Raw genomic sequence first — 72,089 nt, 5'->3', positions numbered from 1 at the left:
AGGTAGTGCCGTCAAAAACTGACCACTGAGTACCTCTGAGGGTATTTCTAATTTTTCAGAGAACACCCCGGCTATATATGAATGGGTTGCCCCAGTATCAAATAGAACAGTAGCACTATACTGAAAAATGCTAATCTGACTTGTGACCACTGTCGAGGCATTGGCTACGTCCTCTCTGGTGAGTGAGTATATCCTCGCATTCGCCGTAGCTGGAGGGGCTTCTAATCTGCCCTGGCTGATAAGTGGACCTTCTAGAGCGGCCTGCATCTGATATAACTGAGCTGGCTGGCCTGCATACTGAATCTGCTGTGGCTGAGGAAGACCGGTCTTGTTCGGCCTGGCCATGTGCCCTTCTTGTCCACATTCAGCATCTCGTGTGCCCTTGCGACAAACCCACAGGTGGAATTTCTCACAAGTAGCACACTTTGGATAACCGGGTCGCTTGCTAGATGGTCCTCCTTTGGGTCACTCCCGGATCTTGGAGTTCCCTTTCCAGTTAGAGCTGTGGCCTTGATGTTTTTGAGTGTGAGGGTTTCCTTGGCCTTTGGACTCTGAGGAGACTTGCTTCTACTGCTTTATGCTGTTCTGGTAATGCTCTGTGGTCAAGGCACTACTCACTAACTTCTCTGTGGTTTGTGGCCTATGTATGCCACCAGCCACGTTCACTGCTATCTCTGGCCTCAGCATCTTGAGCATCAACCGGATTCGTTCCTTCTCTGTGCTGACTAGCTCTGGACATAGACGAGCCAACCTGTTGAATTTCTTCACGGCTTCCTCAACTGAAAGGTTGCCCTGACGAAACTCAGTGAACTCGTCGTAGTGGCGGTTTGTAACCCGTATGTGAAAGAACTCCTCGAAGAATTCTTTCTCGAAGTCAGCCCATGACATCTGGTTCACTGGGCGCTTCGTTCTGATCCTTTCCCACCACATGTGTGCGTCTCCTGTCAGGCAGAAGGAGGCACACTTCACCTTCTGGCCAATCCAGAAGCTCCATCGTGCTCTCCAGTGTTTTAAACCAGGCTTGTGCATCTCATGGTTCACTAGTGCCTGAGAAGTTCTCTGGCTTGACTCGCTGCCACTGGATCAGATAGGCTTCCTTTCTTGGCTCAGCTGCTGGGACTGCTGGTGCTGGTGCTGTAGGCTGAGCTGGTGGAACCTCTAAGACTACCGGAGTCGTCAAATTCGGTTCCGGGGTGACTGTGGGGGTACTCTGCTGATTAGCCTTTAAGGTGGCTATTTCCTGCTGCTGTTCAGCTAGCTGCTGATCGAGCCACTAATGTCAGAAGGTCCGGAGGAGGCACCGCCCGCCTCTTCTTGGGGCTCGAGCTAGTGCCCTTCTGGGCGTCCTCGTGCCATTGCTAAAGACATAGAGGACAGAACATAACTAATGTAATCACAGTTATATAACTACTGATATCATGTTTAAAACTATCACATACTAACAAGCAGTAGGCATATAAACATGAACTGTAATAACAAAAAAAGGAGCATAAATTAAGTAGAGGTATTCTTACTTGGAAGCTGTAGGTTCAATGCTGATGTGTGTGTAGGAAGTATGGACCCGCCTTCTGGGCACTGGCTGTAAGGCCGATCGTCACAATAATGCTAAACTATACTGTGCGGAAAGCTGGGCTAATTAAAAATTTTACTCTACTAAGGACGGATACAACTGGTAAGAAAGGGCTAAAGACCTTCTTTGCTGGTGTACACATGCTAAGGAGGGAAACTGGATATCCCAACTGAACTAGGGACTAGGACTAAACTTCCCAACTACCCACAGACCTGCCGATCGATCCACAGATCGATCGGAGCTGCGGTCGTTCTGCTCCCAACTCGATCCAGGATTGGACTGATCGGCGGATCGATCCAGGTTTGGTCTGATCGGCGGATCGATCCAATTCCTTTCTGATCGCGACAGAATGCGTCTGGATCGATCGGCTGATCGATCCAGTATTGAGGACCCCCGATCGATCCATGGATCGATCCAGGGTTTCTGATTTCGAGCTGGGACTCGATTTCAGCACTTTGGCGTGCCAAAACCTCACACAACAATTCTAATAAGGCTAGGAAACACTCTAATAATGGAAACTAACATCCTCACAACATAAGAGAAGGGTTCTAAGCATAATAGAGTGCATAGCGAACTAATTCATAGTGATTAACAACTAGAGTGCAAATAACAAAATACTGTAGAGTTCTGATGCTTAAGTAAAACTTGCTAAAATTCCTTAGAATCTTTTATTCCAGTTCCTGCCACACACATCTTGATCTGCATTGACCTCCAGCCTCCCCTACTGGTCCACTTTTCCTTTACCTTTATCTGCAGTATAAGAAAAGTAGTATCTATAAGCTAAAAAGCTTAGTAAGAAACCATCTACCTCACAAAAATATGCAACGATGCAAATATGATTTCAAATCATGCTGTTTAAAACATATGCTGGATATACTGAATAAACTAAGCATGGCATGACATAGAAGCATACAATCATGGCATATCTAAAGCTGAGCATAAAGTCATCATGCATATTCATAGGGAAAAACTAAGCTGATACTAAGAACTGAGCTACGCTAATACTGAGCTACTGCTAGAACTGTACTGAATTCACGAACCACTTTATGAAAGGTTGAAAACCATATACATATAATAAGTGAAAATACTAAACATGTTGCTGATGGGCCCGACAACTGTACGTGCTATGCGCGCATCTCTAACTAGACCCGGGGTTGCAAGTCCCGAATTTAGTAGAGCTACTAGGTTATCTAAACCTAGGGACCGACTATGGGAGCCCAGCCCAATGGATATCTAATCCAGTACAGTGCCAACTGAAAAGTAAAATACTGAGTATAGCTAAACTGTTCTAAATTGTTGTTTCTAGGTTATCTAAACCTAGAGCTAGGTTGTCTGAACCTAGAGGCGACTGTGGGAGCCCACCCATTGGACCGTAGTCCCATATAAGCTAGAATAAACCGATTTACTAATTTAGATGCTTCTAATGCATTCAACTGTGCTAATAACAATGCCTAAGTTGCATTCTTTCTCTAAGCTAGTTATTTAATCGAACACCTAGTGTGCTTTAACTCCCTTCTCTATTAGGGAGACTACCTTTAGGCACCCGACAGTATCTAAACCTCCAACTGAAGGAGAAAAGACGTGTCCGGCCCATCTAAAGGTACTCACTAAATCCCTAAACCTGCGAGGAGGGTTAAGTACACCCTATGTGTCGAAAACATACGCATATAACTAAACTAATGCACAGAAAATCAAACGGTAGCTATTATACTGCAGGTGAGGGGTTTCTTACCTTGTGTGGTAGATTTCTTACAAATCTAATCACTAGAAATTCCCGGTGGAGATGATTTCTCGACGATTCGCTCGCGTCCACGTGCTCTACTCACGGAGGGGAACGTCCTTGTGCTGAAATCGTCTCCGGAAAGTGTCCTTGGGGCCCTAGAGAAAGAACCCTAGATCTTCCTTGGTGTGGCGCCGAGAGAAGGAGGAAGGGAAGAGGTGTTCGGCGTGAGGGTTTGGAGAAAGAAAGTGGCGTGAGGTTTTGTGAGGAGAGGGCTGCCGAACCAAATTAAACCAAACCCATCTTAAGTTCTTAATTTATATTAATTGGATTATTGAACCCAACTCCAATATAAATATAATTGGTTCCTCTTTCTCTCAGCACAGCTCTGCTGGGTTCACCGGTTACTAATGCTAACTAAAGGTTTAGCGGACCCGAGAGGTTCCGGGTTCGATTCCCGCTTAAGCCTTTTTATTCTTCTAATTATTTTTGCTACTTCCGCTACTCGGAAAATTCCGGAAAAATATCTAAAAATTCCAGAAAATCACAGAATAATTCTAATGCAAGTTTGAGAATTTTCGGGCGTTACATCATAGGTGGTTTTACTATGTATCTTATGAATTATTGTTCAATGCTAGACATAGTAGGTTGTACTTACAGGTTCAACCCAAAGGTACTTAAGTATTGTCCTAGTGGCTTCTTATAGGGTCATATTTTTTACTTCCACTACTCCTTTTGTTGGGGTGTTTTAGGGCATAAAAATTCTTGGTGATGGCCATTTTCTAAATAGAATTTTGTAAACTTATGATTTTAAATTTCCTACCATTATCATTCCTAAGTCTTTTTATTTTTTTATTTACAAAAATTACTAAATATTTCAAAGGTTTTATCTTTGTTTCTTAAGAAGTTTACCCAAGTTAATCTTGAATAATCATCGATTATTACTAGGTAATATAGGCTACCATTAATTGACTTCACTCCATGTGAATCAAATAAGTCTAAATGTAATAACTCTAGTATAAAGTTAGTTTGAATTTGATTGGTTAGTTTGTAGGTTGACTTGGATTTTTTTTTCTTGTTAGCAAGCATTACAAATTTTTGCATCTAAATTAGGTAATTTTGATAGTCCTCTAACTAAGTCATTTAGTTTGGTGACGTTTCTAAAGTGAGTGTGGGACAACTTTCTATGCCATAACTAAGTTTCCTCTTTTTGTGTCAAGCAACACTTAAGTGAGGAGTTGGTTAAGTTGATTACATAGATATTGTCTCTTCTCAATCCTTTAAGTCTTATATTAGGGTTGTTTGTGTCCTTAATTAGGCATTTAGAGGATAAGAACTTAACCTTATAACCAGAATCATATAATTGACTAATGCTAAGTAAGTTAAATTTAAAATTATCAACAAGTAATACCTTTTTGATAACAAAATCATATTCAAGTTCAATATGACATATCTCAATTACCTTAAGTTTGTCATTGTTTCCAAAGGCAACAGTTCCTAAGCTATTAAATTTTAATTGAGTGAATTTGATATGATGTAACAACCCAAATTTCCTCATTTCGAGTCTTAATAGTGTTTAAAAATATTTGAAAATGCTATAGAAATATTCTAGAGGATTTTAGGAATTTTTAGAGTATTTTTATGTAATTTTTGGAGGTCATTTGGTATTTTTACTAAACGAAAGAAGTTTCGACAAAAATAATGTCCAAGCCGAGATTCGAACCCATGACCTCCAGCCGAACCAAGCCATAAGCGAATCTGGCTAACCAAGTGCCCAAGCGGGCTGTGCTAATTAAGGAAAGAGTGAATTGTATATAAGTAGTAGTTGGTTTATAGAAAAACCTAGGTTATAAAGAGTGAAATTAAGTTTTCTCTCCCGAAACCTTTGCCCTTCTCTTCCTCGCGTGCGGCGTCGATCCTCTTCTCGGGCGAAAACATAGCAGGGGATCTAGGGTTCTTCTCCGGCGGCCGGCGAAGGAGTATTCTCATGAGGTTTTCACTCGGATGTGATCCTTTTGTCGAAGAGAAGTTGTAGACACAAGAAGAGCCGAAGTTTGAGTTTTTCCCGAAGCCCTAGTTGCTTTCTTTTCGGTTGTAAGTTCAAGAACTGAAGGTAAGTTGCTACTCACCTGCAGTAAGAGAGCTCCGGGGTTTATTCCTTGTTCCTCTTCTTGTTTCCAAAGCTTTGCATTGTTCCCTTTTTGTTTCATTGTCGTAGCACAGGGTATGAGGAATAATTGTAGTAGTAAATTGTTTTCCTTGTGTTTCGGATCATGTTATGCAGAGTAGTTGCAATTTGGGTTCCTTTTTGTTTAGTTGCCGTGTAAGTCATTGATAAGGGTTTGCTGCCGTGAGTTCAAAGAAAGATCAGGATGGGTAAAGTTCAAGCATGTGGGTTTTATACCTCAAGCTTTATAGCTTGAATTCGGATTTTGTTATTCTAGGCAATGAGAAATCTCTTTTTGGTTCCTTGCCGCAGTACTGAACAGAAGGGTGTTAGTCTTATTGGTATATGCAGTAGGCGATGAACAGGAGATAGCTTGGGATAAATCTTGAGCTTGTAGCTTGTTTTCCTCCTCACTGTTAGCTTTCGGTTTTGTGTTATGAAAGGGAGATGAACAACTTTTGGCTTGGGATTTTGGGAGCATTCGGTTAGAACCTTTAGTAGAGTAATTAGTTAGTAGAGTAATTAGACCTGCAGTTTCATTTCTGTTGCTCTATAAAAGTACAAGTTTGAACCAGTTTTACATAGGTTTGTTTAAGATTCCAGCAAGCTTCACAAAGGCTTTAATTCCAACAAGTTTCAATTTGGTTTGTGCCACAAAAGGAACATGAACAGCCTTGGAGTTTACTGTTTTGGTTTTAGTTATGTTTAGTATTCCAGTTTTAGTTTTGTTTGGTATTGTAGTTTTCCAATTTTATTTCAGTTTTAGATTGAAGCATTCAGTTTAGTTTGTCATAGATTTATTAAGCATTTTAGTGCAGTTTTGGTATGAGACATCCTTTTATTAGAGGCATTAACAAGTATAAGAAAGATAAAGAAAAGAAAAAAAAAAGGCCAAGGCCTTAAGTAGATCCCAAAGTCAAGACTTTAGGGGTTTTGACACACAAGGTGCTTGTTAAAATGCCAAGACATTTCAAGAAGAAGTAATTAAGTAAATAAGATATTTTACTTTGAAGAGGCTAGTACCCGACTTCCGAGGTTGTCGTTAAACAAATCCAGGTGACCAATTCCGAGGTCTTGGCTCTGGTAAGACCGAGGTCTTTACCCTCGTAGAACTGGTGGCTCGCTACCCCAGTCTCTATTAGGGAGCGCACTTTGGTACTACGCCTAGGCCCAAGAGAAGTTGATTATTATTTTGAAGTATTAAAAGTATAAGCTTTTGAACAAGTAAAATAAGTTTCACATAAGTATAAAAGTATAAAAGTATAATTTTAAACAAGTGAAATAAGCTTCACATAGGTTTAAAATTCAGCAAGTTTAGTTCTTTATGCTAGCATGATTGTATAGATTTGCTTTACATGTTTAGCTTTTCAGTATGTTCTTTTACTAGTAGATGAGCATGAGTAGTTTTCTATTGCAAATAGAAGTGTAGATTTCTTTTGCTATAGATGTACATGTGCAGTTTTCATTTTTTGTTATTTGAGCATGTGCTATTTTCATTTTTGCTATTAGCAGAGCACGAGCAGATTTTTTTTCTAGATCCTTTGCTATTGAATATGCATGATCAGATTTCATTTTCTATTTCCATTTCTTTGCTATGGTTTGAGCATGAGCTGTATAGAATTTTATTTCCATTTCTTTGCTATGGATTTGAGCAAGAGCAGTATTGAACTATAATGCTATTTCTTTGCTATTAGATTAACATGAGCAGCTACATATGTTTTCTTTTAGAGCATTCAGTTTCTAGTTTCTTCTTGTATACATGCATATCTGAGTTTTTGTGAGTTAGATAGTGCTTACTAAGTAATTTTTCTTATAGTTTGCATTTCCTCTTACTGTAGATAAAGGAAAGGAAAAGATATAGCAAAGGAAGGCAACAAGGTGGTGTGGATGGTGTGTGATACCAGGACTATGGGAGAGACTTGGGATGTTATTGAGTTTCCATGTTTTAGTGGTTAATAAATATTTGAGATTGTATCTTACATTTCATTCCATTGAAGATTATTCTGGTTTTAGATTGTATGCTGAGATGAGTTCTGTTTAATAAGTAGATATGTTGGTGTTTGACACTTATTTAATTGCGTGGGTGTTTGATATATGTTCCAGCCACCTGTGGCTGATGTATACTATATATGTATCTCAGTTTATGGTCACCAGTATAGGGGAGATGTTGCCGAAATTTTTCGATAGAGACTCCTCATGGTTTCGATCATACCGGTTAAATAGAGTTAGTAGTTAAGTAACGGTCACCCTTAGAGAGTAGTATAGTAAGAAGGGAGGTGTGGTCGTTACAGTTGGTATCAGAGCAGTTCCTATTTCCCAGCATCACACATCAGCACCAACCTTGTCGTCTTCAAGTAAGAATGTATTTATACTTTCTTTTATGCTTTTCCTTTAGTGCTTGCAATATAGAGAAATGTTTAGAAATACCTTCTCATATGTGTTTAAAGTCAAGAATCATGCTTACGTAAGATATATCTAGAAAGTATAGTGATGATTTTAAGTTTTCCCTCTTCATGACGAGATGTCAAGAAGAGGGCGTCCCCGTACCGCTCGTACTGAGGATCGGGCACAGGAGAACAAAGAGCTCAGAACAACTGAACCAAATCTCTCTGAAGTTGTTGCTCAACTTCAGAGACAGGTGGCAGAGTAGCAGCAATCTGATGGCGAATCGGCAGCCAGTCCCTCCCACTCCTCCAACTATCAATGTGGAGACTCCAGTGGTGACTGAGGTTCCACCAGCCGCCCAGGAAGTCCCCACAGCACCTAGAAGACAAGAAGCATACCTGATACAGTGGCTGAAGCTGAAGCTAGAGAGTTTCTCAGGCACGACTGAGCCCTGGGATGCTCAGGCTTGGTTCAAGACACTGGAGAGTACCATGGAGCTTCTTGACTGGCCAGAAGTCAAGAAGGTCAAGTGTGCCTCTTTCTGCCTATCTGGAGATGTTCGTATGTGGTGGGAGAGAGTTAAAAGCAAGAGAGCAGTCAATCAGATGAGCTGGGCTGACTTTGAAGCAGAGTTTTATGAAGAATTCTTCCGCCAGCGGATCACCAATAAGCATTATGAGGAGTTTATAGAATTCAGACAAGGTGACCTGTCAGTGGAAGAAGCAGTAAAGAGATTCAATAGGCTAGCTCATCTTTGCCCAGAGCTAGTAAGTACAGAGAAAGAACGAGTCAAATTGATGCTCAGGATGCTGAGGCCAGTGATAGCACTTAATGTGATTAGTGGAACTCACCAGCCCCAGACCGGCGAAGAGCTGGTCAGCAGAGCATTAGTCGCTGAGCACTATCTGGACAGCATCAAGGCACAACGAGCTCAACTCAAGCCAGTCAAGATAGAGGACAAGACAGCAGGGAGTCAGAAACCTCAGGCAAATAAGCAGCACTGGAAGGGCAAAGATCACAAGAGAAAGCAGTGGAACTCAAGAGGTAACTAGAAAGGAGGATCAGCAAACAAGCAGACCAAGTTCCCTCCCTGTCCTAAATGTGGGAGAACACATCCAGGAGCCTGTCTTTTGGGTAAGACGGGATGTTATTCGTGTGGGCACGAAGGGCACATGGCGAAAGAATGCCCTAACAAGCTCAAAGCACCTCAGCCACAGCCGATACAATATGGAGGCAAGCCTCAGTTACATTATATGCCTGTAACTCTGGAAGGACCTCAGCTCAGTCAAGGAAGGTTGGAAGCCCCACCAGTTCCAGCCAGTACCAGAGTATTCTCCCTCACTAAAAAGGAAGCTGCTAGTGCCTCCACAGTCGTAACATGTCAAGTAGTTATTTTTCAGCATTTAGCTACTGCACTATTTGATACTGGGGTGACCCATACTTTTATATCAGTACTCTTTTCCAAAGAATTTCAGATGCCTACAGAGTGTATGAACTCCAAGTTCCTGACGAACCTACCTTCTGGGGAAGTCATGGAATCCAACCAGTGGCTTCGGGCTGTACCAATCAGAATTGCAGACCGAGAGCTATATGTTAATCTGGTAGTCCTCGCCATGCAGGATTTTGATATCATTTTGGGTATGGATTTCCTCAGCAAGTACAGTGCTTTAGTGGACTGCCGCAGAAGGAAAGTGATCTTTAGTCCAGAGGGTGAACCAACCTTTGCATACATAGGAGTGCCAAGGAGGAGGACCCAGAAGCTTCTCTCTTCTTTGACAGCTCACCAGATGTTAGCTAAAGGGTGTGCTGGTTTTCTTGCATTCATTGTGAATACAGAAGAACAAGAAAGACCCAAGCAGGAAGATGTTCGGGTAGTCTGTGAGTATCCAGAGGTATTCCCAGAAGAGCTAACTAGACTACCTCCCAACCGAGAAGTGGAGTTTGAGATTGAATTGGTTCCTGGTACCGGTCCAATTTCAAAAGCTCCATACTGCATGTCTCCAGCAGAGCTGAAAGAGTTACAAGAACAACTTCAGGAGCTACTTGACAAAGGCTTCATCCGCCCTAGTCATTCACCATGGGGAGCTCCTGTGTTGTTTGTCAAGAAGAAGGATGGATCTATGCGGATGTGCATAGATTATAGGGCTCTGAATCAAGTGACAATCAAGAACAAGTACCCACTGCCCAGAATCGACGACTTATTTGATCAATTGAAAGGGGCAACAGTGTTCTCCAAGATAGACCTGCGCTCTGGGTACCATCAGTTGAAAGTGAAGGAAAGTGATATACCCAAAACAGCTTTCAGGACCAGATACGGACACTATGAGTTTGTAGTCATGCCTTTTGGTGTGACTAATGCACCTGCAGTTTTCATGGACATGATGAACAGAGTGTTCAGAGAATACCTTGACAAATTTGTCATCGTGTTCATCGACGACATTCTAGTCTATTCCAGAACCCCAGAGGAGCATGACACGCACTTGAGGATAGTACTGCAGACCCTTCAGCAAAAGCAGCTTTATGCTAAATTCTCGAAGTGCGAGTTCTGGTTAAATCAGGTGGCATTTCTAGGTCACATCATTTCTAAAGAAGGTATTCAAGTGGATCCAGCCAAAATAGAAGTGGTCAACAACCGGAGTAGACCCAAGAATGCCAGGGAGATCAGAAGCTTCCTTGGTTTAGCTGGGTACTACAGGAAATTCGTGGAGGACTTTTCCAGGATAGCTTCTCCACTAACGGCCTTAACCAGGAAGAACAAGAAGTTTGAATGGTCAGAGAAATATGAGCAGAGTTTCCAAGAGCTAAAGAAGAGACTGACCAGTGCTCCCATCCTGATAGTTCCAGGAAGTGACAAGAGTTTTGACATCTACAGTGATGCTTCCAAGATGGGCCTAGGAGTTGTACTCATGCAAGAAGGAAAAGTTATAGCTTATGCTTCCAGACAACTCAAAGACTATGAGAAGAACTACCCCACTCATGATCTTGAGCTAGCAGCTGTGGTCTTTGCACTGAAACTCTGGCGACACTACTTGTATGGAGTCCAGTGCAGAATCTTCACAGACCATCAGAGTTTAAAGTATTTCTTCATCCAGAAAGACTTAAACATGAGACAGCGCAGGTGGCTGGAGTTGGTCAAAGACTATGACTGTGAAATCCTCTACCACCCAGGCAAAGCTAACAAAGTGGCAGATGCACTAAGCAGAAAATCCAGTACATTCCTGATGTCTTTGTCATCATTAGCCTTACCACTGTAGAAGGAGTTGTCAGATTTCGGACTTGAAGTTATTTATGGGCAACTCTCTGCATTAACCTTAGAGTCTACCTTGCTTGAGGATATACAGAAAAAGCAAAGTGAAGATCCAGACATCCAGAAGATCAAGCAGGGGATACAAGAAGAAGATACAGAGTTTCGGGTATCAGACAGTGGAGTTCTTTATCAGGGGAACCGCCTTTGTGTCCCCAATGATGAGGAATTAAGAAAGAAAATTCTAGAAGAAGCTCATAGTACACCGTACTCCATGCATCCTGGTTCCACCAACATGTACCAAGACGTGAAACAGAGGTTCTGGTGGTCTGGACTCAAAAGAGATGTTGCAAAATATGTCAGTACCTGCCTGACATGTCAGAGAGTCAAAGCAGAGCACCAGAGACCAGGAGGAGTTCTACAGCCTCTCCCAATACCAGAGTGGAAGTGGGAAGACATATCCATGGACTTTTTAACAGGTCTTCCAAGAACCACGAATGGATATGATGTGATATGGGTAATAGTGAACCGATTGACCAAGTCTGCTCATTTTCTAGCCATTAAGGTGTCCCACTCTATAGAGCAGTTGGCACAGCTATATATTAAGGAAGTGATCAGACTTCATGGAGTTCCAAAATCTATTGTGTCTGATAGAAATGGGCGCTTCACCTCTCACTTTTGGGAGTGTGTTCAGAATGCACTAGGCACCAAACTTAAGTTCAGCACAGCTTTCCATCCCCAAACTGATGGACATACAGAGCGAGTAAATCAGATTTTAGAAGATATGCTCAGAGCTTGTGCTCTAGATTTCAAGGGATGTTGGTGCAAGTATCTGTACTTAGCTGAGTTTGCCTACAACAATAGCTATCAGGTCACTATCCAGATGGCACCTTATGAGGCGTTGTATGGCAGGAAGTGCAGATCACCCATTTGCTGGCAAGAAGCAAGTGAAAGAAAAGAAATGGAAGTAGAGCTGGACATTCAGACTGAGATGATAGATGAGACCACTCAGGCTATCCAGAAGATCAGACAGAGGATTGAGACTGCCCAGAGTAGATAGAAAAGTTATGCTGACACACGCCGTAGGCCACTTGAGTTCCAAGTAGGGGATTCAGTTTTTCTCAAAGTTGCTCCTATGAAGGGAGTGATGAGATTTGGAAAGAAGGGCAAATTAAGTCCTCGCTACGTAGGACCTTACCTGATCACAGAAAGGATTGGAAAAGTAGCTTACAAGCTGGACTTACCATAAGACATGTCAGCAATACACAATGTATTTCATGTCTCTATGCTAAAGAAGTGTCTCCACGACCCTAGCTAGTGATTCAGCCTCAGATAGTGCAGATCCAGGAGGATCTTAGTTAGGAGAGCATACCTACACAGATAGTGGACAGAGAAGTTAAGAGACTAAGGAACAAAGAAGTGCCACTAGTGAAGGTCATCTGGCAGAACCAGAAGCACGAGGAAGTCACTTGGGAGCGTGAGGACAGTATGAGACAGAAATATCCAGAGTTATTCTAAGTTCAAGGACGAACTTTTTATAAGGTATGGGGAATTGTTACAACCCAAATTTCCTCATTTCAAGTCTTAATAGTGTTTAAAAATATTTGAAAATGCTATAGAAATATTCTAGAGAATTTTAGGAATTTTTAGTGTATTTTTATGCAATATTTGGAGGTCATTTGGTATTTTTACTAAACGAAAGAAGTTTCGACAAAAATAATGTCCAAGCCGAGATTCGAACCCATGACCTCTGGCCGAACCAAGCATTAAGCGAATCCGGCTAACCAAGTGCCCAAGCGGGCTGTGCTAATTAAGGAAAGAGCGAATTGTATATAAGTAGTAGTTGGTTTATAGAAAAACCTAGGTTATAAAGAGTGAAATTAAGTTTTCTCTCCCGAAACCTTTTCCCTTCTCTTCCTCGCGTGCGGCGTCGTTCCTCTTCTCGGGCGAAAACATAGCAGGGGATCTAGGGTTCTTCTCCGGCGGTCGGCGAAGGAGTACTCTCATGAGGTTTTCACTCGGATGTGATCCTTTTGTCGAAGAGAAGTTGTAGACACAAGAAGAGCAGAAGTTTGAGTTTTTCCCGAAGCCCTAGTTGCTTTCTTTTCGGTTGTAAGTTCAAGAACCGAAGGTAAGTTGCTACTCACCTGCAGTAGGAGAGCTCCGGGTTTATTCCTTGTTCCTCTTCTTGTTTCCGATGCTTTGCATTGTTCCCTTTTTGTTTCATTGCCGTAGCACAGGGTATGAGGAATAATTGTAGTAGTAAATTGTTTTCCTTGTGTTTCGGATCATGTTATGCAGAGTAGTTGCAATTTGGGTTCCTTTTTGTTTAGTTGCCGTGTAAGTCATTGATAATGGTTTGCTGCCGTGAGTTCAAAGAAAGATCAGGATGGGTAAAGTTCAAGCATGTGGGTTTTATACCTCAAGCTTTATAGCTTGAATTCGGATTTTGTTATTCTAGGCAATGAGAAATCTCTTTTTGGTTCCTTGGCGTAGTACTGAACAGAAGGGTGTTAGTCTTATTGGTATATGCAGTAGGCGATGAACATGAGATAGCTTGGGATAAATCTTGAGCTTGTAGCTTGTTTTCCTCCTCACTGTTAGCTTTCGGTTTTATGTTATGAAAGGGAGATGAACAACTTTTGGTTTGGGATTTTGGGAGCATTCGGTTAGGACCTTTAGTAGAGTAATTAGACCTGCAGTTTCATTTCTGTTGCTCTATAAAAGTACAAGTTTGAACCAGTTTTACATAGGTTTGTTTAAGATTCCAGTAAGCTTCACAAAGGCTTTAATTCCAACAAGTTTCAATTTGGTTTGTGCCACAAAAGGGACATGAACAGCCTTGGAGTTTACTATTTTGGTTTTAGTTATGTTTAGTATTCTAGTTTTAGTTTTGTTTGGTATTGTAGTTTTCCAATTGTATTGCAGTTTTAGATTGAAGCATTCAGTCTAGTTTGTCATAGATTTATTAAGCATTTTAGTGTAGTTTTGGCATGAGACATCCTTTTATTAGAGGTATTAACAAGTATAAGAAAGATAAAGAAAAGAAAAAAAAAAGGCCAAGGCCTTAAGTAGATCCCAAAGTCAAGACTTTAGGGATTTTGACACACAAGGTGCTTGTTAAAATGCCAAGGCATTTAAAGAAGAAGTAATTAAGTAAATAAGATATTTTACTTTGAAGAGGCTAGTACCCGACTTCCGAGGTTGTCGTTAAACAAATCCAGGTGACCAATTCCGAGGTCTTGGCCCTGGTAAGACCGAGGTCTTTACCTCATAGAACTGGTGGCTCGCTACCCCAGTCTCTATTAGGGAGCGCACTTTGGTACAACGCCTGGGCCCAAGAGAAGTTGATTATTATTTTTAAGTATTAAAAGTATAAGCTTTTGAACAAGTAAAATAAGTTTCACATAAGTATAAAAGTATAACAGTATAAATTTTAAACAAGTGAAATAAGCTTCACATAGGTTTAAAATTCAGCAAGTTTAGTTCTTTATGCTAGCATGATTGTATAGATTTTCTTTACATGTTTAGCTTTTCAGTATATTCTTTTACTAGTAGATGAGCATGAGTAGTTTTCTATTGCTAATAGAAGTGCAGATTTCTTTTGCTATAGATGTACATGTACAGTTTGCATTTGCTGTTATTTGAGCATGTGCAGTTTTCATTTTTGCTATTAGTAGATCACGAGCAGATTTTTTTTCTAGATCTTTGCTATTGAATATGCATGATCAGATTTCATTTTCTATTTCCATTTCTTTGCTATTGTTTGAGCATGAGCAGTATAGAATTTTATTTCCATTCCTTTGCTATGGATTTGAGCAAGAGCAGTATTGAACTATAATGCTATTTCTTTGCTATTAGATTAACATGAGCAGCTATATATGTTTTCTTTTAGAGCATTCAGTTTCTAGTTTCTTCTTGTATACATTCATATCCGAGTTTTTGTGAGTTAAATAGCGCTTACTAAGTAATTTTGCTTATAGTTTGCATTTTCTCTTACTATTTATAAAGGAAAGGAAAAGATATAGCAAATGAAGGCGACAAGGTGGTGCGGATGGTGTGTGATGCCAGGACTATGGGAGAGACTTGGGATGTTATTGAGTTTCCATGTTTTAGTGGTTAATAAATATTTGAGATTGTATCTTACATTTCATGCCATTGAAGATTATTCTGGTTTTAGATTGTATGCTGAGATGAGTTCTGTTTAATAAGTAGATATGTTGGTGTTTGACACTTATTTAATTGCGTGGGTATTTGATATATGTTCCAGCCACCTGTGGCTGATGTATACTATATATATATCTCAGTTTATGGTCACCGGTACAGGGGAGATGTTGCCGAAATTTTTCGGTAGAGACTCCTCGTGGTTTCGATCATACCGGTTAAGTAGAGTTAGTAGTTAAGTAACGGTCACCCTTAGAGAGTAGTATAGTAAGAAGGGAGGTGTGGTCGTTACATGTGATCTCCAATCATGTGTCTGGAAGAACCATTATCTAATATCTACTTGGATTCCTACAAAAAGTTGGAGTCGCTATTAATTTTAAATCATGATTAAGCTTAAGTTACGTCTGATTAGAGTTGTTAACTCAATTTCATCTAGCTAGTTCAAATTTTATTGTATTCTTTAGGTTATTAATTTTAATTTAATTTGAATGTTAGTTTGGTTTTAATTTCAATTTAAGTTGAATGTTAGTTTGGTTTTTAATTAGATTAAGTATGAGTCTAAATTTAATTTGAATTAAGTTAGATTTAGGTTAAATTTGAATTCTATTGATCTAATCATCTCACTCAATCTAAGTTTTAAGATAAAGGTATCCAATCATTTTGTGAGATGAGTTAAGTCAATTTTTAGGGGTTGGTTTAACTTGTGTTAAATTTAAGTTTAGCTTTGGGTTCATCAATCAAACATTCTTTGAATAAATTTATAGATTGTGGTGAGTCATTTGGACATTATTAAAGTAACAACGTGCATTGAGATTTTCAAATAGTCCTACACAAAGAACTTAATACAAAACGTTGGTCTAACCAGTTTAAATTGGTAAGGGATAGCTTTATTATTTTTACAAAGTCAAATACACCAGGTAGAACAAATATGATTCTTCCTAGACATGCATAGACAGCTTCCCTAACCTACTATCAACCTAAACTTTTCTAGTATTTTTTGCCAAGTTAAATTAATCCTAATTTTTCTAGTTCTAATTACCCTTACTGGATAAGGTTCATGTTCTTGAGGTGGCAACTAATTTGGAGCTCCTCCTGAATTATAAAATTTTGAGTTGGATTTTTGTCGATTTGTTTTATAGTTGAAATATGTTTGGTTGTAGTTTTGTTTGTAAGTTTTTAAGTTTTGATTGCATTTGTAGTTGTAGTTTGGTTTGGTAAGTTTCTTTGGTTTATTGAAATTATTCAAGGATTTATTTGTTTTAATATAATGGATTTCATTTTTGGTTACATAAAATTGTTTTTGTCCATTTTATTTTACAATTAAGATTTGGGTACCCAAGCTTTGACTTGGTTTTTGTTCTGTCTGGAAAATGAGGTAAATATTTTATTTGAGCTATTTTTATATTCGAGTCTGAATTTGTTATAAACAACTCTTTGAGATCCAAGTATTAAGTCAAGATTTTTGGATCTTGTTGTAAATTTTTCTAATAAGCGTTTGAGATTTATAATTTCATATTTTAGTTTTGAATTCTCTTCCTTAAGTTTTATAATTTGAGTTGAGTTTATATTATTAGTTTGTTTAGATTTGAGGTTTAGATCCAATTGTTCTTTAAGTTCTTTATTTTCTTTACTAAGTATATTTACTTGGTTTTCAGACGAAGATAATTTTCTATCTAAGCAAGCAATAATTTAAAAAAAAAATCTTAATATAGATTATACCTTGTTGGAACCTTCGGAATTGAGTACGGACTCTTGGCTTGACTCGTACTTAGACTCATCTTCTTGTTCTGATTCTAGTTTGGTTGCTGTCAGTGCAAGATAGTTGTATTTCTTTGATTCATCATTGTATGATTCTTCTTAAAATGACTTGTCCCAAGTCACTTTGAGTGTCATCTTTTTCTTGAAGTTCTTGGGTTTATCTTCCTTGATGTTCAAACACTCGTGATTGTAGTGACCATTTTTATTGCATCGATCTGAGGTTTCTTCTTCATGTTCGAGTTCCAATTCTCCGGATCAATAGATACTTTGGTTGCTTTGTCAACCGGTGCCTCGTACCTGTGTCGGATTGAGAACCACTAGTCGATGTTCATCTTAAAGTGCACCTCCATTCTCCCCTTCCAATATGAGAAGTCATCCCCGGTGAAGAGCGGAGGCCGCACGGTGCTAAAGCCTTTGCTTTGGGCCATTAGGACCTTGCAAAAAAAAAAGCAACAAAGAAATCCCGATACTAAGTCTTGGATTAATAGTGTGGGAAATAATTAAGATAAGAAAACTCGATTGGCATTGCACCAATTCGAGCAATTCAATGAAATTACAACGAGAAATTTTTTTGAAGAAGCAATTATACCAATTCAGATAGACTCGAAAAAAACTTATATTCAAAAAGAAAGAAAAAAAATCCCCCTGTTCAATTGGTGGTTGCACCAATTCAAAAAGAACCTGGGCTCTAATACCACCTGTTGGATCAGTGCACACGTGAAATGGGAGGTGAATCACATGATTTTTGAAAAACTTCCTTTTTGAGGTTTTGAAAATGAGTACGCAGCAGAAAAAATAGAACACAATTATAAGAACTCGAGGAGTTACTAGGTTCGGAACCTTTCGCGACTCCTACTCCCGAACCTTTGGCGACTCCTACTCCAAGACCCATGATCTCTTGGACCATATCGATGGATAATCCACTAAAAATCTCTTTTGAAACCACCGGAAGAGGGAATCAAATGCAAAATATAGAAGGAAAGGAAGTGTAACAACCTACACTTCCTTTTTGCAAGTAATAAAAAGATTTACAATAATAGTAAATTGTTAACAACATTGTAGAATCTGATCGCACTTGTGTGTCAAAGTTGGTCTATCAGTAGTGGTCGAATGTCTCGGAATAGTAACGCACCAGCAGAGTGAAGTCATAATAGGAGAAGAATCATTTGAAGATTGTAATTAAGTTATCCCTTGTGTTGCTTGAACTGTCCTTTTAAAGAGTGTTGAGGGTGCCTCCAAGCTCATAGGAAGCACCTTCTGTTGGAGTGTATACTGAAAGCCTAAGCTTTGTAAACATTCATTATGAATAAAGAATCACATTTGGTCAAATTGTCTACATTTGTTTGTAGTTGTTCATTTAATTTATATTGTAGATAACATAGTATGTGGTGTCACATACAGAAGATGATGTTATCAGTACCTTATAAATTATAAACAGTAGCTCACGACTAAAATGGAAAGGAACAAACCATTAGAAGGTCGTAGTGTAATTAGGTATTAGTTTATCTTGACTATATAATTACACTAGTACACTCAGAGTGTATTGAGTAGGACCATTAGAGGTCGTTTCTTTTATACTGACTTTATAAAGGAACAAAGACCTCAGTTATTATGGAAGTGTGTGCTCTTAATCCTAATATAATAACAAGCACATATGTTTGATATTTATTTCTTTAATTTATCAATGGGTGAGATTTAGTTCGATGAATCAATAAACCCGATAAGTTGGGAAATGGTATCACTTATAGTGTGTGTTGTTGATTATAGAAGGAAACTGTGTCCTAGAGATACTAGGTTGATAATGTCCCCAAGAGGAGCTCATAAGGATTGTCATGTTAAACCCTGCAGGTGGACTTAGTCCGACATGACGATAAGGTTGAGTGGTACTACTCTTGGACTTAGATATTAATTAAATGAGTTGTCAGTAACTCACTTAATTAGTGGACATTCGATATCTTAAACACAGGGAGACTAAAACACTCATAATAAGAAGGAGCCCAAAAAATGTAATTTGGGATTGGTGAGGTAGTTCAATGATAGTTCTCTAGTGGAATGAATTATCATTGATAAAATTAAGTTGTGTGTTCGGGGCGAACACGGGATGCTTAATTTTATCGGGAGACCAAAACCAATTCCTCCTCTCGGTCCCTATCGTAGCCTCTTATTTGTAGAGTTCTATACCCACCTATACCCACCTTCTATACCCACCCAATAGGGGCCGGCCAAGCTAGCTTGGGAACAAGCTAGGGCCGGCCTAGGTATGATTTTGGGTGGTCGGCCCTAGCTTGAACCCAAGCTAGTGGGGGCCGGCCAAATTAAATTAAAAAAGAAATTTAATTTTAATTTTTATTATTATGTGGAAGATATAATTTAAAGAGAATTAAAATTAAAATATCTCTCTTGTAAAAGATCTACAAAAGATTAAAGAAAGAGATTAGATCTCTTTCCTTATTTGTAGATTGGAGAGATGTTTTATTTTCTCTTTAAAATTATTCACATGTTAATAAAATTAAAGTTATAGAAATTTCCTTTTATTAACCATGAAGAGATTTTTAAAGAGAAATTTTATTTTTTAAAATTTCCGGAAACAAATTAGGAAGTTTTAATTTGTTGATTGAAACTCTCCTAATTTGCTCCTTTTGATTGTGGCCGGCCATTACAAGTTGATTGGGAAATTTTATTTTATTTTTCTCAATTAATTCATGTCAAGGAAAATTAAGGAAATTTTATTGTAATTAAATTTCCTAATTTGCCTAGGCCAAGGAATATAAAAGAAGGGGTGAGGGTGCCTTCATGAGACATAACATCTATTATTTCTCTCCCTCTTTTGTTCCTTGGTGTGGCCGGCCATCATCTCCTTCTCTTCCTCTTGTGGTGGCCGAACCTCTCCCTCTCCCTTGGAGCTCTTGTGGTGGCCGGATACTACTCGGAGAAGAAGAAGAAGAAGGAGAGAAAGCTAGCATCTCTTGGAGCTTGGTTAGTATTTTGGTTTTCCTCCTTGGTGAAGTTTTTCCTTTGTGGCCGAACCTTGCTTGGAGGAGAAGAAGGTGGTTGGTGGTTTCTCATCTTGGAAGATCGTTGCCCACACAACGTCCGAGGTTAGAAGAGGAATACGGTAGAAGATCAAGAGGTCTTTCTAGAAGGTATAACTAGTAGTTTTTCCTTTTCCGCATCATGCTAGTTATTTATGGAAATAATACCAAATACAAGAGGCTTACGTTCTAGTATTTCGAATATGTTTTTCGATGTTGTGTTCTTTTGTTTCTTTCTTTTCCTTGTGATTTGATTGTTCTCTTAGGTTAACCTAAAGTTATTTTAGGAAATTAAATATTAGCTTTCTATTAAAGGTTTTGTCTAGTCGGTGGTGGTTGCTCCCATATCCAAGAAGGCCATGTGCCTCGCCACGTCAGTACGGGGAACCTTTTATGGAAATTAATATTTAATGGAATTAATAACTTAAGGAGACTTGGGTCGAACGTGTTAAGTTCCGCAGGAGATCCAAGTCAAAACCTAAAAGAACAAATAGATTAAGTTTTGGATCAAACGTGTTAAGTTCCGCAGGCGATCCAAAATTTAATTTAAAAGAACACATGGTAGCTAGGAAAAGGTTCAGACCTTTGTACAAAATTTTTGTACAGTGGAACCTATAGGTTTTCCGAGTAGCAACCAACAATTGGTATCAGAGCTAGGGTTTTGCCTCTGTGTATTTGGTATTTAGTTTAATTATGCACATGTCATACATAATTTAGGCAGGATAATAGTAGGATGTGCTAACTTTGTGGATGCAGGATCCAACTATTATGGCTTTTAGTTAATTATGTGTGTGATTGGACCCTTGGACATGTCAAGGGCAATTTATATGTGTGTGCATGATTGTATTAAAATACAGCAGGAGCTGTATTTAGTTTTATTAGGATTTAATTTTTGATCTAGATACATATACATTCCTTTTATGGAATATAGGATCAAAAATATAAAATTCTATTTATGTCGCGGATCGAATCTTGCAAAGCGTGGAACCTTGTAAGGACCAGAGGCACAGCGGAACTAGGAGCAAGATGGATGCGACAGCTAGACCCGGAGGCGGTGGCCAAATATGGCAGCAGCTTGGGATGACAACACACGGAGGACAATTAGAGATAAAAGCCATAATAGTTGAAAATTAAGTTTTCTATTTATTGCTTTTATATTGTGCTGTGTGTGCATGTTAGTTTACAAGTTTAGTAGGCTAGCATAGTTAAAATTCCTCATTTATAAATAACTAAGTGGGAGAGGGATTTTTAAATAAATCCCATGGTCTCCATTACTGGTTTGTAAGTGATGCAAACAAGCTTGCGCGTTGGCTCTGAGTGCCTTTCTCCATAACGGATGAGCTTGTTTGTGGATCACTAGAACAGACTTCCATTTTTGGATGACTATAGGAAATTAATTAAGAGCGTGTGATCTTCCCCAACGGAAGGGGCATAATCTTATTAATGGACTTAGTGTCAAGTAATGGTATACACTTAGACACATCTAATAGTATCCTCCCCAACGGAGTCACTATTATTATTTGTGTGACCAAATAATACCAACTATTAATTTTATTTGTCAAAAAGTTAGGTTGACAAGATAATAAAATTAATGGGATAAAACCCTCCTTTTACAAATGTTGAATTTGTATACGTCCACACTAACGTGGCATACAAAATTCACGGTGTTTTAAGGTGTTGGTTAATTTAAAATAGTATTGTTAGAGGAATCAATATTATTCTAAATTTAGAGTTCTGACCAAAAGTTATTTGTGATTCTTAGGATGTCTTTCAACCCACTGTCCATCATACTTCAACAGAATAGACTTACTGGACCAAATTACATAGATTGGAAAAGAAACCTGGACATTGTTCTTACTGCTGAAAGCTATAAATTTGTACTGACTGAGCAATGCCCTGATGTACCTACTGGTGAATCTACCCAAGAGGAGATTGAATATCATAGGAAATGGGTAAAAGCAGATGAGATGACGCGGTGTTACATTTTGGCTTCAATGTCAAATGTATTGCAACATCAGCATCAAGATTTACCAACAGCCTATGATATCATGAACAATCTCAAGGAACTCTTTGGTCATCAGGATAGGGCTTCTAGGCAAGAAGCCATGAGAAAGATAATGACAGCCACCATGCAAGAGGGTACTCCTGTAAGGGATCATATCCTAAAGATGATGGCTTATCTGAACGAAATACAGATCCTTGGAGGAGAAATTGATGGGGAAACCCAGATCGATATGATTCTCCAAACGCTACCTAGAAGTTTTGAGCAGTTCCGCCTGAACTATAATATGAATAAAAGGATTTATTCATTAGGGGAACTACTGACAGAACTTCAAGCAGCAGAAGGGTTATTTCGTCACAATGCTCAAATTCACTATGCTGAAAATGGTTCTACTTCTAAACCGAAAGGAAAGAAGAAGAAGAAACAAGCTGGTTTAGCAAAGAAAGTGAATAAATCTCAGAGTACGGGATTTAAAGCTGGAATGAAGAAGCCAAAGGGCAAGTGCTTCATCTGTAAGCAGGCAGGACATTGGAAGGCGGACTGTCCTCGTAGGAACAAAGGTATATCTTATACTCTAGTTGTTGAAACATGTTTAGCGGTGTTATCTAACAGCACCTTGTGTGTAGATACGGGAGCCACTGATCATGTCTGTAATTCCTTGCAGGGGTTCCAGGAAACCCGACGACTATCTGAAGGAGAAATTACCGTCTACATGGGCAATGCTACTAAGGTGGCAGCTGTTGCAGTGGGAGACGTCTACTTATCTTTTAGTAGAAATAGAAATTTGGTTTTAAGAAATTGTCTTTATGTACCCAGTTTTAGAAAGAATTTAATTTCAGTTTCTAAACTGTTTTTAGATGGATATTCAGTTTCTTTCAGTAACGATGTAGTTATTAAAAGAAATAAAGTGATTATCTGTTCTGGTGCATTAGTTGGCAATTTGTATACTTTAAATCTAATTTCTTCCACAAAGCAAAACATGGAAATTTATAACTCATCTTCTAACTCTAATAAGAGAAAAGAACCTTCAGAAATGAACCAAGCATATCTTTGGCATCTAAGGCTTGGTCATATTAACTTAAGTAGGATTCAGAGGCTTATAGCCGATGGACTTTTGAGTTCATTAGAGTTGGAAAATTTTCCAACTTGTGAATCTTGCTTGGAAGGTAAAATGACCAAGAGGCCTTTTAAGGCCAAGGGGTATAGAGCCAAAGAAGTGTTAGAGTTGGTTCACTCTGATTTGTGTGGTCCTATGTCTGTCCAGGCAAGAGGAGGTTTTGAATATTTTGTCTCTTTCATAGACGATTATTCAAGATACGGATATATTTACCTAATGCGCCGCAAGTCCGAGTGCTTTGATAAGTTCAAAGAATACAAGGCTGATGTGGAAAAACGATTAGGTAAAAGTATCAAGACACTACGATCTGATCGTGGTGGCGAATACCTCTTAGGAGAGTTTAGGAATTACTTATCAGAGGCTGGGATTCAATCTCAATTGTCTGCACCTGGAACACCCCAACAGAATGGTGTAGCAGAACGAAGGAATAGGACTCTTATGGAGATGGTTAGATCGATGATGAGTTATTCAGAATTACCAAATTCGTTTTGGGGATATGCTCTGGAAACAGCAGTATACATTCTGAACTTAGTACCTTCTAAATCAGTTTCTTCTACTCCCATAGAATTGTGGAATGGGCGAAAACCCAGTCTAAGACATATTCGGATTTGGGGTAGTCCAGCACATGTGCTGAAACCAGATGCTGATAAGTTAGAATCTCGTACAGAAGTTCGCGTGTTTGTAGGATATCCCAAAGGAACGAAAGGAGGTTTATTTTATAGTCTTAAAGACCAGAAGGTCATTGTTAGCACCAATGCCCAGTTTTTAGAAGAAGACTATATAATGGATCACAAGCCCAGTAGTAAAGTTGTTTTAGAAGAACTTAGAGAGGACATGTCTACTTCAGTACCAACAGTACAAGATGAAGTACCACAAGAGACTGCAACACGTGATACACAACCACAGACTGTGCCTCGTCGTAGTGGGAGGGTTGTAAGGCAACCTGATAGATTCATGTTTTTAGGAGAATCTTCGGACTTGATCCCGGGTAAACATGAACCTGATCCACGAACATATGACGAAGCACTCCAAGATATAGATGCAGCATCTTGGCAAAAGGCAATGAATTCTGAAATAGAGTCTATGTACTCTAATAAGGTCTGGGAGCTTGTAGAACCACCTGATGGTATAAAAGCCGTTGGATGCAAGTGGATCTACAAAAGGAAAAGAGGGACAGACGGGAAGGTAGAAATCTTCAAAGCTAGGCTTGTTGCGAAAGGGTACACTCAGAAAGAGGGAATCGATTATGAGGAAACCTTTTCACCGGTAGCCATGCTTAAGTCTATCCGGATACTCTTATCCATTGCTGCTCATATGGATTATGAGATTTGGCAAATGGATGTCAAGACAGCTTTCCTTAATGGAAGTCTTGAAGAGAACATCCATATGAAGCAACCAGAAGGGTTCATTGAAAAAGGCAAAGAGCATCTAGTGTGCAAGCTCAATCGGTCCATTTATGGACTAAAGCAAGCTTCAAGATCTTGGAACATCCGGTTTAATGAAGTAATCCAGTCATATGGATTTATTCAAAGTCCGGATGAATCTTGTGTATATAAGAAGTGTAACGAAAATGTGGTGGTATTTCTTGTACTATACGTAGATGATATTTTGTTAATTGGCAACAATGTCAAGGTATTATCAGACGTAAGGGTATGGTTGTCCAAACAATTTGATATGAAGGACTTAGGAGATTGTGCACACATTCTTGGGATCAAAGTTATAAGGGATCGTAAGAAAAGAATGTTGTGTCTGTCCCAAGCTTCATATATAGATACAATCCTTGCTCGTTTTAGCATGCAGGATTCCAAGAAAGGTTTCTTACCTTTTAGACATGGAGTAGCTCTATCTAAAGAGATGTCTCCAAAGACATCAAAAGAGATAGAGGACATGAAAGCAGTTCCTTATGCTTCGGCTGTAGGAAGCCTAATGTATGCAATGCTATGTACGAGACCCGATATCTGTTTTGCCGTGGGCATGGTCAGCAGATATCAAAGCAACCCTGGACAAGGACATTGGACTGCGGTAAAGCATATATTAAAGTACCTGAGAAGGACTAGAGATTATATGTTAGTTTATCAAGCAGATTTGCTCCTGTGGGTTACAGATTTGATTTCAATCAGATAGGGATAACAGTAAGTCTACATCAGGCTATGTGTTTACTTTAGGAGGTGGAGCCATTTCATGGAGGAGTGTTAAGCAGAAATGCGTTTCGGACTCAACCATGGAAGCTGAGTATGTAGCAGCCTCTGAGGCAGCTAAAGAAGCAGTATGGCTCAGGAACTTTCTAATGGACTTAGATATGATTCCTGGTTTGCCCAAAATCATCACAATTTATTGTGATAATAGCGGTGCAGTTGCAAACTCGAAGGAACCACGAGCCCATAAGGCAAGTAAACATATAGAGCGCAAGTACCACCTGATAAGAGATATTGTGAAGCGAGGAGAAGTTGTCATCGCCAAGATTGCATCAGCGGATAACCTGGCAGATCCTTTCACTAAGGCCCTTCCGGCGAAAGCTTTCGATCGGCATGTGGAGGGAATGGGAATCAGATGTATGGTAGAAGATATGGCAGCTTAGTCATTAGTATAAGTGGGAGATTGTTGGAGTGTATACTGAAAGCCTAAGCTTTGTAAACATTCATTATGAATAAAGAATCACATTTGGTCAAATTGTCTACATTTGTTTGTAGTTGTTCATTTAATTTATATTGTAGATAACATAGTATGTGGTGTCACATACAGAAGATGATGTTATCAGTACCTTATAAATTATAAACAGTAGCTCACGACTAAAATGGAAAGGAACAAACCATTAGAAGGTCGTAGTGTAATTAGGTATTAGTTTATCTTGACTATATAATTACACTAGTACACTCAGAGTGTATTGAGTAGGACCATTAGAGGTCGTTTCTTTTATACTGACTTTATAAAGGAACAAAGACCTCAGTTATTATAGAAGTATGTGCTCTTAATCCTAATATAATAACAAGAACATATGTTTGATATTTATTTCTTTAATTTATCAATGGGTGAGATTTAGTTCGATGAATCAATAAACCCGATAAGTTGGGAAATGGTATCACTTATAGTGTGTGTTGTTGATTATAGAAGGAAACTGTGTCCTAGAGATACTAGGTTGATAATGTCCCCAAGAGGAGCTCATAAGGATTGTCATGTTAAACCCTGCAGGTGGACTTAGTCCGACATGACGATAAGGTTGAGTGGTACTACTCTTGGACTTAGATATTAATTAAATGAGTTGTCAGTAACTCACTTAATTAGTGGACATTCGATATCTTAAACACAGGGAGACTAAAACACTCATAATAAGAATGAGCCCAAAAAATGTAATTTGGGATTGGTGAGGTAGTTCAATGATAGTTCTCTAGTGGAATGAATTATCATTGATAAAATTAAGTTGTGTGTTCGGGGCGAACACGGGATGCTTAATTTTATCGGGAGACCAAAACCAATTCCTCCTCTCGGTCCCTATCGTAGCCTCTTATTTGTAGAGTTCTATACCCACCTATACCCACCTTCTATACCCACCCAATAGGGGCCGGCCAAGCTAGCTTGGGAACAAGCTAGGGCCGGCCTAGGTATGATTTTGGGTGGCCGGCCCTAGCTTGAACCCAAGCTAGTGGGGGCCGGCCAAATTAAATTAAAAAAGAAATTTAATTTTAATTTTTATTATTATGTGGAAGATATAATTTAAAGAGAATTAAAATTAAAATATCTCTCTTGTAAAAGATCTACAAAAGATTAAAGAAAGAGATTAGATCTCTTTCCTTATTTGTAGATTGGAGAGATGTTTTATTTTCTCTTTAAAATTATTCACATGTTAATAAAATTAAAGTTATAGAAATTTTCTTTTATTAACCATGAAGAGATTTTTAAAGAGAAATTTTATTTTTTTTTTAAATTTCCGGAAACAAATTAGGAAGTTTTAATTTGTTGATTGAAACTCTCCTAATTTGCTCCTTTTGATTGTGGCCGGCCATTACAAGTTGATTGGGAAATTTTATTTTATTTTTCTCAATTAATTCATGTCAAGGAAAATTAAGGAAATTTTATTGTAATTAAATTTCCTAATTTGCCTAGGCCAAGGAATATAAAAGAAGGGGTGAGGGTGCCTTCATGAGACATAACATCTATTATTTCTCTTCCTCTTTTGTTCCTTGGTGTGGCCGGCCATCATCTCCTTCTCTTCCTCTTGTGGTGGCCGAACCTCTCCCTCTCCCTTGGAGCTCTTGTGGTGGCCGGATACTACTCGGAGAAGAAGAAGAAGAAGGAGAGAAAGCTAGCATCTCTTGGAGCTTGGTTAGTATTTTGGTTTTCCTCCTTGGTGAAGTTTTTCCTTTGTGGCCGAACCTTGCTTGGAGGAGAAGAAGGTGGTTGGTGGTTTCTCATCTTGGTAGATCGTTGCCCACACAACGTCCGAGGTTAGAAGAGGAATACGGTAGAAGATCAAGAGGTCTTTCTAGAAGGTATAACTAGTAGTTTTTCCTTTTCCGCATCATGCTAGTTATTTATGGAAATAATACCAAATACAAGAGGCTTACGCTCTAGAATTTCGAATATGTTTTTCGATGTTGTGTTCTTTTGTTTCTTTCTTTTCCTTGTGATTTGATTGTTCTCTTAGGTTAACCTAAAGTTATTTTAGGAAATTAAATATTAGCTTTCTATTAAAGGTTTTGTCTAGTCGGTGGTGGTTGCTCCCATATCCAAGAAGGCCATGTGCCTCGCCACGTCAGTACTGGGAACCTTTTATGGAAATTAATATTTAATGGAATTAATAACTTAAGGAGACTTGGGTCGAACGTGTTAAGTTCCGCAGGAGATCCAAGTCAAAACCTAAAAGAACAAATAGATTAAGTTTTGGATCAAACGTGTTAAGTTCCGCAGGCGATCCAAAATTTAATTTAAAAGAACACATGGTAGCTAGGAAAAGGTTCAGACCTTTGTACAAAATTTTTGTACAGTGGAACCTATAGGTTTTCCGAGTAGCAACCAACACCTTCAACGTAAAGTTTTATCCCTCCAACTTTGGTCATGATAAATAGCACGAGCATCAACTTTTATCCATTTGAGGGCGCCTTCCATGCTCTCCGAGGTGCCTCCAAAGCACTCTAAGGCACCTCAAGCTCTCTCCAGGGTGTCTCCCCACCGTGAAAAGTTTATCCTTAAACTTCATCCATGTGAGGGTGCCTTCACTTAATCCAAGGTGTCTCTATGCCACTCGGAGGTGCCTCCATGACCCTTCAAGGTGCCTCAAACATCATTCATCCAAGGTTTAACTTGGTTTTTGCTCCTATATAAATATGTTAGGCTAACAGAAGAATATTTAACCTGCAAAAAAATTTAGCCCAATTTATAAGTATTATTAATTAGATCCTATCTTCCTGAGACCAGGATCTAGTCATGGTCTCACTTTAGGTTTCCAAAATGGTCCCAAAGTGGCCATGCACCTAAAGTACCTAAATGAGACTCGTCCTCACTAGATACTCTTCTCTAGTGACTTACCTTACTTACCACGTAGAATTTCTTGACTACCTTTCGGCCCACCAGGTCTTCTCACCAATTGTCAGATTACCAAACCCAACTAGACTTCGGCTAGTTGTCAGGTCCTGTAGACCCAGCCAAACTTCCCGCCAAATATTGGGTCACTCCTTGACCTATCTGGACTTTTACACCAACTATCAGGTCCTCCAAACCTAGCTAGATTTTAGCCAGGTGTCCTACCCATCAAGTCTTGCACACTTGGTAGAAATGTTAGATCATAAAACATCTAACTTTAATCATTTATCATTCATCAAAATTTAGGTTTGATCATTGGTGTCAATTATACCAACGGGTGCATCCGAGGGATAAGAAGCTACGGAAGAGTATACTGATGGAGTGAGAAGGACACGCGCGCGCCACTTCCAAGGGATGAGAAGCTGGAGCAAAAGACTGCTCAAGAAGAAGGCCAGAGTTAGGTTCGGGTGAGCTCAACTCTGGGTTGCTGGAGGATCACCTGAGCAACCGGAGAAGAAGTAGGTTGAGCCAGCATGAAGTTAAATCGTTCGGGTGTCTCGACTAAGTCCAGATGCTCAAATGTTTAGGCACGTGGACCAGTTCGAGTGCTCGTACTGCCTTAGCACTAGCCAGGAGCCCTTTCAGGTCATTGTACTGTAGATCACTTTTAGGTCAGCATCAGCAATGATCCAAGTACTCAGACCAATCCACACACCTGGGAGGGGATAAAATTTTATCCCTGAGCTGTTGTGTAGCCATTGTACAGTGGATAAACATCCATGCTAGTGGCTCCCGAATCCCTATCCAAGCGCCCAAAGATGCCACATCATCATAATGGCTATTTTGACTAGTGGACTATAAATAGAGCTCTGGTCCTCGTAGTTTCTGGAAAAACTTTCTCTATACAAAAATTTCATATTATATTCTTTATTGAATGAGTTATCAATGCCCTGTACGAGGTTTCTCCACCTCTAACTTGTGTCGAAGGAGTTTACTAGAAGAGCTTCATTTGCCTTGGATTACTAACCTTCCCGGTTGCAAACCAAGTAAATTATGTTTGTCTCATACTTTTTGCAGCTCAATTTTGTTTATTAAAGTGTTTTCATAACCTAACATCGAAATAAAGAGAAGGGTACCTTGATTAAAATTGTAGGGTTATTCACCCCCTCTAGCCAGCCACCAAGGGACCAACATAAAATACTAGGATGCAAGGCCTATATCTTAAGTACTAAAGATAATCTACCAAAATTTACAAGTAAAATTGATGAAGGAATCTTTGTAGGGTATGCAACAAATAGTAGATGATATAGAATTTATAATAAGAAAACCCTTAAAATTAAAGAAACCTCAAATGTAACCTTTGATGAAGAAAATTCAACCAAAACCAACCAATATATTAAGCTATAAATTGATAAAGTGGTTAACAATGATCCAAAAGAAGTTAGACATTAATCAGACAAAGATCAACCTTGAACTCAAGTTGAAAAATCAAATTATAAGATCATCCTATGCTAATACTGGTCATCTATTTGAACAAATTATAGGAGATTCAAACTAGGAGTTCAAACTAGATCTACTCATCAAAACTTAAATCAGATAGCTTTAATATCCAAAATATAACCGAAGCACATAGATAAAGCTTTACTTGACTCATATTGGTTAATAGCTATGTAAGAAGAGTTAGCCTAGTTTAATTGAAACCAAATTTAAAACTTAGTACCAACACCAAATGATAAAACTGTTGTAGGAACATGAGGGATTTTCAGGAACAAACTAAATAAAAAAGGAGAAATTACTTGAAATAAAGCTCATCTTGTAGCTCAGCGATGCTATTAGCCTTTTTCTACTCATAAAGGGTTGAAATTATTTCAAATGGATATAAAATCAATATTTTTAAATGGCTTTATTAAAGAAGTGGCATACGTAGCCCAACCACTAGGATTTGAAAACATAGATAAATCTAACCATGTACTAAAACTCAAAAAGGCACTTTATGGACTAAAACAAGCTCCTAAAGCTTGGTATGAAAGATTGTCAACCTACTTAATTTTCAAAGGATTTAGACAACGTAAAGTTGATCCAACTCTATTTATCAAGACCCATGCTAAAGGCATTTTTATTGCCCAAGTTTATGTTAATGATATTATTTTTGGATTGACTAACAATCCATTTATAAAAGATTTTAAATCCACTATGGAAAGTGAATTTCAAATGAACCTAGTATGAGAACTTAACTATTTTCTAGGGTTACAAGTCAAGCAAACCAAAGAAGGTTGCAAAAATACTATAGAAGAGTTATAGGCGGACTCTTATACCTAATAGTTAGTCGACCATATATATTGTTCTCAGTAGGCATGTGTGCAAGATTTCAATCTTGGGCTAAAGAGTCACATTTAGTAGCCGTTAAAAAATTATAAGATACACAAAAGGAACTCAAAATGTAGGACTATGGTACCCAAGAACAAATAACTTTGACTTAGTAGGGTTTACTGAACACATATCATATGGTGGCATTTAATTCAAATATGTTGAATCCAAGTCTAACATAGTAGATATCTTCACAAAACCATTAGTTGAAGCAGAATTCAGTACACTTAGAAGAAGACTTGACTTGTACATAATAGATTAAGCTCAATTTATCCTTGACCTATGCATAATTTATAGTTGCCTATGCTTGGAATTTCATATGACTTATTGTTTATCATCTATAATTGAATTACTGTTCATAACTTGAATTAAATTCTTAGTTTCGTTTTCACTTTGCTTTAATTTTAAGCTTATTTGACTTAAATATTATTTGACCTTGATTGGACTTGAATCCATCCACAGTCAACTTATCTTTGTTAATTCTTGCACTATTACACACTTGACTATATGCCATGCTTTACTTACATTTTAACCAATTTTTGATAATTAAAAAGGGGGAGAGGGATTAAAGAAAAGATAAAATCAAGTGCAAGGGCTTATTAACTTCCAATTTATTACTTATCTTATTAAGGGGAAACAATAATTAAAGGGAAGTAATTTATTCATTTATTTTATTCATGTATGACTCTAGTAACTCTATATTCTTTCATATATTGAATATAAATTTAAAATCCTTATTATTTGATTATTACTAACTTTAACTTAGTTTTTATGTTAACAAAAAGGAGAGATTGTTGGTGTTGGGTGCATAATATTTAACATAGAATTTTGATATATAATTAAAGTTAAAGTTAGCTTAATTGTGATCTAACCACTTGTGTCAAGTTTGCAGATGCAGGATATTTGACATATGTTAAGGTCCTGGTTGTGAACCAGGTAGTGACTAATGTTGGATCAGGTGGACAGACTAGAGGAAGTGAATTGATGACCTATAAATTAATTAGACCTTCTTTTGCTACTTGCTTAGCAAGAACACACTTTAATTAATTTAAAGCCAATAACAAAAACATAAAGTCAGAAGCAGAGTTTTACTTGGCTACAACCTGAATGGTTGTTAATCTAAGGTAGTTGAAAGCACTAAAGAAACTTCTTCTTTGATAAAAGTCGGAGGTGGAGAAGCTCCTTACAGTAGTTGAAAGCTTAGAAAGAAAAATAGAAGTTAAGAATAGATGTAATTTTACAACTAGCTTTAAGACATTATTTATAGCCTGTTGGTTAAAAGTAATCATTGCATGTGCATTTTGGAGGTGCCTTGAATGCTTGAAGGCACCTCCAATCGAATAAATTATATCCTTATCACTGCCAACGTTCAACTGTTCTAGCAACTTGAGGCACCTTGGTTTATCAGAGGTGTGCTCAGTTGAGCTAGATTCCATGGCTTATATCTTCGGCAATGGCTCTAGCTCATCGAAAGCACTCTAGTTGATCTGAGGCACCTTGGCTCCTATTCATCCAACGTGCCTAAAATCAACTAAGGCACCTCAGGTCTTCGAATCAACAAGTTGCCTCCAGTCAATAGGAGAGCCTTGAATGGTCAACTTTCAAGTTGACCATTTTCTAACTCTGTTCACTTGGGTGATACACCAGCCATCTAGAGTTGAACTCACCCAAATTCATTTCCGACCTTCTCCTCGAGTAGGATTCCTTCTAGCTTCTCATCCCTCAGATGCACCGTGCGTGTGCTCTCTGCTCCATCGGTGTACTCTTCTGTAGCTCCTCATCCCTCAGGTGCACCAAGCCCGTCAACTTCCTTCCCATGTCATCATTCTCGCTGGATGCATCTTTCGATGGACTTCTTTTTTTCTAAGTTCCTACACACTTAGACACAAGACATCAAAATATACATAACCTAACTTAACTCGACTGATCAACATCAAAACTAATTTAGAGTACTTACAACTAAGTCCTAGTGGATCTCGACATCTAAAGTCCTAATTGGAAATTAGGCATGGACTAAGTCTTGGTTGGAGACCAAGAAACAAATTCTTAGCTGAAAGCTAGGTAAATCAAGTCTAAATAATTAAGACTTGGTAGAAAAAAAATTTAGTTGAAAACTAGGTGAATCAAGTCCAAGTGATTAAAACTTGACCGATAAAATTCCTAGCTAGAGGCTAGGTGAATCAAGTCCAAGTGATTAAGGCTTGACAGATAAAATTCCTAACCAGAGGCTAGGTGAATCAAATCCAAGTGATTAAGGCTTGACAGATAAAATTTCTAGCTGGAGGCTAGTTAAATCAAGTCCAAGTGGTAAGTCTTAACAAACAAATTCCTAGGTGGGTGCTAGGTGACTCAGGTCTATGTGGAGTCAACTGGGAGCTAAAGACTTAACAAACAAGTTTAAGTGGAATTAGCTAGAAGTTGTAGCTTAACAACTCAGTTTAGATGAGTCAGCTAGACGCTAAATATCTAGACCCAACGTAAGTACAAATAACTTTATATTTTTATCATACTCATTTCATGTAACAACTACAAGGAAGCATGTTTGATGGTTCTGTTGGTCCCTTGGCGACTAGCAAGAGGGGGTGAATTGTCCTAAAAAAATAATAATACCTTTCTCGAAACTTATAGCTTTGATTAAGACAAACACTTTACTAACATAATCTAAAATGAATAAAATAAGTATGAGACAAAAGGATTTATTTGGTTTGCAACTAGGGAGGTTGCTAATCCAAGGCAAATTAAGCTCAACTAATCAACACCTTCTTCAACACAGGTCGAAAGGGGAGAAGCTTCATACAAAATGTTGAACACACAGACAATGAAGAATAGAGTGAAAGAAATCAAATACAGAAAGTGTTGTGCTAACTACTGAGATCAGGGTTGTATTTATAGCCAAGTCCTGAGCACCTGGAAAGGCTCCGGGCGTCTGGGCGTGGATAAAACTTTATTCACATCGCAACGACTATGCAACAAGTGAAAGATAATATTTTATCTAGTTTGGGTGCCTAGAACTGCTCTAGGGGCCCAGACCGCCTTCACACAAGGGTGCCTCTCCAAGGCACCCTCGGTTGGACCAAGTAGGTTCGAGCGCCTCCGGGTAGCCGGAATAGCTCCAAATGCCTGGACCATAGTCAACTCCATGTTGACTTTATGTCCGAGTCTTCCACTCTGGTTCTGCTCACCTAGGTGATTTCGGCCATCCGGAATAGGGATCACCTGAACTCATTTTCCAGTCTTCTCAAGTAACCTTCTTCTCTGGTTTCTCATTCCTTGAAAATGTCATGTGCTTCATTCTCGTCCGCCAGCGTACTCTTTCGTAGCATCTCATCCCTCGGATGCACCGAGCCTGTCAACTCTCTTCCGTGCCATTCTTATCGCTAGCAACGTCTTTTTCTCAACTTTCGGTGCTCCTAAGTTTTTGCACACTTAGACACAAGGCATCAAAAGATAACAGGACCTAACTTGCCTTAGTTGATCAAATCAAAACTACTACAGGGTACTAACAATCTCTCCCTTTTTGATATAAGCGATCCAAGTTAAGTTAGGGTAAATCAAATATAAATAATAGTAAAAAATAGGTAAAAAAATAAGTACATAATTTACAATTAATAAAATTTAATGTAAAAAAATGTACCCTACCCTTAGACTTAATCTCTAATTCTCCCTCTTTGATCAAATTAAAAATAGGGGTATAACTTGAAATAAATTCAACACATAGTCTAAGGGATAAAAATACAGTGACTATTATTCAGAAAAATCATGAACTTTAAATTTTGAAAATCTTAATTTTTACAATTTATAAACTATTTTTGGAAAAAATAATTAGAAAAAAATATTTTGATTCATGGAAAAATTCTAAAAAAAAAAATTTAATGGTTAAAAAGATATATCCAAAGTAGAGATAAAATTTTCATTAAAATTTGAAATTAATTTAAGCAGAAATAATTTTTTTCTACATAAAGATATATTTTCTTTTAAATTGTGTTAAAAATAGTATTTAAGTCCACCAAATCTTGAAAAAATTTGTGAAAGTGTAATAGAGTAATTGTTTTATCAAAAAAATTCAAAAATTGCATGTTCAAGAATTTTCAATATTAAAAATTAATAATTTAATAGTTAATTCATAGAAAATTCAATAACAACTAAAAAAATTAAAAAAATATTTTCTTAGATAGAGAGTATAATAAATTTTCACAAAAAAATTCAAAAATAACTCTATAAAATAATTTTAAATTAAAAAATATTTTTTTGTTAAAAAAAAATTCATAAAAGATAATGTAATGAACAGAAAATTATGAAAAAATTTCTATAGATAAGAAATAAAATCATCTTTCTCATAAGAATTAATATCTAATTAATTTCAAATAGAAATTAAATGAAACAATTTATTTAGAATATTAGTCATTTTAAGTAAAAAATATTAAATTAGTTTGAATCTAAGCATGATTTTGGAATCCAATATAGGTTCATTCCGGATTAATCAAAAATTTTCTAAGAATATATTTTTATGATATTCTTCTAATTTGGCCCTTATGATATCTAAAGTGCTAGTTTAGTCTTTTAAAACTTTAAATAGCTATATTCGAACATGCAGAGTCCTTTAAATTTTCTATTTCTATTTCTACTTTTAATTTTTTATTTTTCATTTTTAGTTTGTCAAAATCTTCTAATCGACAAGATGTTGCTAAAGTTCCTTTTAACTCATTATTTTCTTTTAATAATTTTTTATTATCATTTTCTAATTGATAGGAATTTTTTTGATAAAATTTTAATAAATTTAAATAACTGGTCAGGAGGTAGAGACTGTACCTGAGTTACCTTATCGATCTCATTATCTGAAGCTCTCCTTGTAGAGCTGCTTTCTTCTGACGTTGTTCCCCTTTCATTGATGCTCATCTCTGATGAACTTGCTTCGTCATCTTCTTGGTGACTTGTCATCAACGCAAGTCCAGTGTAGGCTTCGATCTCTGACTCTAATGACATTTCGTCCCACATCGCCTTTAGGTTTCTATGCTTTGTCTAGGTCGCCTTCTTGTCCTTCTCCTTGTTCTTTAATTTTGGATAATTATCTTTGACGTACCCTTCTTCATTGCATTGATAGCATCATACTTTTCTTCTCCTTTTCTTGGCCTGCACTTGATTGAAATTATTAGTTTAAAAAAAAAATTAAACTTAATTACCAGAAATGTCATTTCATCATCGTTAAGGGATGCCTTAGAATCTGGTTTATCCATTTTTACCTTTAAGACAATGTTGTGCTTTGACTTCTTTAGATCTGCATATCTTGACTCATTAATTTCAAAAGTAAAGAGCAATTCTTCTAAATTGCTTACCTCTAAGTCCCTAGAAATGAAATATGCATCTACTAGGATTGCCCATTCAAGAGTCCTAGGAAAAGTGTTAAGCGCTTACCTTAGCAAATCTCGATTGATTGCCTTTTCTCCAAGATTCGTGAGTCTGGTGATAAATTTTTTGATTCTTGAGTGGAGGTGTACGACGATTTCGCCTTCATCTAACTGTAGGTTGCTGATATGCTTCCGAAGCAGATCTTATCTCGCGAGTTTTGCCTCCGAGGTCCCTTCGTATAGTTCCAGTAATTTATCCCAGAGCTCTTTGGCTAACTCGTAGGCTCCGATCCAGTTGACTTCTTGTGGTGGTAAAACGCTCAGTAGATGGAATTTTACCTTATTGTTTGTTACAAAGTTGGATTTCTCCTTTTTCATCCATTGATGTTCTTCTTTGTCATTCCCTTGCTAATCTTCATTGCTACAAAACCATACTTCATTATTATTAATAATTCAAAGTCAGTTTTACCTCCATCTTATTTTTCCAAATCTAAAACTCTCCCTCAAACTTAGGCAGGTAAATGCTTGATCCAACCATCTTCTTCTATGCTTCGGTCGACAATTAGTCATTCTAAAGTAGTTGGGCTCTGATACCACTTGTTGGTCTCTTGGTGGCCTGCAAGAGGAGGTGAATTATCCTAAAAAAATAATTATAATTTTCTCAAAACTTAAAGCTTTGATTAAGACAAACACTTTACTAAAATAATCTAAAATTAATAAAAGAAGTACAAGATAAAATGATGTACTTGGTTTGCAACTAGGGAGGTTGCTAATCCAAGGCAAATGAAGCTCAGCTAATCAACTCCTTCTTCGACGCAAGTCGAAGGTGGAGAAGCCTCGTATAGAATGTTGAATGCACAGACAAATGAAAAATAGAGTGAATGAAATCGAATACAGAAAGTGTTGTGCTGACTACTAAGATCAGGGTTATATTTATAGCCAAGTTCTGAATGCCTGGAAGGGCTCTAGCCGCCTGGGCGTGGATAAAACTTTATATACATTGCAATGGCTACACAATTGGAGAAAGATAATATTTTATCTGGTCTGGGTGTCTGGAACAACTCCAGGTGCCAGGACCTCCTTCGCATAGGGGTGCCTCGCCAAGGCGCCCCCAGTTGGACCAAACTAGTTCGGGCGCCCGGACCATAGTCAACTCCATGTTGACATTAAGTCCGGATCTTCTACTCTGGCTCTACTCACTTAGGTGATTTCGACCATCCTGAATAGGGCTCACCCGAACCTATTTTTCAGCCTTCTCGAGCAACCTTCTGCTCTGACTTCTCGTCCCTCAGAAATGCCACGTACTTTCTTCTCGTCCTCCAGCACACTCTTCCGCAGCGCCTCGTCCCTCGGATACATCGAGCCCATTGATTATCTTCCGTGTCATCCTTCTCGCTAGCCGCATCTTTCGCTCGACTTCCTGTTCTCCTAAGTTCCTACACACTTAGACACAAGGCATCAAAAGACAACAGGACCTAACTTGACTTGGTTGATCACATCAAAACTATCACGAGATACTTACAGGTTCTAAGTAAGCAAATAGATTTCAGGGAAGACTAGCTGGTCATAACTCTTGATGAAGAGATTTAGTAGGGCCAAGTGATCGTATAGGGTGGCCAGGGCGAGCGGAGCATATGGGATATCAGAGAAGCTTCCAGGCGACTAGGAGATGGCATTATCAGCAATCCAAACTAGACAATCAAGATAAAATTTGACCCTTGCCCAAGTGACTAAAGGGTGTACAAGCGACTGGAGAGCTTCGTTAATATTATCTTATGTATATATTTGCAGCCAAGTAGAGAAGATGGAGGACGCTGGATGACTCACTATCGTGACGTTCACCAAGGAGGAGCTCAACATGCTCGTGCAAGCCCGAGCGGCAAAGATGGTCGAGCGGCAGCAACAATAGGCAATAGCCGATCGACAAGCACCACAACCAGCGACATCGGCAGTCGAAAGATGAGCGAGGCTAGAAGACCAAGCGGAACAAGTTTCCGTATGGTAGTAGAATAGGAGACCGACCGACACGCAGGGAGAAGCGTCGCACACGCCAATCCCTTTCCATCATGCCTTGTTCCAAACCCCCTTAGAAATAGCCCAGGCGAACCAGGAATGGGGATCATCTTCGAAGGACGCTCTCGTTTAGGATGCATGAAAAGGCAAGGCGTCCGGAAGTCGCACTTTGCCCGAACGGATCTGTAGGACCATTGGGCCGGCTAGAAGGGGGGTTGAATAGCCTGAAAAAAATAAACAGAAAAGACCCTTCTCGAACTTTCAACAGAACACTTGCATAAAGTAAATTAGCAGTAAATAAAAAGCAGAAAGAAGAGGCTCACAATTTGACTTGGTTACAACCAAGGAGGTTGTTAATCCAAGGAATGAACGTGCACTAAAATATCTCCTTCAGGCGGAGAAGCCTCTTACAACAGTGAAAACACAAAAGACAGAAGCTAAACTAGAACAGAAGCGCACAAGTGTTTAGAATGTAAATTTCTGAGTTGATTCAAAGCTTCTGGATCAAGCCTATATTTATAGCCTTGGTCGGGGCGCCTGGAAGGGTTCCGGGCGCCCTGGGGGGGATAAATTTTATCCCCCAACGTTCAAATCGAGTTTTGACTCGATCTGGTCAAAATACTCGTCCGGACGCCACTTTGGGTTCCGGGCACCCCGGAGCCCAAAGTCAACCAACGTTGACTTTTTCATCCGGGGACCACTGCTCCGGTTTGGTTCGGCTCGATCCGGGTCTTCTACTCCGGATCCGCTTGCTTGGGTGATCTCTGCCATCCGGAAAAGGGCTCACCCGAACCCAACTTCCAGTCTTCTCGAGCGGGCTTCCCTTCGGCTTCTCGTCCCTCGGAATCGCTGCGTGTTTCCTTCTCGTCCGCCGGCGTACTCATCCGCAGTCTTCGTCCCTCGGACGCACCGCGTGCCGTCCTTCTCGCTAGCTGCGTCTCTTGCTTCCCGAGCAATCTTCCGCTCCGGCTTTCGTCCCTCGGAATCACCGCACGCTTCCTTCTCGTCCGCCAGTGTACTCTTCCGCAGCACCTCGTCCCTCGGACTTCCGTCCTTCTCGCTAGCTGCGTCTTCCGCTCGACTACCTGTGTTCTTAAGCTCCTGCACACTTAGACACAAGGTTAAATACACACAGGACCTAACTTAACTTGTTGATCACACCAAAACAACCTTGGGGTTCTAACAATCTCCCCCTTTTTGGTGTGATCAACCTAAGTTAAGCTAGGGTTAAAATAGATATAAAATAAAGTTAAGTAAATTAACTTAATTTGCAATTTAAGTGCAAAAAGATAGAAAAAGATTAAAATCTATCTACCTCCCCCTAGACTTATACTTTCCTTTCTCCCCCTTTGATCACAAAAAAATGGGGTTCCAAGAAAAAAAACAATCTAAGGGTTTAAAAACAAAGAAAAAATATTAAAAAAATTTCTAGGTTTTTAAGAAATTTAAAAAAAAATTAAGTTATTTAAGCTGAGATTTCTAGTTTCAGGAAAAAGTTTTTAACTTAGGAAGAAATGATTTTTGAGAATTTTTCTAAGTAAGAAAAAAATTCAAAAAAAAATCCTAACTTAAATTTTTGAGAATTTTTAAGCACAAAAAAAACTTAGGGAAAAAAAATTCTAAGTAAGTAAATTTCTGAAATAAAATGTTTTGAATAACCTTTTTAAAGCACTAATTAATTCTTGTATTAATGCTTTATTCGTAAGTTAATTAAACATTTATTTCAATATTTTGGCTTCCAGGTCGTGGCGAGGCACTAGGCCTTCTTGGTTATTGGAGCAACAACCACTTCCTTGACAAAGCCTCATAAGGAAATTCTTTGTTTAATTTTCTCACTTAAAGCGCTAATTTTACAATTTAGTTTAGGCATGATTTAGGAACCCAATATAGGTTCCACCCTACTGGATTAATTAAGAAGCTTTTAGGGACATATTTTCTTGAAATATTCCTAATTTATCCCGGGTGATATTTAAAGTACCAATTTAAATTATTAAATCTTCTAAAATTGGTTCTAGATGAACATGCATAGTTTTTCAAGTTATCTACTTGAATTTTCAAATCATCATTTTCAAATTTCAATTTTTCATTTGCTATTTTTAATTTATCTAATTCTTCTAAGGGACAAGACTTAGCTAGAATTACTTTTAAATTTTTATTTTCACTTTCTAATTTGCAGCAATCTTTTGTTAAAAGTTTAACGAACTTAAACATTTTATCGGGAGGAAGAGATCGTACCTGACTTACCTTGTCGATCTCGTTGTCCGTTTCTCCCCCTGAGCTGCTGCTTTCTTCCGACGTGTCTCCCCCTTCATCGATGCTCTCGATGCTCATTTCGGAAGAGCTTGAATCGCAGTCGTCGTCTTGATGACTCGCCATCAGTGCGAGTCCGGAGAATGCTTCGACTTCCGATTCGGACGAGGTATCGTCCCACGTCGCCTTCAGGGCCTTTCATTTTTGGATAGGCTTCTTACCCTTTTCCTTGTCTTTGTTCTTCAGCTTGGGGCAGTTGTCCTTGACATGCCCTTCTTCGTCGCAATGGTAGCAGCGGATAGTTCTTTTCTTTCTACCCTGTGGATGGTTAGTTTTTCTAGAATTGTATAACTTCTTAAATCGTCTTACCATCATTACCATTTCCTCGTCGTCGAGAGAAGATTCCGATTCAGGTTCGTCTCTCGAAGCTTTGAGGGCGACGTTGTTCTTTGGCTCCCTCATTCCTGCACATCTTGACTCATGCACTTCAAATGTTGAAAAAAATTCTTCTAATGAAATTTTTTCTAAGTCCTTCGAAATGTAAAAAGCATTTACTAGTGATGCCCATTTTGAATTTCTAGGGAAGGAATTAAAAGCGTACCTGAGCGAATCTCGGTTACTTACCTCTTCTCCGAGATTCGAAAGTCCGGTGATGAACTCTTGTATCCTCGAGTGTAGATGTGCAATTGTTTCACCTTCTTCAAGACGGAGGTTGGTGAGCTGGTTGCGAAGTAAGTCCTGTCTCGCAAGCTGGGCTTCGGATGTTCCTTCGTGTAATTCAAGGAACTTCTCCCAAAGCTCCTTTACCGAGTTGTAGGTGCCGACACGGTTGACTTCTTGTGGCGGAAGTACGGTTAGCAGATGGAATTCTGCTTTCTTGTTTGCCATGTACTCGGCCTGCTCTTTCTTTGTCCATTGATTTTTCGCTTTGCCCTCGGGAGCTTCAAAACCGTGTTCCATTGTTAGTAATAAATCAAAATCGGTATCGAAAAATACCTCCATGTGCTTCTTCCAGCTTGCAAAGTCCCCCTCGAATTTTGGTGGGTGGATGTTAGATCTGGCCATCTCGTTGCTTCGTTCGGCGGTTAGTCCTCCTGAAGCGTCTCGGCTCTGATACCACTTGTAGGACCGTTGGGCCGGCAAGAAGGGGGTTGAATAGCCTGAAAAAAATAAACAGAAAAGACCCTTCTCGAACTTTCAACAGAACACTTGCATAAAGTAAATTAGCAGTAAATAAAAAGCAGAAAGAAGAGGCTCACAATTTGACTTGGTTACAACCAAGGAGGTTGTTAATCCAAGGAATGAACGCGCACTAAAATATCTCCTTCAGGCGGAGAAGCCTCTTACAGCAGTGAAAGCACAAAAGACAGAAGCTAAACAAGAACAGAAGCGCACAAGTGTTTAGAATGTAAATTTCTGAGTTGGTTCAAAGCTTCTGGACCAAGGCTATATTTATAGCCTTGGTCGGGGCGCCTGGAAGGGTTCCGGGCGCCCTGGGGGGGGATAAATTTTATCCCCCAATGTTCAGATCGAGTTTTGACTCGATCTGGTCAAAATACTGGTCCGGGCGCCCCGGGCTGCTCCGGGCGCCCCGGACTGTTTCGGGCGCCCCGGAGCCCAAAATCAACCAAAATTGACTTTTTCATCCGGGGACCACTGCTCCGGTTTGGTTCGGCTCAATCCGGGTCTTCTACTCCGGATCCGCTTGCTTGGGTGATCTCTGCCATCCGGAAAAGGGCTCACCCGAACCCAACTTCCGGTCTTCTCGAGCGGGCTTCCCTCCAGCTTCTCGTCCCTCGGAATCGCTGCGTGTTTCCTTCTCGTCCGTCGGCGTACTCATCCGCAGTCTTCGTCCCTTTGACGCACCACGTGCCGTCCTTCTCGCTAGCTGCGTCTCTTGCTCCCCGAGCAATCTTCCGCTCCGGCTTTCGTCCCTCGGAATCACCGCACGCTTCCTTCTCGTCCGCCAGTGTACTCTTCCGCAGCACCTCGTCCCTCGGACTGCCGTCCTTCTCGCTAGCTGCATCTTCCGCTCGACTACCTGTGTTCCTAAGCTCCTGCACACTTAACACAAGGTTAAATACACACAGGACCTAACTTAACTTGTTGATCACACCAAAACAACCTTGGGGTTCCAACAGGATCAATCTGCAATTCTCTCAGGAAATCTTGAGTGACTCTTTGCCCAGGCACTATACCCCTCTGTCGATCGCGGAATACAACGGAGTGACCGATCCAGATGATTATCTAGATAAGTTTGATAACGCAGCCACGCTGCACCAGTACACAGATGGGGTGAAGTGCCGAGTCTTTCTCACTACGCTCTCCGTATCGGCGCAGTGCTGGTTCAGAAGATTGTCGGACGAATCCATATGCAGCTTTAAGGACTTTTGAGTTGCATTCCTGCACCATTTTGCCAGCAGTTGACGCTATCAAAAGATGAGAGTCGGCTTCTTTTCCCTAAAGTAGTGCTCAAAGCGTACATCAAGCGCTTTAACCAAGTGGCCATGGACATTCCATTAGTCTCTTCCAAGATGATGAATGCCTTCACCCAAGGGCTCATTGAATGAGAGTTCTTCCGGTCACTCATCAGAAAGCCGCCCAGGAACTTCGACCACCTGCTCAAGAAGGCCACTGAACACATAAATGTGGAAGAAGCCCAAGCGGCAGCGAAAAAGGAAATGTTGACTGAACCCCCAGCGGCGTCCGAGCGTCGACCGTCAAGCATCCACCAACCACCCAAAAGGACAAGGGAAAAGGGAGCGTGGACACACCAGGAGACCAGGACACATGTCGTGCAGCATGTGGCCTCTGGTCGTCACAAGGCTGTAAAAGACAAGGTATGGACACATATGTTCTACTCTTTTTATCAGTTGATGGCACACAACATGTGCGATTGCTATAATCTGACACCGATCATTAGCCGACCGGCGTCGAGAGGATACTGCCGCCGATCTCCGTCACCCAATCGGCACCATAGAAACAGATCCATGGGGCAGCGAGAGGACGAAAGAAGGGTGCCCGAACGATGCGATCCACAACACCAGCGGAGGGATAACGCGGGTCCGACTCGACTCCCCGCCAAGCAGAATAGACCCTCTGCTTGGGAAGAAGAAAACAAAAGCAAACCGCCCGAGGAGAGATAGACATGATCGCCAGGCGGCGACTCCAACAGAACCACGAAAGCGCACGCCCATCAGCTGGAAATCAACGCCGTGGGGTGTAGCAGGGAGAGGGACGAAGGGCCCGAGATCAACTTTGGTCCTAAAGATTTGGAGGGAGTGGAGATCCCTCACGATGACGCATTGATCATCTGAGCGGTAATTTCCAATTATATAATTCACCGATATTTTGTTGACATAGGGAGTTCAGTGAACATCATTTTCAAGAAGGCATTCGATCAATTGCAAATCGATCGAAGAGAGTTTCTGCCTATGATAAACCCACTCTACAATTTCATAGGCAATGAGGTATTTGCTGCTCGGATAGGCTAGGCTAGCTATCTCACTCGGAGAAGAGCCGCTGAGAAGAACCTGGACCTCAAACTTCATCATGGTGGACACACCATCGGCCTACAACGTCATTTTGGGTCGACCGACCCTTAATAAATTTTAGACAATAATGTCTACATACTGCCAAAAGATCAAATTCACAGTGGATGACCGGGTGGGAGAAGTCAAAGATGACCAGCTTGCCGCTCGACGATGCTACGTCGAAATGGTCAAGTCGGAAGCCAAGAACGCTCGGAAGAATCCACGCCTGGAGGTAAGTGCAATCACTAAAAAACCTCCTACATTGATATATGAAGAAAAGGAGGAGGTTCAAATCCACCCAAGTCAGACGGAGGTAACAACCTTTATCGCCGCCGACCTGGAAGAGGAGAAGAAGTCAGACGGAGGCAACCACCTTTATCGCTGCCGACCTGGAGGAGGAGAAGAAGACAGAGTTGGTCGCCTACCTCAGACAAAATCACGATGTGTTCGCATGGTCGACACACGAGCTTCTTGGAATCTCACCGAGTGTCGCCAGCATGAGCTTCACATCCAACTGGACACTCGGCCGGTAAAGCAAAGGAAAAGAGATTCTAGTACAGAGCAAAACTTGATCATCCAGGTAGAAATAGAAAAACTGCTAGAGGCCGACCATATAAGAGAAGTCCAATTCCTGAGCTGGCTCGCTAACATCGTGCTAGTCTCTAAGCCGGGAAATAAATGGCGGGTTTGCATCAACTTTCGTGACCTGAATAAGGCATGCCCGAAGGATTTCTATCCGCTGCCTTGGATTGACCAAATGGTGGACTCCACTGCGGGCTGCAAGCTGATCTGCATGCTTGATGCTTATCAGGGCTATCATCAAGTGTCGCTCGCCCGAGAATACCAAGAGTAGGTCAGCTTTATCATTGCCGATGGAACATTCTGCTACAATGTCATGTCGTTCGGATTCAAGAATGCGAGTCCCACTTACTAGCAACTCATGAATAAGGTATTCCGAAGGCAGATCGGCTGTAACATGGAAGTATATGTGGACAACATATTGATAAAATCTCTCTGTGTTGCTGACCTATGCACAGATATTGACGAGTCCAGCCAAACTCTGAGGGTTTATGGGATAAAACTGAACCCGAATAAATGTCTATTCGGTGCAAAGAGTGACCGTTTCCTAGGTTACATCGTCATCGAGTGGGGCATCGAAGCTAATCCAAGGTTAAGGCGCTACAAGACATGCCACCGCCCCAGAGCTTGAAGGAAGTCCAATGGCTGACCGGTTGGATCACAGCACTATCTAGATTCATATTTAGGTCATTTGACCGGAGCATGCCATTCTTTAACGTGCTTCGCCAAGCTACAAAATTCTAGTGGGACGCCGAGTGTGATCGGGCTTTAGAAGTGTTAGGACCTTCGGATGGCTAGAGAGGGGGGGTGTGAATAGCCTCCTCTAAAACTCAATCAATTTTCTCACAAAACTTTGTTAGCACAGCGGAAATAAACAAAACGAAAACTGATGCAAGGAAGGAAAACAATCACCACAAACAAAATGATGTACGAGGTTCGGGGATAACTTGCCCCTACTCCTCGGCGTGTCCGTAAGGTGGACGATCCCTTGATCTTTCGGTAGATCACACCCCGGACAAATTCTGGCTAAGTATTTCTCCTTCTCGGTGGAGTAACCTCTCCACAAAAGTCACAGAATAGATTTGAAAATAAAGCACAATGACTTACAGAGTTCAGTGGCTAAAGGATTGAACAAATTAAACTTACAGCCACGAAGCAAAACGCACGCAAAGACAGAAGGAAGTCTTTAGCCAAGAGCTCAACAACACACAGCCTCTTGCTTGATCGACAGAGAGAGTTTTTCCAGAACCTTAGCAAACCTCTCTTCTTCCTTCTTCTTATTCTGCTTTCTCACTGCCCCGAATCACTGTCACCTGTGTCGAATCACTGCAACAAACTCAGGCGTCGCCAATCACTCTTCCTTCTCATATGGTTCTCTGAACCCACACCAATACCATCCATGGTCTTCACTGGTGTCTCCTAGCTCGAACCAATGAGCAAGAGTCCAACTGATCGCGGCCAGTGAACGTTGAAGCTCGAAATGCATCACTTGCAGTGAAATACAGCATAAAGGGCGCTTGTTCTTATTCTTCTGATGGAGCTTCATTTGAAATTAACCAATGGCACGATACCTGCAACCTGTAACTTAAAAATCTCACAGCAGATGATTTGATCAGGTGAATCAGAAGTGAATCAGAAATATCAGAGAAGCAGCAGAAACAAACGACATGTTGTGGATCGGTCAACAGACCGATCCATAGCTCTCTAGACCGATCAGGACTCATCCTGATCGGTCTGTGGACCGATCAGCCTGTGTGTGGATTCGGTCCACAGACCGGTCCCCTTACGATTCTGAGTCTTCGTCCCTTGTTCCTGATCGGTCACCAGACCGATCAGATAGCCCACAGAAGTCTTTTGTGTGGTAACTGATCGGTCCACAGACCGATAAGATAACCCATAGAAAGCTTCTGTGTGGTTTCTGATCGGTCCACAGACCGATCAGATACCTAAGGTATCACTGGATCGGTCTGTCGACCGATCCAGACAACCAGAGTATCAGTGGATCGGTCAACAGACCGATCCAATGTCCCTTTGTTAGTTTTAGAGCCTCCCAGCCCTAAACCCTAACGTCTTCGTGGTCCAGAAAATGAGCTACCAAGCCCTCTCTGACCTAGTCCGGAGAACGAGCTGCCAAGCCCTCTCTGACTTCGTCCGGTCCAGAGAACGAGCTGCCGAGCCCTCTCTGACCTAGTCCGGAGAACGAGCTACCGAGCCCTCTCCGACTTCGTCCGGTCCAGAGAACGAGCTGTCGAGCCCTCTCTGACCTAGTCCGGAGAACGAGCTACCGAGCCCTCTCCGACTTCGTCCGGTCCAGAGAACGAGCTGCCGAGCCCTCTCTGACCTAGTCCAGAGAATGAGCTACCGAGCCCTCTCCGACTTCGTCCGGTCCAGAGAACGAGCTGCCGAGCCCTCTCTGACCTAGTCCGGAGAACGAGCTACCGAGCCCTCTCCGACTTCGTCCGGTCCAGAGAACGAGCTGCCGAGCCCTCTCTGACCTAGTCCGGAGAACGAGCTACCGAGCCCTCTCCGACTTCGTCAGGTCCAGAGAACGAGCTGTCGAGCCCTCTCCGACTTCACGTGCCAAGTATCCGTACTTGGACTTTTCCTCTCCACATGATCAACCTTAATCATTAATCAGTCTGAGTCTAATTAATATCTGATCCAAACTTAAATCCGTGTCAACATCAAAACAACAGCCAGGTCAGACTGTAGCAACAATCTCCCCCTTTTTGTTGTTTGACAACACGATTTAAGTTTAGATCGGAAATGTTCATATTTCCCTAATTTTAGGGGAATCAAGATCCTCCCCCTAAGACAGATACAACACCATGTAAGGAGAGGGGAATCAAGGTCCTCCCCCTAAAACCAAACATTTATCTCTAAACTTAGTTATCTTCTCCCCTTTATCAAACACCGAAAAGGTGCGAATTAGGTAAGAAAACGTTAAAGGACTCCCCCTTAACCCATACTGTCTTTTTCTTAATTCACCTAGAATACCCTCTAAGTGTATTACAAGACAGGGATAAAGAGATAAGAGACATACAAGGCATGGCATATGAACAGCATATTAAAAACCAATAAGAGGTGAAACATAAAGAAAGACAAGAAAATGAACAGCATAAATAGATGAAAGCAGCAAGTATCCAGGTCAGACATAAATATCCAACAAACAACATCCAAAACATAGATAATCAGAATGACAGCACAGAACAATGTGTATCAATCAGCCTCCTCATCATGAGGAGCATCAGCATCATCAACGGGAGGAGTGGGTCCCCGAGGTGGCATGCCGCTACTCGAGGATGGATAGCCCGGGAAATACTGCGGAGGTGGGTATCTGGCCATCCATCCCATAATCGGCTGATGTGTCGCCAACTGCTGACTGCGTAAATCATCGTAACGCTGGTCAATCCGAACTCGCAGCCCGTGGAGCTCAGCAACCAGCAGCTCATCGTGCCGATCAATGCGGCTCTCCAGCTCGGCGATCTGCCAGCGCAGATCAGGATCTGCCTCTCCATCGTCAGCAGGAGAAGCAGCAGCAACAACAACCTGTCGTGGAGGTCCCCGTGGTAACTCACCTAGTGCTCTCCCATCCTTCCACCGAACGCCCCCATCCTGTCCTATGATGCCAGACTTGGAAAATGCCTGTTTCCCAAGTCTGCAGTCCTGCCTGACCATCTTGACTATTCTACCCTTGGAGACATCAACCTGAAGGGTCTCGAGCCAATCTGTAATGATATGCCCATAAGGCATATAAACAGTGAAGCTGTTTGGCTCACTATAGGAAATGATCGAAGAGTAGATGCTGGACATGATGTCAAAGTCGAGACGCCGACGCAATCCATAAAGCATCAGACAATGATATGGTCGGATTTCAGACAAGGGTTTAGATGTGATTGACAGAAGACAGTTTGTGACAATCTTAAAGAGGATGTAATCGTGGGCAGATAATCTCAAGGCTGTAAAAGTAGGAAAATCAACATCTAATTCATCTAGCCCACCTGGTTTAGGATGTCTGAAGAAATACTCATAAATAGAGTCAGATGTGACATCAAAAGGTGAAGGTAAGGGGTCTGGTAAGTCAGGATATATCGAAAAGACATTTCCGGAACACCTCCGGCAACCTAGATAGTCAAAGAAGGCTGAGAAACTGAAATCAAGAGTCCGCTTAGCAACTTTTGTTTTATAACTTACATCATTAGTTTGATGAAGATTGTTATAAAACTCCGATACTAAGTCATAGTTGATATCTCGTTCTAAATAGACAAGTGTATCAAGTTTGTAGTAGGCAATGATTTCTGACACAGTTGGACAAAATTTGTCCATGAATTTTCGATCCACAGACCTACAAGGGAGTAATTTAAAGGTTCTTTGTCTAAAAGCTTCCTCAAACTGGTGGTTTGGAAATCTCCCGGAGACAGATGGTTGAGGTCGAGAGGGAGCCTTAGACTTAGACTTCTCAGGTGACTTAGAGGTCCCCTCACCCACTGGTTTCTTCCTAAGGTGTAACAATGTGATATAATGGGTCAAGTAAGTGAGCACCGGAGCCACCAACACCAAAAAGCACAGATATGGTGAGAAATGAAACTGAAATGCCAAGTTCTAGAGAAGTAAGGAGTTACCTTGGTGCCATTGAAGTATCGTGTGGCTGCTGGGATGGCTAGAGCTTCGGATGGCTAGAGCTTTGGCTAGGGTTCCGGCGTGCAAAGAGAGGAGAAGAAGTGAGGAGTAGGGAAGAGTCGGCTAGGGCTTCCGCGTGAAAAGGGAAAAGAAAGGATCGGGAAGTTTTAAGGGAGATGATGGGTGTACAGATGATGAAATGATCGGACGGCTGTCCGATCAGGAGGTATCAGGAGCCTCCTGATCGGTCCATGGACCGATCCAGGAACACCCTGACCGGTCTGTAGACCGATCAGGAGACGATCAGTAGTCATTGATCGGTCCCTGGACCGATTAGGGAACCTTCTGATCGGTCTGTAGACCGATAAGAAGGCGATCAGTAGCCCTCTGCGTACCAGATTGACCTGATCGGTCCCCGGACCGATCAGGGAACTACCTGATCGGTCTGTAGACCGATCAGAAAATGATCAGTAGCGGGCTCTGCGTGCCAGGCTGATCTGATCAGTCCCTGGACCGATCAGATTACACACAGAAGGGTGGAGAGATCGGTCCGTAGACCGATCAGTGTCTGATACTTAAATTTTTCAGTAATTTCAGTAACTGAAATTCGTAGAGATGTTCGATAATTCGTAGAAGTGTCTCCAGGAAAACTTCCAAGTTCAGTACCTAGAACCTGGAGGATCTACAAGCATAACTATTTCCTAAAAATTATGGTCTGAAATTGTTTATAGCCCAAAGATTTCAGGCATTTAGAAAACAGGCAACTTAAGGCCTGAAAACTGAAATTTTCAACTTGTTATGTTCAGTTTCAAGTTTGTCAAAATATAACCAACTTGCAATCATTCTTTCAAAGACTTGTCCTAGTTTCAATCAAAATCATGAAAAGTATCGTTCAAATGTATCAAACAGTCCATCAACCAAAATTACATTATTTCTAGATAAAGATCCAACCAAGTTTCCTTGGTTGGAATATATGAGTAAGATCTAGGAACCAAATACACATGAATTATGTAATGGTCTTTCCCATACTCAATTTATATCTCTTCAACCTAATTATTCAAGGGATGCATGATACATTTTGAATAATTCGGCTGATCCTAGCATCTCACCCCATTTCTAGCAAACAAAAACAATTTGTTAAACCTTATAGTTTGTGTGAGATGTCCCTAAGTTGCCCAAATTAATTTCCCAATTTCTCTTGCTGTGTTAATTGTCCTTATTGATCATGATGGGGTCCTAATGGCTTATTGAGCCAAACACATTCTCAATTCTCTCCTCAAATGACTAAATTCATTTTCCGGAAGAGGTTTGGTGAAAATATCGGCTAGGTTTGACTTTAACTCAACATATGTGAGTGCAATGTCTCCCCTAGCTACGTGATCTCTAATGAAGTGATGACACACTTCAATATGTTTGGTCCTTGAATGATGAACTGGATTTTTCATTAGGTTTATTGTGCTGATGTTGTCACACAACACTTGCACTCCCTTATACGAAAGCCCATAATCTTCTAGAGTGTGGATCATCCACAACAATTGTGATACACTCTCTCCCATGGCAATGTATTCAACCTCGGTCGTGGAGAGAGCAACACAATGTTGCTTCCGACTTGACCAACTAACCAATGATGAACCTAAAAATTGGCAACCTCCACTAGTGCTTTTCCGATCCAATTTGCACCCAGCATAATCGGAGTCGGTATAACCTATCAAGTCAAAAGACTCTGTACAAGGGTACCATAGACCTACTCTAATTGTGCCCTTAAGGTATCTCAGAATTCTCTTAACTGCAATTAAATGAGATTCCTTGGCACAGATTTGATATCTAGCGCACATGCCCACAGCAAAAAGTATGTCTGGTCGACTAGCTGTGAGATATAGAAGACTACCGATCATGCTTCTATATTGCGTTAGATCAACTGGTTTTCCATTCTCATCATTGTCAAGGCGAGTGTTTGTCTCCATTGGAGTGGATACTTCCTTAGAGTCACTCATTTTGAATTTCTTGAGCATCTCTTGAGTGTATTTTGTTTGATGGACATAAATGTCATCTCGAGTTTGTTTGATTTCAAGTCCAAGGAAGAATGTCAATTCTCCCACCAGACTTATTTCAAACTCACTTTCCATGTGAGTGATAAATTCATTCAAATAGCCCTTGTTATTTGAGCTATAAATTATGTCATCGACATACACCTGGGCTACAAATATGTTTTCATCATCTCTACGCAGAAATAGTGTTGGGTCTATTTGACCTCTTACAAAACCCTTTTCTAGTAAGTAAGTTGACAACCTTTCGTACCAAGCTCGAGGTGCTTGTTTAAGCCCATAAAGAGCTTTCTTGAGCTTGTACACGTGGTTTGGAGCTTCGGTATTCACAAACCCCGGTGGTTGTTCAACATAGACCTCTTCTTTAATGAAACCATTTAAGAAAGCTGATTTAACGTCCATTTGATAGAGCTTGAAACCTCTATGTGCAGCAAAAGCTAGCATTAAACGAATGGACTCTAATCGAGCCACGGGAGCATAAGTCTCATCATAATCGAGGCCTTCGACTTGACTATAGCCCTTGGCTACAAGTCTTGCCTTGTTTCTTACGACTTCTCCCTTTTGGTTTAACTTATTTTTGAAGACTCATTTGGTTCCAATAATGGTGGTCTTCTTAGGTCTAGGAACTAAGTCCCATACTTGGCTCCTTTCAAATTGACCTAACTCATCTTGCATAGCTATGATCCAATCAGTATCATGCAATGCCTCATCAACTAATTTTGGTTCGATTTCTGAGATCAAGGCGACCTCATTAGACTCATTTCTAAAGAATGACCTAGTCCTAACCCCTTGTTGAATGTCTCCCACAATCTGGTCTTGGGGATGACTAGAGGATATCCTAGATTGCCTTGGTGTTGACGGTGCCTCATGAGTGATCTCACTAGACACATGCAAGGGCTCAGTGTCAGGTAAAGGATCAGACTGAGCTCTCTCTTGCCTTTGCTCATCGTCATCGGAGTCAACTTCGACTCTCTCTATGTTTTGATCATTTAAACTTAGATTTCTAAATTCAAATTGAATTTCTCCTACATCCCTTGATTGATCATTTGATTTAGGGATTTCTTCAAATGCTACATCCGAGGACTCTTTAATCAATTTAGTCCTATTGTTGTAGACTCTATAGGCTTTGCTGGTGAGAGAGTACCCGACTAGTACCCCTTCGTCAGCCTTAGCCGTGAACTTTCCAAGATGATCCTTGGTGTTCAAGACAAACACCTTACAACCAAACACCCTAAGATGTTTAATTGTAGGGGGTTTCCCAAACCAAAGTTCATGGGGAGTCTTTCCTAAAAACCTATGTATCAAGACTCGGTTTTGCACATAGCAAGCGGTATTTACCGCTTCATCCCATAAGTAGCTCGGTAATGAGTACTCATTGAGCATGCTTCGTGCAGCCTCTTGCAAGACTCGGTTCTTTCTCTCCACAACCCCATTTTGTTGTGGGGTCCTTGGAGTAGAGAACTCATGCCTATATCCTTTTTCTTGACAAAATTCTAAAAATCTATGGTTTTGAAATTCTCCACCATGATCACTTCTAATTGTTTTAATTGTTGTTGATTTTTCATTTTCGGTTCTTCTACAAAAAGAAACAAAAACATCTATGGTTTGATCCTTATTTTTCAAAAAGAAGGTCCATGTATATCTAGTAAAATCATCAATGATCACTAAACAGTATCTACTCCCATTCAATGAAATAACATTACTGCAATCAAACAAATCCATGTGCAATAAATCTAAAGCAGTAGATGTACTTACAGCACTTTTACCTTTATGAGCCGCTTTTGTTTGCTTACCCTTTTGACACGCATCACATAATTTTGTCTTTTGATACTTGATGCTTGGTAAGTCTCACACTAATCCTCTGTTGGCCAGCTTTCGAATATTCTTCATGTTTACGTGGGCCAATCTTCTATGCCACAGCCATGATTCTTCTTCTTTTGACATGAAACACTTAGCAGAGGCATTAGTAGCACTTTTAAAAGATACTTGATAAATGTTGTCTACCCTTGTGCCTACTAGTACCGTGTCAAGTGTGTCAATGTGTTTGACCAGACATTGACTTGAATGAAACTCAATTGTGTAACCCGTATCACACAATTGGCTGACACTTAGGAGATTAAAAGTCATCCCCTTGACTAGAAGGACATTTTTGATTTGGAGACATTCGGATATTTGAATATCTCCAACTCCTATAACCTTAAGACTACCATTATTACCAAAGGACACATTACCTCTATTTTTGTTTTGAATGGTAGTAAAGAGTAACTTGTCCCCGGTCATGTGCTTAGAGCATCCACTATCAACAAACCAAGTTGATAGATGCTCCCCCTTGACAAAAGCCTACAAGACACGAAAGATAGATGTTTTAGGTACCCAAATCTTGGGACCTAATGCATCTACAATGAAAGACCTAGGAACCCATGCCTTGGTCACACCCTTCCTAGTCTCATGAACCCTAGAAGCATGTGATCTATGAAATTGGGTTCTAGACACTAAGGAAATGAAACTAGACTCCTTAGGTTGATATCCTAATCCAGCCTTGTTGTAGACCGCCCTTTGGGCATTTAGAATCATATCTAAGGTCTTAGAGCTAGTTGAGAATTTCTCAAGCATTTTCTTGAGTTTCTCAACTTCACTCTTTAGAGCTTTGTTTTCATCCTCAAGAAGCTCTTGATGAAGGTCATCAACCTCATCTTCCCTAAGAGTCTTCAAGTGTTCTACTTCTTCTTTTAATAATTTGATTTCAGTTTTTGATTTCTTAAGCAAAGTAGATAAATGAGCAAGAGTCCTGTAGCATTTTTCTAAATGCGGAGAAGTTACCTCTTCATCATCCAAAGATGATGAAGCCGCGGCTGATGTATCACTTCCGGAGTCCGATTCCTCCCTTGCCATGAGTGCTAATTGACGAGTACTTTTCTCCTTCTCTTCCTCCGATGAGCTTGAGGAGGATTCATTCCAAGAAGCTTTGAGAGCTTTCTTCTTCTTGGCCCTTTCCTCCTTCTTCTTGAGTTTTGGACACTCGCTCCGATAGTGTCCTTTCTTGCTACACTCATAACACGTAACGTTAGTCTTATCAATATTTTGATCAATGGACTTACCTTTCCCTTTGAATCTCCGGCTCGTTCTCATGATTCTTCTCACGAAGTTGGCCATTTCGCTTGATGATGATCCACCTTCATCATCGGACTCGGAGGAGGATGAGGATGTAGGAATTTCTTTCTCCTTCTTCTTTTCTTTCTTCCTTCTTCTTTTCTTTCTTCCGTCTTCCATCCTTGCTCTTTTCTCCTGCAACTAAAGCAATACCTTTCTCCTTTTGACCCTTGTTAGCAAATTCATGAAGTTCCATTTCACAAAAGAATTCATCTAACTTAACAATTGAAAGGTCCTTGGAGACCTTGTAGGCATATACCATAGATGACCACAAGGCATTCCTCGGAAAGGCTTTGAGAGCGTACCTTACAAGATCGCGATTTTCTACGCGTTCATCTATGAAGTGAAGACCATTGATGATCTCTTTGAATCTTCTGTGTAGTTCACTTACCGTTTCGCTCTCCTTCATGGTGAGATTTTGTAGTTGGTTTAGGAACAAGTCTCTCTTGGCGATCCGAGAGTCTCGAGTTCCTTCTTGGAGCTCGATGAGCTTGTTCCACAAATCCTTTGCACTCACAAATGGACCTACCTTGACAAGTTGATCTTTGGCTATTCCACATTGCAGGGTGACCACCGCCTTGGCATCGGCTTGTCCTTTGCGAGTTTGCTCGGCGGACCACCTCGACGATTCTAGTTCCTTACCTTCTTCGTCCTTTGGAGGTGTGAATCCTTCCTTGACCGATAACCACATGGAGATATCGGTCTTGATATAATACTCCATACGGCTCTTCCAATATTGGAAGTCTGCTCCATCGAAGTAGGGTGGACGATTGGTGCTAAAATCTTCCTTCATAGCCATCTTCTTGCTCTTTAGGGTGTTAGTCCGGATGAAGAGCACCTTGCTCTGATACCACTTGTTAGGACCTTCGAATGGCTAGAGAGGGGGGGGTGTGAATAGCCTCCTCTAAAACTCAATCAATTTTCTCACAAAACTTTGTTAGCACAGGGGAAATAAACAAAAAGAAAACTGATGCAAGGAAGGAAAACAATCACCACTAACAAAATGATGTACAAGGTTCGGGGATAACTTGCCCCCACTCCTCGGCGGGTCCGTAAGGTGGACGATCCCTTGATCTTTCAGTAGATCACACCCCGGACAAATTTCGGCTAAGTATTTCTCCTTCTCGGTGGAGTAACCTCTCCACAAAAGTCACAGAATAGATTTGAAAATAAAGCACAATGACTTACAGAGTTCAGTGGCTAAAGGATTGAACAAATGAAACTTACAGCCACGAAGCAAAACGCACGCAAAGACAGAAGGAAGTCTTCAGCGAAGAGCTCAACAACACACAGCCTCTTGCTTGATCGACAGAGAGAGTTTTTCCAGAACCTTAGCAAACCTCTCTTCTTCCTTCTTCTTATTCTGCTTTCTCACTGTCCCGAATCACTGTCACCTATGTCGAATCACTGCAACCAACTCAGGCGTCGCCAATCACTCTTCCTTCTCATCTGGTTCTCTGAACCCACACCAATACCATCCATGGTCTTCACTGGTGTCTCCTAGCTCGAACCAATGAGCAAGAGTCCAACTGATCGCGGCCAGTGAACGTTGAAGCTCGAAATGCATCACTTGCAGTGAAATACAGCATAAAGGGCGCTTGTTCTTATTCTTCTGATGGAGCTTCATTTGAAATTAACCAATGGCACGATACCTGCAACCTGTAACTTAAAAATCTCACAGCAGATGATTTGATCAGGTGAATCAGAAGTGAATCAGAAATATCAGAGAAGCAGCAGAAACAAACGACATGTTGTGGATCGGTCAACAGACCGATCCATAGCTCTCTAGACCGATCAGGACTCATCCTGATCGGTCTGTGGACCGATCAGCCTATGTGTGGATTCGGTCCACAGACCGGTCCCCTTACGATTCTGAGTCTTCGTCCCTTGTTCCTGATCGGTCACCAGACCGATCAGATAGCCCACAGAAGTCTTCTGTGTGGTAACTGATCGGTCCACAGACCGATCAGATAACCCATAGAAAGCTTCTGTGTGGTTTCTGATCGGTCCACAGATCGATCAGATACCTAAGGTATCACTGGATCGGTCTGTCGACCGATCCAGACAACCAGAGTATCACTGGATCGATCAACAGACTGATCCAATGTCCCTGTGTTAGTTTTATAGCCTCCCAGCCATAAACCCTAACGTCTTCCTGGTCCAGGGAACGAGCTACCAAGCCCTCTCTGACCTAGTCCGGAGAACGAGCTGCCGAGCCCTCTCCGACTTCGTCCGGTCCAGAGAACGAGCTACCGAGCCCTCTCTGACCTAGTTCGGAGAACGAGCTACCGAGCCCTCTCCGACTTAGTCCAACGAGCTACCGAGCCCTCTCCGACTTCTTCCGGTCCAGAGAACGAGCTGCCGAGCCCTCTCTGACCTAGTCCGGAGAACGAGCTGCCGAGCCCTCTCCGACTTCGTCCGGTCCAGAGAACGAGCTACCGAGCCCTCTCTGACCTAGTTCGGAGAACGAGCTACCGAGCCCTCTCCGACTTTGTCCGGTCCAGAGAACGAGCTACCGAGCCCTCTCTGACCTAGTTCGGAGAACGAGCTCGCCCTCTCTGACCTAGTTCGGAGAACGAGCTACCGAGCCCTCTCCGAATTCACGTGCCAAGTATCCGTACTTGGACTTTTCCTCTCCACATGATCAACCTTAATCATTAATCAGTCTGAGCCTAATTAATATCTGATCCAAACTTAAATCCGTGTCAACATCAAAACAACAGCCAGGTCAGACTGTAGCAACAATCTCCCCCTTTTTGTTGTTTGACAACACGATTTAAGTTTAGATCGGAAATGTTCATATTTCCCTAATTTTAGGGGAATCAAGATCCTCCCCCTAAGACAGATACAACACCATGTAAGGAGAGGGGAATCAAGGTCCTCCCCCTAAAACCAAACATTTATCTCTAAACTTAGTTATCTTCTCCCCTTTATCAAACACCGAAAAGGTGCGAATTAGGTAAGAAAACGTTAAAGGACTCCCCCTTAACCCATACTGTCTTTTTCTTAATTCACCTAGAATACCCTCTAAGTGTATTACAAGACAGGGATAAAGAGATAAGAGACATACAAGGCATGGCATATGAACAGCATATTAAAAACCAATAAGAGGTGAAACATAAAGAAAGACAAGAAAATGAACAGCATAAATAGATGAAAGCAGCAAGTATCCAGGTCAGACATAAATATCCAACAAACAACATCCAAAACATAGATAATCCGAATGACAGCATAGAACAATGTATATCAATCAGCCTCCTCATCATGAGGAGCATCAGCATCATCAACGGGAGGAGTGGGTCCCTGAGGTGGCATGCCGCTGCTCGAGGATGGATAGCCCGGGAAATCCTGCGGAGGTGGGTATCTGGCCATCCATCCCATAATCGCCTGATGTGTCACCAGCTGCTGACTGCGTAAATCATCGTAACGCTGGTCAATCCGAACGCGCAGCCCGTGGAGATCAGCAACCAGCAGCTCATCGTGCCGATCAAAGCGACTCTCCAGCTCGACGATCTGCCAGCGCAGATCAGGATCTGCCTCTCCATCGTCAGCAGGAGGAGCAGCAGCAGCAACAACCTGTCGTGGAGGTCCCCGTGGTAACTCACCTAGTGCTCTCCCATCCTTCCACCGAACGTCCCCATCCTGTCCTATGATGCCAGACTTGGAAAATGCCCGTTTCCCAAGTCTGCAGTCCTGCCTGACCATCTTGACTATTCTACCCTTGGAGACATCAACCTGAAGGGTCTCGAGCCAATCTGTAATGATATGCCCATAAGGCATATAAACAGTGAAGCTGTTTGGCTCACTATAGGAAATGATAGAAGAGTAGATGATGGACATGATGTCAAAGTCGAGACGCCGACGCAATCCATAAAGCATCAGACAATGATATGGTCGGATTTTAGACAAGGGTTTAGATGTGATTGGCAGAAGGTAGTTTGTGACAATCTTAAAGAGGATGTAATCGTGGGCAGATAATCTCAAAGCTGCAAAGGTAGGAAAATCAACATCTAATTCATCTAGCCCACCTGGTCTAGGATGTCTGAAGAAATACTCATAAATAGAGTCAGATGTGACATCAAAAGGTGAAGGTAAGGGGTCTGGTAAGTCAGGATATATCGAAAAGACATTTCCGGAACACCTCCGGCAACCTAGATAGTCAAAGAAGGCTGAGAAACTGAAATCAAGAGTCCGCTTAGCAACTTTTGTTTTATAACTTACATCATTAGTTTGATGAAGATTGTTATAAAACTCCGATACTAAGTCATAGTTGATATCTCGTTCTAAATAGACAAGTGTATCAAGTTTGTAGTAGGCAATGATTTCTGACACAGTTGGACAAAATTTGTCCATGAATTTTCGATCCACAGACCTACAAGGGAGTAATTTAAAGGTTCTTTGTCTAAAAGCTTCCTCAAACTGGTGGTTTGGAAATCTCCCGGAGACAGATGGTTGAGGTCGAGAGGGAGCCTTAGACTTAGACTTCTCAGGTGACTTAGAGGTCCCCTCACCCACTGGTTTCTTCCTAAGGTGTAACAATGTGATATAATGGGTCAAGTAAGTGAGCACCGGAGCCACCAACACCAAAAAGCACAGATATGGTGAGAAATGAAACTGAAATGCCAAGTTCTAGAGAAGTAAGGAGTTACCTTGGTGCCATTGAAGTATCGTGTGGCTGCTGGGATGGCTAGAGCTTCGGATGGCTAGAGCTTTGGCTAGGGTTCCGGCGTGCAAAGAGAGGAGAAGAAGTGAGGAGTAGGGAAGAGTCGGCTAGGGCTTCCGCGTGAAAAGGGAAAAGAAAGGATCGGGAAGTTTTAAGGGAGATGATGGGTGTACAGATGATGAAATGATCGGACGGCTGTCCGATCAGGAGGTATCAGGAGCCTCCTGATCGGTCCATGGACCGATCTAGGAACACCCTGACCGGTCTGTAGACCGATCAGGAGACGATCAGTAGTCATTGATCGGTCCCTGGACCGATTAGGGAACCTTCTGATCGGTCTGTAGACCGATAAGAAGGCGATCAGTAGCCCTCTGCGTACCAGATTGACCTGATCGGTCCCCGGACCGATCAGGGAACTACCTGATCGGTCTGTAGACCGATCAGAAAATGATCAGTAGCGGGCTCTGCGTGCCAGGCTGATCTGATCGGTCCCTGGACCGATCAGATTACACACAGAAGGGTGGAGAGATCGGTCCGTAGATACTCTGGTTACTGAAAAAATTAGCTTATGCAATGATACTCGCCGCTCGGAGGCTTCGTCCATACTTTCTAGCACACTCAATTATTGTGCTAACTAACAGCGCCTTGGAGCGGGTCCTTCTCAACCCCAAGGCATCTAGGAGACTAATCAAATGGATGACCGAGCTAAGCGAATTCGACATAGAATATCAACCCTGAATGGCAATCAAGGCCCAAGCCTTGGTTGATTTCATCACAGAGGTCCAGAATGTCAAGCTGGAGGCAACCTAAAAAAATATATGTGAATAGTTCGTCCACTCGGCAAGATAGCGGGATTGGCATAATGTTAAGCTCACCACAGGAAGACCGTATGCACTTGTCCTTACGGCTGGACTATAGAGCCACCAATAATGAAGCTGAGTATGAAGCATTGATACCCAGCTTATAGGTGGCCACGCATGTGGGAGCCATTATAGTCCTCATCCACTCGGACTCTCAATTGGCTGCTCAGCAGCTCTCAGGGACATTTTAGATAAACAATGCCCGGCTCAAGCTTTACGCAAAAGCCTTTGACAAGCTGAAGGCCAACTTTAAGGAGGTCGTCATACAGAAGATCCCTCGATCTGAGAATCAAGTAGCAAATGAGTTGGCAAGATTAGCCAGCTCCTTGATGTCGATTGTCATAGAACATCCGATCGAGCAAATCTCATTAGTGGCGCATATCGATAGGACAGAAGGGATAACCCTCCTAAGAGACTGGAGGACGACGCCGATAGAGTTCCTCCAATCAAGAGTCACACCGGTTGATCAGGAGGAAGCTCGTCTACTGAAAAAGAGAGCAAGACGGTTCACCCTTGTCGGAGATCAGTTGTATAAAAGAGCCTTCTCTAGGCCCCTACTCAAATGCGTCAGACCGGAAGATGTCGAGTACATCTTAAAGGAAGTACATCACAGCTCTTATGGAGGTAACCCAGGTGGTCGCTCACTCCCCAAAAGGTACTCCTAGCCGGATATTTTTAGCCCACTCTTCAAAAGGACTCCACTCCAACATTAGGCACTTTCCTGTCCTACCAGAAATATCAAAATATTCCGCACCGCCCGACTGAGGAGATAAAGATGTCCAAGGTGTCTTGCCCATTTGACCAATAGGTATAGACATCGTCGGGCCATTCCCCATGGCAACAGGTCAGCGGAGATTCCTGATCGTCACGGTGGACTACTTCTCGAAGTGGGTAGAAGCCAAGCCACTCGCGAGAATAACCGAGCATAAGCATATGGTCATTAAGTTCGTTTGGTAAAATATCATATGCCAGTTCGGCATCCCATGTCGGCTCGTATCAGATAATGGGAGAAAATTCACTAGTCAAAAGCTTAGAGAGTGATGTGAGGGCTATGGCATCCAACAGACCTTCACCTTTGTAGCCAGAGTAATAGGCAAGCGGATGTCGCCAATAGGGAAATCCTCAAAGGGCTACAAGTTCGGCTCGACCACACCGAAGCCAACTAGGTTGATGAGCTCCCCAGTGTATTATGGGCCCTTTGTATGACCCCAAAGGAGGGGATCGACATAACTCCTTTCCACTTAGTATATGGCAGCGAAGCAATTGTCCATGTAGAGGTTGGAGTGGAATCTGATCTAGTGTGGTTCTACGATGAAAGAAACGCCGAACGAAGATTCATGGAGCTCGACTTGGTGGACGAGACGTGAGCTAAAGCAGCCACTCGGCTAATGGCGTACCAGCAGTAAATGAAACAGAACTACAATCAAAGGATGATCCCGAGGTCTTTCTAGGTCGGTGATCTCATGTGGAAGAAAGTAAAGCTGGTCGGCGACGTCGCCAAGCTCGAAGCCCCATGGGTGGGACCTTTTAAGGTTGTGCAGAGGCTCTGCTCGAGCGCCTACTACTTGGAGGATGAGAGCGGAAGGTAGCTCGAGCGGTCGTGGAGCTCGAATCATCTCCAAATCTATAGGGTCGGGTCAGAGGTGCGCAAGTGAACACGGATGTATTTATATATTGCTTCATGGATGCAGAACACATATGAATAAAAGTGAAGTACACCACTTTTGAGCTGAATCAACGGTCGAGCAGCGACCTTAAACCCTCGTCTTCACCAATGGTCGAGCGGTGACCTTAAACCCTCGTTTTCACCAATGGTCGAGCGGCGACCTTAAACCCTTGTCTTCACCAACGGTCGAGCGGCGACCTTAAACCCCTGTCATCATCAGCGGTCGAGCGACGACCTTAAACCCTTGTCTTAAGGAACAGTCAAGCGTCGATCTTATAACTCAAGAACGATGAGCGGCCGACCATGAATACGTACTACTCAAAAGCTCCCAAGTCTTCAAAATACGGTGACCGTTCGGGAATATTATGTTATGACTTCTCATCACCAATCGGAAGGTCACAAAGCCACAATAAGCAATTCACAATCTCGCTCAAGGTTTTACGTGGCAATGCGTGAACAACTAAAATACGAGTCAAATTGAAAGATGTTGAATGGTGGTAAGGGGACAAACGAATAAGAAAAGATCGTCGGACGGGCGATCATTCATTAATACTTGGATGAGGATTACAAACAACTTACATGAAGATTACAAACAGAAGGGTGAATACAAAATTACTCGAGCAAATGTCACCCTAGATAATCCAAGACATCATCGAGCAGCGATTTAGTCAGCTTGTCCTGACTGATGACCTTACTCAATAGAGAAGCAGGGAGGTGGCCGCCTTCCCTGAGTTGGCCGAACATTCCTTTGATCACCAAGTCAAACAGACGAAGTGCCCGGTCAGCGACCTTGTCATTAAAAACATCCGAGCAGATGTAGGTTTGCTTCATGAGTTCAAACCTACTCGACTCGGCTCTCTAATAGGTCTCTAGGGCCGCTCGGGAGGCCTCAAGTTATTTCTTCAGCCGGGCCAACTCTTCATCCTTGGCGTCGAGCTGGGTCTTCGTTGAAGTTTGCTCGGCCAATTACCCATCCCTCTCGGCCTTCAAAGCGACCTCAGCAGCTTTCATGTTTTGAGTCAACACCCGTAACTCTTTATTCTTGATCTCCAAATCTTCAATGGCCTGGAGTTTCCTGGTGTTTGCCAAATGGATTTTGGCTTCAAAGGTGTTAGCCTGTTTATTAAGCCAAGCTATTAAAGTGGCCTGCTCAGCACTTTTTCCTTTCAATGCCTCCAGCAGCTCGGCACTCTTAGCCAGATTGACTCAAAACTAAGCCATCTTAGTATTCATCAGCTCCATCCGCTCTTGAGAAGCAGATGACTAGCCACCCAGCGCCTTCAGTTGCTTAATCTCCTACTCCAAAAAAGTAAGACTTTGGCATATAGACAGGCTCTCTACCCAATACTGTGAATAACCAAGAAAATATAAGCGTCGATCAAAGATAAATTAAGAAAATACAAGACTTACCCATGGACATCTGGGTGTGGCTGTCCGCGAGCGCTCCCGGAGGCATGACCACTGTACAGGCTCGGGCATCAACCCATATCTGTGCGAGCAGCCCCTGAATGATTATCTGGTGCTTGGGGGCTCGGGCTTCAGCGCCATCCAACTCATGCCATTCCTCGGTCAGGGGGGATAGAGAACCACTGTTATATAGCACTAGCCGCTCGGGGTTGATTGGATCGAGGTCGCTCATCCAGAAGGCCGAGATGATGACGTTGGATGGATGCCAGACTTCCGAATCTTTGATGGTGGCGACATGAAGGCAACTGGCGGCGTATACACAGTTCCCTGTGGAAAATTAGATATGGATGGTGTCCGATCAGACGACGTAAGGGGAGCAGTCGCCGGAGCTGGAGTTGGGGTCGATGTTTCAACCCGCTTGGCGGAAGGGCGCGGGATAGTTCTGGAGGGGGTCCGCAACACCGAGGAAGTGGATCGCGGTGAAGTCTCCGCCCGGTGCCTCTTCTGCCTTATCAATGGTTCCCCTGATGAGGATGAATTCGATGCCCTCTCAATTGGAATCACCGACAATCGCTCGAAGGGAGGGTGCGATGCACCAACCGCTCCCCCGCTGGGCGTCCGGCTGGCTATCCCTTCTCTCACTAAGGCTAGAGCCGCTTCGCTCTCATCATGTAGATATTCTCTGTTGAACCCTGTGGTAGTTTTGATGTGATCAACCAAGTTTAGGTTAGGTCCTGCTTTATGTTTGATCCCTGTGTCTAAGTGTGTAGGAGCTTAGGAGCGCAGGAAGTCGAGCGGAAGACGCAGCTAGCGAGAAGGACGGCACGGGAAGGGAGCCGACAGGCTCGGTGCGTCCAAAGGACGAGAGAGCTGCGGAAGAGTACACTCGGTGGGCGTGAAGAACATGCGCGGTGTTCGAGGGACGTAAAGCCGGGACGGAAGACTGCTCGAGGAGAAGGCCGGGAACTGGGTTCGGGTGAGCCCTATTCCGGATGGCCGAAATCACCCAAAGAAGCCAAACCAGAGCAAGTCAATTGGAAGTTAACTTGTCAATGGTTCGGTCGACCGAACCTCTTGATCGGTCGACCGAACCGAAGTTAATCCAGAGACTTAGTCGAGCAAATTGATCGGGCCAAGTCAGCTGGAGACCGTTGGTCGATCGGTCGACCGAACATAAGGATCGGTCGACCGAACATAAGGATCGGTCGACCGAACCAAAGCTTGATCCTCAGAGACTGCACTTGGACGGAAGACTGGGCAGGTACAGCAGGTTCGGTCGACCGATCCCTCTCGAGTCAAACCTGATCCCGAAGGTTCAGGTTATGTGATAAGCTCTAGAACCCCTATATAAAGGAGGTCTCGAGTAGCTATTAGATACGACGAATACGAACAAAATAGTAACTCTTGTACTCTCATTCTCTTAGCAACTACTGTACTGTCAAAGTGTAAAAGGCTTCTCCGCCTTTAGAGAAGGAGCTTTCTTACTGCGCTTTTCTTACTACCCTGGATTAACAACCCTCTTGGTTGTAACCAGGTTAATTTCTGTCTCCTTTTATTTCTGCTATTAATTTTATTATTGTTGCTTTAATTTAAGAGTTGAAAAGCTTTGAGGAGGGTATAATATTTACGCATGCAATTCACCCCCCTCTTGTCGGTCCCCGCTGCACCAACAAGTGGTATCAGAGCCAAACATCCTCAGAGGGACTAACCGCCATCTGAAGCACAAAGATCAGAACAATGGCCGGCGCGAACATTCATCCCCCGAAGTTCGACGGAGATTTCGCTACATGGAAGTGAAAAATGGAGGTATTTTTTAAAACGGATTTTGATATTCTTATTACAATGAAATATGATTTTGCAGCGCCGAAAGATAAAGAAAAAAACACGTGGAGCAAGAAGGAGCAAGCTGATTTTGTCGCCAACGGAAAGGATTAGTTCCACCTGCTCAGCGTTCTGCCACCTCATGAGGTAAATCAGATCGGAAGCTAAGACTCCGCGAAAGATCTCTAGGAAAAATTCCTGGAGCTTTACGAAGGTACTTCCGAGGCGAAGCTAGCAAGGCGCGACATCCTCCGAACCTAGTTGACGAACCTCCGAATGAACCAAGGTGAAAAGGTAGCGCAACTCCAAGCAAGGATCAAAGAGCTGATCACGCAACTAACCAATCTTGGAGAAGAAGTAACGAACCAGGACTCGATCCGGTACGCGCTCAACGCCTTCCCGAGAACTCCCGAGTGGGCCTCCTTAGTAGATGCGTACTACATCTCTAAGGATTTCGAGGTAAGTACTCTAGAACATTTGTTTTCTACTTTTGAACTTCACGAATCTCGAGTTGCAGAGCCCAATGGAGTAGAAAAGATTAGTCAGAACATCGCTTTGAAGGTAAGAACAAACGGTTCTGACTCCGAAGCCTCGATCGACGGATCGGAAGCGGCACTATTGGTAAGACGCTTTAATAAATTTTTTAAATCTAATAAATTTAGATCGCAGTCGAAAAAGTTCCAGCAAAAGAAAAGAGTGGTTCGTTGCTACAATTGCAACGAAGAAGGACATATCAAAGTGCCCAAAACTGAAAAGAAAAAGTAAAGAAAAGAGTAAGAAGCCAGCTCGACCCAAATACAACCTAAAGGCCACGTGGGATGATTCATCGTCCTCCGAATCCAAAGTCGAAGAATTCTCGGGACTAGCACTGATGGCCAATCATCAGCTAGAAGAAACGTCTAGCTCAAAAATGAGCATAGATGAAGGGGGAGGAACAACAGAAGAAGAAGAAAGCTGTGATGAAGGGGGAACATCGCAAGACGAGGTAAGTAAGGTACGTGCCCTAAACCCTAAACAGTCCTTTCATTTTATTAAAGCTCTTTCTAACGAATTAGATAAAGTAGAAAAGGAAAATGAATATTTGAAATCAGAAAATGAAGTTTTAAAATTAGAAATTAAAAAATTGAAAACTGATGCATGTTTTAAAAATGTTTTTCCTCATTCAAAATTAAAGTTATATGGAAAATTAAATTGGTACATAAGAAAGCATCAGGGTCAACTTAGGAAAATACCAAGAAACTATGTACCCCCTAAGTTTTTGACCAACCCTGTAGGTAGGAACCTTTATTGGGTTTCAAAATCTTTACTGGTTTAAATTTCACTTTTAGTTAAAAGCTTACAGTGAGAAAATTAAACATTGAGGTTCTATATGGAAGCTTTGTCTAAGGAAGTGGTTGTTCCTCCAATAACCAAGAAGGCCTAGTGCCTCGCCACGACCTAGAAACCGAAATATCGAAATAAAAATGTTTAATTAACTTTCTGATAAAAGCATTAAAATTAGAATTGAATAATGCTTTGAAAAGTTTTTAAATATTTCCTTAGAAATTCGTTAAATTTTTTTAATTTTCTAGAAAAAATATTTCTTGAAATTTTTACTTAGAAATTTTTTTTGAAAATTCTGAAAATTCATTTTAACTTGGAAAATTTTTCAAAACCTAGAAATTTTTGAAATTAAACCTAACTCAGTTTTTTTTAATCTTTACTTAGAAATTGTTTAACTTTGAATTTTTTTTTTTTTGCTGTGATCAAAGGGGGAGAATAAAGATAAGTTCAGTTAGGGGGAGTTAGTTAAATTTTTTTTTAAGTATAAATTTTCATGTTGCAATTTATTTTAAAGTTGCAAATTTATGCCTGAATTGTTAGTTTAGTAATTTCTTTAAATTACTATCTGTTTGTTTTAACCCTAACCTGAACTTGGGTTGATGCACATCAAAAAGGGGGAGATTGTTGAACCTCGTGGTAGTTTTGATGTGATCAACCAAGTTTAGGTTAGGTCCTGGTTTATGTTTGATTCCTGAATCTAAGTGTGCAGGAGCTTAGGAGCGCAGGAAGTCGAGCGGAAGACGTAGCTAGCGAGAAGGACGGCACGGGAAGGGAGCCGACGGGCTCGGTGTGTCCGAATGACGAGAGAGCTGCGGAAGAGTACACCCGATGGGCGTGAAGAACATGCGCGGTGTTTGAGGGACGTAAAGCCGGGACGGAAAATTGCTCGAGGAGAAGGCCGGGAACTGGGTTCGGGTGAGCCCTATTCCGGATGGCCGAAATCACCCAAAGAAGCCGAACCAAAGCAAGTCAACTGGAAGTTGACTTGTCAATGGTTTGGTCGACCGAACCTCCTGATCGGTCGACCGAACCCCTCTCAATCAGCAGCCAACCACCAATGCCACGTCAGAAACTGACCGTTGGTAAAGTTGATCGGTCGACCGAACCTCTTGATCGATCGACCGAACCGAAGTTAATCCAGAGACTTAGTCGAGCAAATTGATCGGGCCAACTCAGTTGGAGACCGTTGGTCGATCGGTCGATCGAACATAAGGATCGGTCGACTGAATCAAAGCTCGATCCTCAGAGACTGCACCTGGACGGAAGACTGGACAGGTACAGCAGGTTGGGTCGACCAAACCTGGGGATCGGTCGACCGATCCCTCTCGAGTCAAACCTGATCCCGAAGGTTCAGGTTATGTGATAAGCTCTAGAACCCCTATATAAAGGAGGTCTCGAGTAGCTATTAGATACGACGAATAAGAACAAAATAGTAACTCTTGTACCTCATTCTCTTAGCAACTACTGTACTGTCAAAGTGTAAAAGGCTTCTCCGTATTCAAAGAAGGAGCTTTCTTACTGCGCTTTTCTTACTGCCCTAGATTAACAACCCTCTTGGTTGTAACCAGGTTAATTTCTGCTATTAATTTTATTATTGTTGCTTTATTTTAAGAGTTGAAAAGCTTTGAGGAGGGTATAATATTTATCGCAGGCAATTCACCCCCCTCTTGTCGGTCCCCGCTGCACCAACATTCTCGTGAGTCAATCAGTGTTATGCTTCCGCAAGTGCACGGATTCATCGTCAGTAATAAAGATTATCAATCCCACGAGGACTGGTTATAAGCACTTGTGATGGCACACTTAAGATTAGCTACACTATCGATGGTTGTAAGTAATCTATGAAAAGAGATTAGAAAGCGGAAATGAGAACTAGCAACGAGAAGAAATCAACCTGGTTAATGAAGAGTTCATAGAGTTCGGTTTCATTGTGATGGTATTGATGTATCACATACTATCCTATACTCATTGTCCATCAGCATGCATTCGCCGGAAGCTAAAGCAACTATCCTTAAGCACCAAGCAAAGACGATCCCTATGAAATCCTGTTACGGTTAACCCCTGTCACTAGGGCACCTTGGTAGATCACAAGGACACAACTCTAATTGATGTTATCAAAGATAGAATTAAGGAGCTTAGTTTGGTCTCTTACTTCCTTATGGAGGAGTCGCCTCTCCTTTCAAGGAAGTACCCTAGATGTCCGTGAACGGATTACCCCTTACAACCATTGATAGTGTAGCTAATCCTAAGTATGTCATCACTAGTGCTTATAACCAATCCTCGTGGGATCGATAATATTTATTACTGACTATGATTTCGTGCACTTGCGGAAGCGTAATAAGTTTTTGGCGCCGTTGCCGGGGACTGCGTCTATAACATTGGTGATAGTCATACTAGATTAGACTAGACTTTGTTTTCTTTTCCTTTATCTTTCCTTTATTTTGCATTTAGAGATAAAAATTTTATTCTTGTTTTTCTTTACTTTCTGTATTTTTATTAAAAACGCCAAAAATAATATTATTTCACTTCTTCTTTACTATATTTCATATTTTATTTTTGCATGCGAAGAGCTAATCTTTTAGGACAATTTCTACCGTTCGATCAAGAGATCGATAGGACTTTCCTGAGAAGAAGAAACCTACAGAAAGCATTTCAAGCAGCACAAGAATCTTCAGAGATGGCTGATAAATTGTTGAAGGATTATGCAGCACCTTATGCACGAGGGGTTCAGTCTAGCATCACTCCACCGCCAATCAAAGCTAACAATTTTAAAATCAAGTGTGCAGTAATTCACATGGTTCAGCAGAATCAATTTGGAGGAGGACCGCACGATGATCCAAACCACCACTTAGAGCTTTTCTACAAGATCTGTGGTACCATGAAAGTGAACGGAGTCCCTTTGGAATCAGTAAGGTTATTTCTCTTTGGATTCTCCTTGAAAGACAGAGCCAAGCAATGCCTAAATTCCCTTCCAGCAAATAGCATTACATCCTGGGAGCAGTGTGAGCAGAAATTCCTGGACAACTTCTATCCACCAAGAGATTAGAAAGTGGAAACGAGAACTAGCAACGAGAAGAAATCAACCTGGTTAATGAAGAGTTCTAGGAGTTCGATTTTATTGTGGTGGTATTGATGTATCACATACTATCCTGTACTCATTGTCCATCAGCATACATGCGACGGAAGCTAAAGCAACTATCCTTAAGCACCAAGCAAAGACGATCCCTATGAAATCCTGTTACGGTTAACCCCTGTCACTAGGGCGTCTCGGTAGATCACAAGGACACAACTCTAATTGATGTTATCAAAGATAGAATTAAGTAGCTTAGTTTGGTCTCTTACTTCCTTATGGAGAAGTCACCTCTCCTTTCAAGGAAGTACCCTAGATGTCCGTGAACGGATTACCCCTATCACTAGGGCCCCTCAAGTGTACAATCTAATGTATTCCCTCTACAAGGTTGGCAATTACTACACAATCAATCAACACGACATAGAGATCGAGTAGTCGAAACAAAGCAAGTGAAATCATCCAATGAATATAAGCATAATATGAGTCTTACATCAAAATCAATCCACAATTACTCTCTTATCCTAGAACAAGGACTCTACTCCAGGAGGCCAGGACACATGCCGTGCAGCATGTGGTCTCTGGTCGTCACAAGGCTGCAAAAGGCAAGGTATTGACACCAGGAGGCCAGAACACATGCCGTGCAGCATGTGGTCTCTGGTCGTCACAAGGCTGCAAAAGGCAAGGTATGGACACCTATGTTCTACTCTTTTCATCAGTCGATGGCACACAACACGTGCGACTGCTATAATATGACACCGATCGTTAGCCGACCGACGTCGAGATGATACTGCCGTCGATCTTCGTCACCCAATCGGTGCCATAGACACAGATCCATGGGGGTGGCGGGAGGACGAAAGAAGGGCACCCGAGTGACGCAATCCACAACACCAGTGGAGGGATAACGCGGGTCTCTCTCGACTCCCCGTCGAGCAGAATAGACCCTCTGCTCGGGAAGAAGAAAACAGAAGCAATGCCGCCTGAGGAGAAATAGGCATGATTTCCGGGCGACGACGCCAACAGAAGCACGAAAGCGCATGCCCATCGGCTGGAAATCCACCTCGTGGGGTGTAACAGGGAGAGGGTCGAAGGGCCCGAGATCAGCTTTGGTCCCAAAGATTTGGAGGGAGTGGAGATCCCTCATGATGACGCGTTGATCATCCGAGCGGTAATTGTCAATTATATAATTCACTGAACTTTTGTTGACACAGGGAGTTCAGTGAACATCATCTTCAAGAAGGCGTTCGACCAATTGCAAATCGATCGAAGAGAGTTGTTGCCTATGATAACCCCACTCTACGATTTATCTCTAAATGCAAAATAAAGGAAAGATAAAGGAAAAGAAAACAAAGTCTAGTCTAATCTACTATGACTATCACCAATGTTATAGACGCAGTCCCCGGCAACGGCGTCAAAAACTTATTACGCTTCTGCAAGTGCACGGATTCATAGTCAGTAATAAATATTATCGACCCCACGAGGATTGGTTATAAGCACTAGTGATGACACACTTAGGATTAGATACACTATCAATGGTTGTAAGTAATCTAAGAAAAGAGATTAGAAAGTGGAAACGAGAACTAGCAATGAGAAAAAATCAACCTGGTTAATGAAGAGTTCTAGGAGTTCGGTTTCATTGTGGTGGTATTGATGTATCACATACTATCCTGTACTCATTGTCCATCAGCATGCATTCGCCGGAAGCTAAAGCAACTATCCTTAAGCTCCAAGCAAAGCCGATCCCTATGAAATCCTGTTACGGTTAACCCCTGTCACTAGGGCGCCTCGGTAGATCATAAGGACACAACTATAATTGATGTTATCAAAGATAGAATTAAGGAGCTTAGTTTGGTCTTTTACTTCCTTGTGGAGGAGTCGCCTCTCCTTTTAAGGAAGTACCCTAGATGTTCGTGAACGGATTACCCCTGTAACTAGGGCCCCTCGAGTGTACAATCTAAGGTATTCCCTCTACGAGGTTGACAATTCCTACACAATCAATCAACACGGCATAGAGATTGAGTAGTCGAAACAAAGCAAGCAAAATCATCCAACGGATATAAGCATAATATGAGTCTTATATCAAAATCAATCCATAATTACTCCCTCATCCTAGAACAAGGACTATACTCCATAGACGCCGGAGAAAAACCCGAAGACATGATGTATTTAAACATACAAATTCTCAAACACGAAGAGAGAAAGAAGAAGTATGCTTATCCAACGACGGTGAGTGATCTTCGGATCCAATCCTTTACTTCGAAGTTGATATGGTGATGAAAGATTGCTGGACCGATGTCCTGGACGGCGTGGAACGACACAGTGATTCTCCTGACGGCTCGCCCGGCTCCCCCCTTGGGAAAAGGGTTAAAACCCTTTTATAGGCTAGGGCGCCCGCGGCATGGTCGTGCAAGGATGGCATGGCTATGCCCTTTCTTGGCTTTGGGTGTACTGCACAGCCGTGCCAATTAGCACGCCATGTGAACCTGGGGCTTGGCTCTGGGGACATGGCCATGCAGGGGTTGCACGACCGTGTACTGCCTAGTTACGGTCATGGGGGGGCACGACGGTGCAAGTATGCACGGCCATGCTCTGATCTGCCTCTGGGTTGGTCGCACGACCGTGCAAGGGATTCACGGTCGTGCACTTCTCCACTCCTGTTTGGCCACACGAAATCAGTTAGAATAAAAAGAAGAAGAGAAGAAGCTGC

The sequence above is a fragment of the Zingiber officinale genome, chromosome 4B, assembly GCF_018446385.1.
Source record: "Zingiber officinale cultivar Zhangliang chromosome 4B, Zo_v1.1, whole genome shotgun sequence".
NCBI classification, from domain to species: Eukaryota; Viridiplantae; Streptophyta; class Magnoliopsida; order Zingiberales; family Zingiberaceae; genus Zingiber; species Zingiber officinale.
This window is presented reverse-complemented; position numbering follows the sequence as displayed.